This window comes from Paramormyrops kingsleyae, chromosome 20, assembly GCF_048594095.1.
Source record: "Paramormyrops kingsleyae isolate MSU_618 chromosome 20, PKINGS_0.4, whole genome shotgun sequence".
In the NCBI taxonomy this organism is placed as follows: domain Eukaryota; kingdom Metazoa; phylum Chordata; class Actinopteri; order Osteoglossiformes; family Mormyridae; genus Paramormyrops; species Paramormyrops kingsleyae.
In genome coordinates, this window is record NC_132816.1 from 4,302,123 (window position 1) to 4,373,258 (window position 71,136).

A 71,136-nucleotide genomic window follows, 5' to 3' on the forward strand; every position below is an offset into this window, starting at 1 on the left:
AAGTTTATTCAGAAACGGAACCCCAATATTTTTCATGACATTACATACATTAAAAACACACTGTCACACAAAATAAAATCTGCACCTAGAACTATTTTGTGAAATGTATTCATACTCTGGAAAAAATCCAGCAAAGGCTGGTTAGAGCGACAGATCTGTGCAGAGACTGAGAACCCGGAGCCAGGACCTCCTTCAATGCTGTCCCATGCAAAGCAAGCAGGGAGAAACCTGACTCCATATGTCTGCCACTCACTGCATGCAGCAGATGTGCAGTCAAGGGGATTGTGGTTGCATACGTGTGTGGGGTTTACAACAGAGGCCAGGGACAGGCTGTGCAATCCAAGAGTGGAATCTTATACTGTGCCAGCATTTCCCAAACCGGTCCTCAGGGAGACGCAGACAGTCCATGTTTTTGCCCCTAAACATTCTTGGTCTGGGGGTCCCCAGAACCGGGTTGGGAAACACTGCCCTATACCCTTGTGCTGGTAGGCAGAAAAGCTTCGTTTTAAGCAGGAAAAGTTGCTATTGCCCAGGAAACCACTAAATTGTTTAGTTGGTCCTCTGCTTTCTGTCACCAGAAGGTGCAACACAGTTGTGAAGAATCTCCAAAGGGAGAAATGTGGGCAGTCGTATGGTTAATTCCCCTCCACACGCCGCACTGGCACATTCCCCGCAGCCCTGCCACATCTCTGGGTCGCTTTCAAAATGAAACCAGCGCCGTCTACATGCAACAGAGACGTGTGACCCGTCGGCCTCCATGAGCCTTTTGGGGGTGTGACGTTTTTTCAAGGGCAAGACAGCACATATACAGAGATGCCGTGGATTAGTAAAGGGGGGGGCAAAGACGCAGCGAGCTGTGCAATCACAAACAAAACCAAAGCGCCGAAACCTCGGGGGACCCGGAGCAACCAGGAGAAAATGGAGAAAACAGAGAAAAATTTTAAAAAAAAGTCATTCTCAGGGGAAGAGCTGCTGGATATGGGATAGAGAGGTTTGGTGTTCATACACTTGCTTATATCCAGGTGTGGTTTTTCTTCTGAGACGTCCCATACTTCAGACCCTGCTTTCTAGCTAAAGGACTGCCAGCATCCCCTCTCTAGAGGCCTTAATATGTTCTCTATGCTTTGCTGAATAATAGGGATGAGAGCAGGAAGCCAAGATTCCAGGGGCTAGCTGCTGTCAGTCACATCTTCCAACTTAAGTCTGAATTCAATTGAATGTTTAAAGACTGTGTCCATCTTGTGCAACTGCAGCACAAAACATCACAGACTAAATCTGGCATCGGTTTCCTCAGCATCAACAGTCTCCCCCTGGAGTGTCAGAGTTTCCAGGATGGGAGGACAGTGATGGACAGGCAGTGGGGGAACAGGGACCATGGGGACAGTGATGGACAGGCAGTGGGGGAACAGGGACCATGAGGACAGTGATGGATAGGCAGTGGGGGAACAGGGACCATGGGGACAGTGATGGACAGGCAATGGGGGAACAGGGACCATGGGGACAGTGATGGACAGGCAGGGGGGGAACAGGGACCATGAGGACAGTGATGGATAGGCAGTGGGGGAACAGGGACCATGGGGACAGTGATGGACAGGCAGTGGGGGAACAGGGACCATGGGGACAGTGATGGACAGGCAGGGGGGGAACAGGGACCATGGGGACAGTGATGGACAGGCAGTGGGGGAACAGGGACCATGGGGACAGTGATGGACAGGCAGGGGGGAACAGGGACCATGGGGACAGTGATGGACAGGCAGTGGGGGAACAGGGACCATGGGGACAGTGATGGATAGGCAGTGGGGGAACAGGGACGATGGGGACAGTGATGGACAGGCAGTGGGGGAACAGGGACGATGGGGACAGTGATGGACAGGCAGTGGGGGAACAGGGACCATGGGGACAGTGATGGACAGGCAGTGGGGGAACAGGGACCATGGGGACAGTGATGGACAGGCAGTGGGGGAACAGGGACCATGGGGACAGTGATCACACACATTCACAGACCAGCTATAAATGGCACCACAATGGAAGCACTACGTAACCTTCTTTAGCCTGGGTCATGGGCTGTCAGGTCCAGGTGGAAAGTGGAAGGCAGAGAATAATATACATTCACCATCTCTCTCATCAGTGCATCCTCTTTTGGTCTTCATAAGGCAAGTTCTCACCGCAGCTATCCTCCCTGATTTAAGCTTTTATGATGTTCTGAGGGCAGGATGAAAAATGATTGGTTCAGAGAGATAACCAATCAGATTGTAGAGGAGGCGGGACCAAGGTATCTGAAAACACCCATGAGCCTGATTTAAATAACTGCTAAAACTTTACTTTCCCCTTCACTTTTCTGGAAAAAAAAACAGCTATTGCTCCTTGGGAGGGCACCAGGTCTGCTGCATTCCGTCCCGCTTGACGGAGGTGCTCATGGGGGGCAGGAGCTGTCCCACAGAGCTAGTGCTGGTTCCCCACTTTCTCCCCCAACCTGCATCACAGAACCTTTATCATCTGTTTGTTTGTTTTTTTGCTGTCCCTGACATGTGGTACACGGACCCTCAGCAATAGATATTCCACTATATTGTACTGGAATATGATTCGATGACCGTGGCCCTGTATTAAATCAGAAACATGTGCGATCCGTCAGCTTCAGTCTGCTTCAGCATCACTGGTACCACGCCACGCCTTATAAAGTGTGCAACTAAATGCAGGTGTGTGCGTGTACCTCGGCAAAGCTGGATATGAGCTAACAAATGCAGTATGTGGTCACCGGGCTTCTGTAATAATCACCCACACAGGGCTCAGTAGGGAAATACATACACTTGAGGTTTAGAAAGGAAAAACATGAATCATTTAATAAATACTAGATAATGATCTGTCCAATTTTTAACTGCTTATCCTGGTCAGGACTGTGAGGTCTAGATAATGACATACATTATAAAGGATACAGCTCTGAATATAGCTATGCTCAAGGAACGTGTAATAACATTCTGTCTAAGTTATTGTCTGTAAGTTAAACTGTAGTGGCCGACTGGACTATTAATGTTTAATGTGTTTTAAACAGCATTTCTATAAACCAGGTGCCTGAAAGAAATATATCAGCTGTATTTGTACATATATTGCTACTGAAGTACGTCACATGGGATCGAATGTGTCAGACTATTATATGTTTACACCACGCAATCTTCAGTGATATGTATCACGACCAGCCATGGTGGTGCAGTAGTTTGCACTATTGCCTCACGCCTCTGGGACCAGGGTTTCAGTCTCTGACTGGGTTCCATGTGTGTGTAGTCTGCACGTTCTCCCCGTGTCGTTGTGGGGTTTCCTCTGGGTACCCTGCCCCCCCAGTCCAAAAACATGCTGAGGCTAATTTGGAGTTACCAAATTGTCTGTAGGTGTGAGTGAATGGTGTGAGAGTGAATGGTGTGAGAGTGAATGGTGTGTGTGTGCGCCCTGAAATGGGTTGGTGCTCTATCCTGTGTTGTTCTCTGCTTTGCATCCATAGACTCCAAACCACCTGCAACTGTGAATAGGACAAGTGAGTACAGAAAATGGATGGAATTAGCCATAGATTCATTAATTCAGTACAGGGGTCCTGGAGCCTATCACAGGACCCTTAGAGCACAATGATGTCATGTCCTTCACAGGATGGGCACAAACACTATGGCTGATTTAGAAACACCAGCCTAAATTGCATGTCTTTAGAGAGCAGGAGGAGCTCCACACACCACAAGGAGAAACTCAAACAGCACACCAAGGAAGTAAGTTTGGTTTCAATACTGCTAGGGACCAAATCAGTGCAGAACCCCCTTCACCCTCCTAAACACATGGTACTCCCACAAAATTGGTAGTGATACATCCCTATTGTCCATCCCCAAATCTACACCCTTGAATAACACATATAGAGTAGCAGGGGGTTTCCGTTCCCCAATCGTGAGAGACAACAGTGCTGTATTTTTGATATGTGATATACTGATGCAATAAATAAATCCAACCTTTAGGGGGCAGTGATGACATACAGGTTCAATATTAAATAGACTCGCAGACTTCCGACAAGGGCGCCCAGGAAAAAAGAAACGTAGCCGGTCCGCAGTAAGGTTACCTTGCATTGTGATGCAAATTATGTGGTTTGTGTATTTTATATATTATGTATATTGTGTATTATGTTTAAAAACCAAAATAATTAATGTTTTCACTGCGTATGTCATTAGGTGAACCTTTTATCAATTTATCACGTAAAACAGTCTAAACTACGGAAGCCAGAACAGGACAAAATGAAGACTTCAGCACAGGGGTGGGCAATCTTATCCATAAAGGGCCGGTGTGTGTGCAGGTTTTTGGGGTAACCTGTAGGTCAGCTGTTCCAACCCAGGTGGAATAGTCTTCCTGATAACGTAGTGCAAGCTGAATCCTTGGGTTCCTTTAAATCAGAGCTAGATAAGATTTTAACAACTCTGAGCTATTAGTTAAGTTCTCCCCAAGCGAGCTCGATGGGCCGAATGGCCTCCTCTCGTTTGTATAGTTATGTTCTTATGTAGGTGTGAGGACTCTTCAGTCAATCAGTCCTCAAATCAATAATCTAATTAGGGAGTTGCAGCGAAAACCCACATACACACCGGCCCTTTCTGGATAAGATTGCCCACCCCTGCTCTAACACCTGGCTCAAAAAACTGCCTCTCATGACTTGGCAATGTCAAGTAATTTGTGTTATCTATCTCCATAGCGACTAATCCAGTACTGGGTGGAAATAAGTGTGAAGCTTAATTCAGGAAGGACAGGGCATGAGACGCTTGGACTGGATGTCAGTCATTCTTAGATACAAACACACACATAACAGGCAATTTGGAAACACTGCTTCACCTAAACACACGCTGTATTAGACTGCGTTGAGACAAACCAGAGTACCTGAGAGAATATGCAAATTGCACACACACACACAGCAAGGGCTGGGAATCATACCTGCAGTTCTGCAGGCGTGAGGCTACAGTGCTATTCCCTGAGAAATTACTCTGTAATTATTATTCTTAAATCACTTGAACATTTATCTTATTTGCCTTTCTAATGAGTTGGCAGGGTGCCGCTTTTAAAATTTAATTAGTGTTACTTGTATTGCAACAAGTCTAAAATGATACCAACATCATAAGTTGTACCCTTAACCTCTGTCAAAATAGTAAGTTAAAAGTTAGCCAATGGACAACATAGTGTCTGCTATGCCAGTTGAACCACAGGCCTTGCAAAATGAGTTGCTGCAAGCCTTGTGGGGATAGCAGGGTGGCGTCAGACCTATGGGGGGGGGGGGGCAGACCTGTGTTGTGTGCATTTCCTCTCCAATGACATGCAGGTAGGTGAACAAACATCTATCATTTATCTATAGTGTATGTACCCTTTGATGAAATCATGAAAAAGACAAAGAGTACCTTCATTTAACTGCACATTTAACTTCACCATCTTTACTGTCTGCGAGATAGACTACACCTACAGATAGGCTACAAACTCATGCATCCAGATCAATCCCAGTGTGCAGATTGGGGTTTCGTGCAGATCTTAACAGCGGTCCTTCGATCAGACTGGCTAACTGCCGTCAGACCAAAACTATTAATGCAGCGCTGGTTTGCTCGGAATGCATGAATCCAGGAGGTTAACGGCATCATAGAGAGATGATTCTTTTCAGGATACTCCTAGGCATTTTGGAAAGTTTAGTATGGCTGTAATTTGTTAGTTTTCCCAAGTATGATGGTCGATGACCGGGTCTCTCAAAATAGGAATGGTATTACTGCTTTTCTTGATTGTGGGTAATCTGAAAAAATCTTCAGGTAAAATCTGAAACAGAAAAAACAAACAAACGAAAAAACAAAGAAATAACAACATTGAAAATAACATTTAAAAAATCGTTATTAATGCATGTCAACGTGCCGTGGTTGGGGAATGCGGGGGCGCGGCGGTTACCGGTGATGATGGTAAGCGCGGGGTCCGATGGAGCACAGCGTGAAGACCGCAAAGGAAAGGGCAGGCATGGACCAGGCCGCTACGGCAAAGCCGAACCACTCGATTATCTCCCCCAGGAAGTTTGCACCCGAGACGTATTCAAACATGCCACCTAAATGAAAGGTGACCAGCATCCTATTATAGTTAATGTAACACATATAACCAATGAGAGGGCAAGCATACAGAATTTTCATTCATAAGAATAAATCAAGCACTCAGCTTTATACGAATATGTGAAAACATGCTATTGACCTTTGGGAATTGAATAGTGGAGTTCTCCAGGTTTCCTCAAGTTTCTCAATATGTAGTCACTGTGGACATTTATCCCCATTCCGATAAAAAACACGATAAGTCCTAAACACAAGCACAGAAGGAAAACATTCATTTGTTATTGTGAATCAAAGAAATTAAAGTTATAGGCTTTCTAGGAGTCACGTGTTTGACGGACTAACCATGTTTTTTATGCAACCTAAAATGAAATTAAGGCAATTATGTCAGTAACGCTGAAGAAACAAGCCTCGGAGATCAGTGTGGTGGGTAAGAGCCAGAGCTGCTCACCGAGCACCAGCCGCCAGTCTGCGAGCCAGGCGTCGCCGTAGGCGGCACAGTGCAGCAGGTAGTGGCTCTGGACGAATCCGTTGACGGAGCAGAAGGTCAGGGAGGACAGTACAATCCGCAGGGGGGAGGAACGGCCCTTCGTCAGCAGAGAGAACACGAACGTCCTGAAGAACATAGTAGAAGTTCATTACTCCACACCACATATATCAGCCGATTAAATCATGTCATTCTTTTAAGAATACTATAATCAGTAGCCCTAAACCTTTCATGTCCGTCGCAGATCCTGAATCTGTCACGGACTTTAGTGGAACCATTATTCTTTTTTGCAATCAACTCCCACTATAAAATGAATGTGCTATTAAGGAAATAGTTGGCGCTACTCCGAATTGCCTGCCCGATGAAAAGATCACTTAATTTACTTCTTTATTAAAGTCGAGTTTTATGTAACAATGCATACGGCGTTTAAGTTACATTTCCATGTAGGCCTACAATCTACAAACAAAACCATCGTGGCTCAGGGGTAATGCTGTGTTCTTTAGTATTCGCATTCATACAGACTTACAGCCCCGGTTTGGTCGTAAAAGGCGTAAAGTAAGTTTCAAAATAAACGTAAAGTTCCGTTTTTAATACATACGGTGCAGTTTCTGATTGTTAGAAAGATGATGAAAATGATTAATTTGATAATTAAGGGTCCAAAGGACGAAGTCCTTATTATATTTATAATCGTTTGATCGCTTTTACCTCTGGAAGTAGTGGCCACAGAAGAGGCAGAACAGCAGAGTTTCTCCCAACCCCAGCTTCGGCATTGTGCCCCAAAACAGCAGCACGGGCACCAGGAAGGATGGCAGCTCCTGGACAAACCAGGCGGGTTTGGCCGGCACCCAGCGCCGCGACGCCACCTGCGTCGCATAGCGGCCATAGGGGGTCTGCCTGCGGACCTGCCTGAGGCTGAACCCGATGCCCCCCGCGATCAGGACGCAGCAGTAGACAGTAACCAAGCTGCCGTGGCAATGCATCTTCCTCCGGAGAGTGATCGGTCACGGTGAAATACCCCCGTGTCAGTTTGGAGGGAGGTGGATAATGGGAGGATACTCAGTGCAAACTTTCTGCAAGCTGCGGCATTCCACAAGTGCTTGTGTCCTGGAGAAGTTAATAATTAGCTGACAAATGATCTGTCCCCGTAATATGTCGCAATATATCTTGCAACAGTAGCTAGCAAATTCACTGAACTGTCAAGACTCTGATAACAGATTCCACATTTTGACACCCTTAGTGAAGACTGACAAATGCTAATGTAAAACAAAGAATAGGCTACGTGTTTTGTGTTTAATTAAACCTCCGTTTTCAGTTGGGATACACCGTGGACACATACTGTACACAACTCAAACCAGGCATCTGGCCATAAACAGTCACTACACTGGGGTCGGGGGGCTGAAATGACTTGTGGAATATGGTTGCCGCCTTTGACAATAAATATGGACGCTGTCTTTGCGAAAAGGGACGGACTACGTGTCAACAAGCAAACATCCTTTCGTCTGACATAACAGAATTAGAGAAGGCTTTGTATTTTGTGAATTAGGGTTGTGCATAACCCTAAATATTTTCAACAGCTTTCGGTATATTCATGAGAAGAAACACCTGAATAGCTGATTGCTATAGATACTGGTCTATGTTTTACTTGTGCTGCATGGCTTTTGCTCCCTCTTGGCTAAAGTAGTAAGCAGGGGAATGCCAGAGTTGCATTTACTTAGACCTAATCTGTAGCCATTTATAGAACAATTATTATTTACTTAGCATGCCTCAGTTATATGCTGAAATTACCCTGGTAACACTACCGCAAATAGCTATTAAACATTATATAAACATTATGTAAAGCTTAACCGATTATTAGGACATATAAATTTATGTTAATTCAGACAGTAATAAATATTATTTATTATTATACCTATTATAGGTCTTATTATCTTACCAAATCTTCCATTTATACTTGCCATTTCCAGATAATACTCAGGCAGTCCTCTTTGCCATAGGATACAAAATAACTCTAAACTCGTCTGTATAGCTGACACAGCAAAGACAGCCAGTGTGTAGACATGCCCCAAAATCTCCCTGTATTTTGTAAAGTTAATTCACAGAACTCCTTAAGTTCTATATCTTAAGCACAAAGGCTTCTACATCACACCCTCCATAACTAAGGATATGGTTAGCTGTTTTCACAGTGTTATTTATGATGTGACACTTGCAATTGGCCTTCATCATATGTGGGTTAATATCTTTGCGTTTTGGAAAAACCAAGTTGTGCTGACCATAATTAACTGATGCGTTATCTGTACCATAGGCACGAATCTGCTTGACTGGAAGTCCGTTGTTTTCAGCGATGGACACCTGTTTGTATATGGCTTTGATAGATTCGTCGGGGCCATAATAAAAATCTAGTAATCCATACTTCACACGGAAGATATACTGGACTGTGTATGGGTACAATTAGCCTATATGCGGCCAAAATTGGGCGCATCAGGACATACTTCAAAGTACTGCGCTTTCTGAAACTCCGTTGCTAATCTTTCTTGACTAAACGATGCCAATATATTACCAACCAATGTCTCGCTCTTAGGTCTGCCACAGAACATCTTAGTTGCAATATTAGAGTCGCTGAATATTTTCGCACTCAGCTCGTACACGTGTTGTGCCGAATTCTGCACCCCTGCCGTGAAATGCACCCCCTCTCGGGAGCGCGCACCGCTCTTTTCTTCGATTCGAAGGGGGAAAAGACGTAGTTCCGTCAATCTAATTATGCAACAGAAATATTAAATTGCGTTTGCACATTTAGAAGACCTTTATTACTGTTTCACTTCACGAAGGCTGCATTTAACCCATATTAAAGTGACAAACTGTGACATGTATAGACGATGAGCCCTGAACGAGAACATTATTTATTTGTCTCATCATCAGTTTACTAGTTTGAAATTTGCGCAGATAGTACACTTTGCCACACAGAGTGTACTGCCTAAAGCATTTTGTGATATAATCACTAGACACAGAGATACGGGGTGGGGGGTGTACAGGGTACAGTTACTGAACCAGTTTCTTAAATACGAAACAACTCTTAACCTGCCGTTAATACGACTACTTTGGCGAAGAACACAACTACCCCAACTACGCCACCTTGGGCCTCTCACCCAAGGATATAACCACACGTGTACCCCCCACTCAATGGTTCTACCAGTAATTAATGCAGAAACATGATTTACAAAAGAAACAACAAGGGACGTTTATTACAACACATTACACCATATAGGTGGACAAGCTATTAACCATGCAAAAAACAGTAAAAAAAAAAAAAAAAACAGGGACCACTGCTGGATCTGGATTCCCCGTATAGCACCCGGGCGGGGCGGAGGCTCTGACTGTGGGGGAACACAAACACACATCCAGGAGTGCCACTACGCCACCGGCTTTGGTAAATCAACACAACAAAATCTAAAACCACCCCCCCCCCCCCCCCCTACGTTCTCGTTCGGGGCTCATCGTCTACATGTCACAGTTTATCACTTTAATATGGGTTAAATGCAGCCTTCGTGAAGTGAAACAGTGATAAAGGTCTTCTAAACGTGCAAACACAATTTAATATTTCTGTTGCATAATTAGACTGACGGAACTACGTCTTTTCCCCCTTCGAATCGAAGAAAAGAGCGCTGCGCGCTCCCGACAGGGGGTGCATTTCACGGCGTGTTGCACACCGTGATAAGTAGTTGTTAATTCGGCAACAGCAATTTTGTCCTACTCTGAGTCTTTTCTGATCATAAATGATGAAAATGCCTCGATTTGTTTGGTGATTTGGACATTTTTCTGGTGTTTTGTTTGTTTGTTTTAGCATGGTCGTCTAAAGCAGTTTTGCCTTCCCCTGTCAGCACAAGTACGTAGGCAATACGTCGCATTAGCGGCGGATGGTCGCAATTAGATCGCGTTCCATTACGAAGCATCGCGTTTTATTCGCGAAAACGTCGGATCGTCGCGCGGTGTTGAAAAGCGTTGCTCGGTTAAACGTCGGATCGTCGCTTTTAAGTCGAAGGTCGCTTTCTGTTAGGGAAAACTACGCATCACGTACGTCGGATCTTGTTTAGAAAATGGTTTGCCACTGGAAGTAGTAATATTTTAAGAAAACCTCTGTGGGTATTAAATGAATAGAATGACATCATACGCCTACAGTGCGTGGCCCTACTACAGTATCTGCCTGTACAGTAACTAATTTTGGTTCATTAGCCTCAGATGATGAAATTAGAGGCAATTCCTTCCCCATCAAACTACAACATTTATTAGCAAGATCAATCACAGCCCCATATTTTGACAGGAAATCAATCCCCAACAAAATTTCGGTAGACACATTAGCCACTAAGAAATCCACAACCAAGGCCAAAGATCCAAATTGACAAATGGTTTGCCACCTCCCAACCACCTGCATATCACCCCCATTTGCTGCTGATGCTACACCCTGATACGCTGTTAACTCCCCCATCCCCTTTGTAAACTAACCACCTCTGTTTAGTGTTTGGGGATGATAGAGGCTTGCGCCCGCGTATCTACTAACACCAACCTATTTTTGCATTAAGGTAGATACCGGAGCTATCAGGAGAATTGTGAGCCAGTCTGGCCAGTCTGCAGAAAGGGGTGGGCATTTGGCCCACTGTGCCCGCCCCCTCTAGTTTCCCTGCACATAGGGACAGTTACGACGCAAGTGCCTAGTGCATTCACACTCCCAACACGCATCTCTCGCATTTCCTACTGCTACCCGTTCAGGTCTACCCTGCTGACCACGCCTCCTTTCCTCACTGCCATTCCCCCTGCTCATCTCAGTCACGATAGGGGACTGCAAAGATGCCACCGTCTGCTGCAGAGTTCTAACCTCTTGCCTTAAACCCTCCACCACCCCCAACAAGAGCTCCATCTGTTGATCCTTAGGTGATTTTTCCGTAACCGCACGCACCCGGGCGTCATAGCTAATCTGACTCTCTGAGACATTTCCGGACTCTTTATTAATTCCAACTCGGCAGCTATATTAATGGCTTCTTCTAATGTATTAGGCTTCCGACCGCGAAGATACATTCTCAAATCGCCACTCCCCACATGTTCTACAAAGTGATCTCGAGCAAACATACAGTATCGCACGTAACATTATCGGCAGAAGGATAGGCTTTATAAATAAGACGACGCAATGCCATACCAAAATCCCGAGCCGATTCGTCTGGTAATCGTCTACGGGACAAAAAGTTGGCTCTGTTCCAGTCATCACTATCACATGGTTCCAAACACCTGCCTATTGCCTCATTTAAACTTGAATAATTACTGCGAGCAGCCAAAAGCAGCCCGGAGTACAACTCCCTTGCACGCCCTGGCAAGAGGAGTGACAAAAGTTTCATTTTTAAAGTATCACCCCACCCATTCACTTCGGTGGCCACTTCAAACTGAGCCACCCAATCAGACCATTCCTGATTAGTACCAGTAAACGTTTCAGGCATAAACACAGGGCTGGCCTCCCATTTCTTGCTATATGCTTATCTTGGAAAACCCAACCAAATGCCAAATGACTAGGCCTAATTCTTAATGCAAATGCTAAGCTTATCAACCTGTCCGCATTGGAGATCTGTCAAGCTAAACCAGACAGGCCTTCGGTACTTTGGGATTCGTGAGATGATTATTAAACTGATTGTGTAAAGTATGCTGACATTAACAAATCTGGTGAAAGTACGACGTATTATTTGCACTGTGTCATTGTTGTGCACTGTGTGTACAGTTTTTATGCTATTTTCATCTTAATTCTTGTATTCATGTTATTTTATTCTTTATTCATTTTTACACCAGTATTTATTGTTTGGTGTTCGTTCTTAACTGTTCCTTGTTTAGGCAGTTCCAAACTCCCTCCGGCATTAACCCCAGCACAAAATTGTATGCTTGGAGCTTCATGGAATGGGCTTCCATGGCCGAGCAGCTGCATGCAAGCCTCACATCACCAATCGCAGTGCCAAGCATCGGATGGAACGGAGCAGTGGAAATGTGTCCTGTGGAGTGACGAATCACGCTTCTCTCTCTGACAGTCTGATGGACGACTCTGGGTTTGGCGGATGCCAGGAGAACGTTACCTGCCTGACTGCTTTGTGCCAACTGTAAAGTTTGGTGGAGGAGGGATAATGGTGTGGGGGTGTTTTTCAGGAGTTAGACTAGAGGCACCTTAGTTCCAGTGAAGGGAACTCTTAATGCTCAGACACATCTACTAGCAATTAGCTGATAAAGATGTTAGAGCAGCAAAACTTAAAAAAACTGTGTTGCAAACTGGCTCTCTGGGACCGGAACTGGAGAACCCTGGACTAGGAAAATGTTATCACACACGGTCACTAAATAGTTAATATCCTGGCGCTCCAGAACCGGAGCTGGGGAATTCTGCCCTAGTCACTAGTGTCGGGGACCCTGAAATTCTTCCCTTTCTCCTCCTTCGTGAGCCACCTGGCCCGGTAGAAGTTTACGTCCTGCTCCCTATAATATCATAACATTTAAATTACCAGGTTAAAGAAAAAACGATACGTTAACGGTAGAATCAATTCTCAAAATAAAACATTCAATATCGAAGGGAACGGATATTTCGGTATGAACCCACACATCTTTAATGTTTTACTTTGGGCACGTTTCTCTTGTACAAAATGGTCTTACCTTGTTATAATTGTCTCAGTGAGTCAGAATAAACATTTAACCTTCTCCGGGCACATTCACAAGCGGTTCGTTGTTTTCCGTATGGTCATTAAATCAGCTAGCCTATTATATTTAGTCGCTTTCTGCACCAATGTATATTCGTTCGAGCAGCTAGAGATTTTTACATGAGTAATTCAGGTTAAGTACCTCGCTGGAGGGTACTTCTGCAGGACTTCTCCTGGGACTTGAACCAGTAATCGGGCTAGGTCTATGTCATTAAGCAAAGCGCTGCCTGTTGACCTAAACTAACAGGATTAACAACAATAACGGGCCTTCACGTAATGAACATACACTTCTCATTTAGTCTGACTAGTTTTTCCATTTAACTGCTGCCAATTATCGACAACAGTGTATCCCAAAGCAGTCAGAGGCTATGTCAATTATTTTTGTAAGGTGTGATTCAATTGAAGGATGACATTCAAATACAAGAAGTGCGTAAAATCTTAACAGAAAACTCGGTTCGGATTCGCAACTAGAATCTGGTGTTGTGGGGGAACAGCGCCACCTTCCGGTCTATTGTGCCGCCCCTGCGCGAGTGTCAGAAGCACTCCAGTGTTAATCAGCCATCACATAGAGCTAAACCTCTGTGAATTACTGTAGTCGGGTGTCTTTGTCCAACATCTTCCGCAAACTGTAAAACCTCTAATTACCACCTCGTGTGACATTTGGAGCAGAATAAAGGAAACCATTATGTCACCCCTCATAAATATGCGTAGCGCTTCATGCTGACGGATCTTTTTCAACTCAATAGGTAAGAGAATACATGAACGATTACGTCAAGGACACTTACTGTCATTAATTTAGAAAAATAAAGGCGATTGCCGTTTCACCTCTTACGCATTTTAATGGAAATAGAATTTTATTTGAATTTCATGTATGTAATGAAAGTATGATAATTTGTTATAAGTGTCTTACATTTTCCAGCCGGGGGCTGAACCGATAAGCATGACTGATGACGACGTTTTTTTGTGTGAGATGCACTTAATTAATGTGGTTATTAGAGACCCACATACAATCCCACCTTCATAATCTTGCACTACAAACACCAGAGATGTTAATACTCCCTGCCTCAGTTGTTCATGGCTGCACCAGTAACCACCAGACAATCCGGGTGCATCTTGAACACTGACTTTTCTGACATCTTGTAAATGACATGACTGAACTAGCAGCGTGAGGTTTGAGATTCTGCATTATACATTTTATCTCACCCTATACACAATTGTGGCCTTTAATTAATTTTACTAGCTGGTTCTTGGTTTATGTCTTAGTATGCATATCAATTTCACATTTTTTGCATGCTATTTAACCACATTATGGCCTTAGTAGACAATGGAAGTGGACCCTAACGAGTCAGGGTGTCTACACATTGTGAGTCTGCCAGGGACAGTGGTGGGGAAGTTACATGATTTTTTTTTATGAGGATTACAGAGGTGGAAAGTTCAGGTCCAGAAAGTACAAATCCACACCAAGATTTTGTTTCAACAAACCAGCTGAATATAAAGAGTCACAGTCACAGAGTACTCAACTGGTTGGTTGAAACAAAACCTTGGTCCGGATTTGTACTTTCTGGACCTGAACTTTCCACCTCAGTCTGTAATGGATTACTTTTGTAACTTCCCCAACACCGGCCAGTGACATCCGTGCCAACTTAACTAGAGGGGGACACACATGGCCCTCTAAAATCTTGGCACCAACAAACTGATTCTCCTTGCCCAGCTGCAACTGGTACTACAAGGAATTAAATTGTCAGATGGGGCTGACGAGAGCCTCCCGTGCTACGACTCGCAGTCGTTCCCACAGTCTGTCTTTCAAACTCTTTGTTATTCGGATGAGCTGCTCCACTGACTCTGGCTTCCCTTTGCCAAGATAGTCTGTGAGACAGCAGACTGGATCAGACACTTGGAGCATCTCACGGGTGTGGACAGCTGCACAGACTCCTATCTGCTTAAACAGTTCTTCTTCTGGGATGCAAGAGAATCTTTGCGTAGAAACATTTCAACATTTCAGAGAGAATCTTCACAACTGTGGTAAATAGGTTTATGTTTTTAATGTTGAAGGCGTGATGCTAGTTTTTTGGAAGTGCTTGTGATGGTCTTACACTGGGCCATAACACAGCCATCTGCAATTCTTTTTCTGGGTTTTTATTCCAATGCAAAGCACACTGGATGCAGTGAAAACAAAATGCTTACAAGGCTAACTGGTGATACAGATTGCCTGAAGTAATTAAAAATTAATACACTATTGTCACCAAAGCATTTTCTTGCACAATTCCCACTGATACATCTTGAGAGAACTAAGAACTGTAATTCATAACCCATAGTTTGAAGTGTCTCATTGCTCCTGTCCTGCTGGTTTTATGCACTTTGCATCCATGTTAAAATTCTGCTCTGCTGGGTGATAAAGCAGTCAGCTCTGCAAATGCACATATACTCTCTTAGGCAGTACCTTCCTAGAACAATAATCTCTTAAAATCTTATGCATTTCCCCAAGTCAATTTAGAAAAAGGTCACCTAGTCTTAAGCCTGACCAGCCTGAAACTACACTGGCTTTCACTTTGTCTTCAAAATAAAAGTAATCCCTCACTGCCTAAGGCTGCTAACGGTTTTAGGAAAGTCTGAAAACTGGGAAATGGAGGATTTCAACAAACTGAACAAATGTGGCATTAGCCTGGAAAAACACTGATGCAGTGCTTCCAAAAAAACAAAACAAAAAATAAAAAAAATCCTTGATTCTCCACCGGCCTAGCTGAACTGGCATGTGTAAAATTTCAATCAGTTTGAGCTACTTAAGCACTTGACTGAAATAATTATCATGGCATTTGAACATTCTCTCACAGCCTAAGTCATGGGTGGTTTAAATGGCACAGTGTGTGAAGACCATGAGGACCAGGGAAATAATCCACAGCACGTTGAATCCCCATCTGTGACCGTTGACATGTTCCAATCATATCTGGTTAGTCTGAAGAATCATGCACAAAATTAAAGACGACACCAAAGAGCACGTTTCAGCATTTTACTCTTAAACATTTTGATTGTAATGACCTTTTGATACTCTCTGGAGAGCCTACTGGGTGCTCAGTCAATGAAACCTGAGATTATAAACAAACTCCAAAGAGGAGTCCTTCAGTTTCACATAAAAACATGACCTGTACTTTTAACTGCCGACCGTCATATCCACTGCACTTAAACATGGCAAAAGCAAGAACACATGAAAACAGAACGAGGGGCTCTTCAGTAAGCTTGTGGGAGTTCTACTTACACAAAAGGGTTCTGAGAGCACAATGAAAAGTGACTGGTTCTCTCTGAACCAGATTCTACAGGAGGTGGGTTCAAGCTACTAGAGAAGGCAGGACCAACCAATCAGATGTCTTGGTTCAGTCTCCTCTAGCCTCTTAGATCCACCTCCTCTACAGTCTGATTGATTCAGAGAGAACCAATCACTTTTCATTGTGCTCTCAGAACATTTTTGTGTAAGTATAAGTTTGTGTAACTCCCATGAACCTTCAGCAACAGGTACTGTGTGAAAGACAAAACTGGCCAGCTTTTTAACTGGTACAGCTGATACGTGTTCTCATCCGAGCCACGACTGAGGAAAGAACAATAACAGGAGACCTAAAAAACGGAGAGCCTAACAATCATACTGCCAAGTGCAGGTCAGGAATAAGATGGCAAAGAGCGACTGGGAGGTAAAGAATGGCATATATAAGGGGAAATTATTTAGTGGCCATGGAAGTATTTAAAGAGGGCTGACATTTTTCCCAAATAACTCAAGGCACAACTGTTCAGCCAGTCAGTATCCAATTAATGAGAGTTTTGCTTTTGACATGAACATCAACAGACAAATCGAGAAGGTACATCCATTGGGTTAGAAAGGAAACATCCAGAACAATGGCACCTCACACCAAGTGCTTACTCTAAGCTTAGCACCTCAAGGATATACGCGGTGTCAATGACACGGTCAGTGCTGCTTCAAAGTGAAAGGGTACCTCTTCAAACCATTAAAACTCCTTAGCAAAGCCTGCCATCTGCATTGTACACTCAACCCAATGCTAATTTCATAGTCAGGTGATGAAAACTACTATAGGCTCATTTTAATAGAAAAATAATAATAATGCAAGTGCTAAAATATGCTACTAACTGCTACAGGGTCAAAACATTAGACCTAAAAATGTAACATATGTCAATGGGGGATGAAATACATAACAGGTAATGAAACAAAAAAATAAAATAAAATCACCCTTAACAAAAAGGAACTTCATGTCTAAAAACAGGAGTTTTTGTATTTGGTATCAATCATACAGCACAATACCAGACTTGGTTGCTTGTAGCCCTTAGTAAAGCGACTGCAACAGTGGGTCTGTTGTACAACGTTGGCGATAGCTACCGTTACCACTTTTCATTGGCTTCTACTGTATCGTGAAGGTGTTTCACTTTCCTGTCCGGTATTGTCTTTTCAAGCCTTTTTAATCGTTCTGTTAACATCCACTAAAACCTAAAAAGAGCTTTGCTCTCGAAAAAATATGACTGCACAGTTCTGAGAACAGGAGTGCAAATATAAAGGAAACATATTTTTAATTTTTTTTCTTATTCAAGAGAACATTGGCAGCATGGAGGCTGAAGGACTCCATGATTAACCACCCCTCCCCCCCACCATCCGTATTGCCTCCAGAATGTCAACCGCAAAACCCAAAGCCAAGGCTATCAATCATCCTCAGCTAAAACTCATGACGCCCCAGGGCTTCAATCTGAACGGTTGGGTGGTGGGATATTGGTAAAGGCCATGAACAGGGGACTGGGGACCAGAGCTGCTACTTCTCCCCAAGGAAAGGGGGGGGAGGGGGTGTCGGGTTCTCAATAGACTATGAGGGCGCCTGCAGCGTAGCTCACGGAGCTGTCCTGCCAGTTCCTGCACTGGCTGGACTGGGCGTAGTTCAGGAAAGAGAACTTCATGTCCATGCCAGTCCTCTTCAGCTCAGCCACAGCCTACAGTGAAACAGGAGGTGTAGGGTTGTGTGTGTGGAGAGAGAGAGAGAACAAGCAACAAGGGGAATGACAAGGAGAGAGAGAGACAAGGAGGAAAATGGCGAGAGAAACATACCCAAGGAAAGACAACGAGGAGAGCAACACAGACAAGGAAAGACAAGGAGAAAGTGAGAGTGAACACATGAGAGAGAGAGACAAGAAAGAGACAGAGGAGAGAGACAGACACAGAGAGTGAGACAAAAGCACATTGAACTTTCTAGAATAACTTCAATCCATAACCTTCTTGACAGAATCCATATTTGTTTTAGTATTTCAAAGCATTTCTGCTCAACTGTGGAAAAATGAACCTTTTACAGTGTCAGAAACCCCAGCAATAGATACTCACATTTAGCAGCACTCCGATAGGGTGACGCCCACATATAGTGTTGTGGTACTTCTTCAAGTAGTTAGTAAATGATATAGGGTCCAGCTGTTCTATGATGCCCATGCCCTGGTAAAGAGAGAGGAAACAACCTTCAGGTACCATGGAGATCCTGAACGGCATTGGAGGAATAACTCCAGTATGAAGCCCCTTATGATCAGGGTTTAGTATCCCTTCTTTTGCCAGGGCATCACTACGGCAGAAGCTCATCAAAGCTGTAAACTGTGATGGTACTGTTCAGGTTAGCTCCTACAAAATGGAGGCTAATCGGAGGACTCAGTACCCCAAGTAGGTACCTGCAGTAAATATCAAGATGGATTGTCATGAGCCAGAAAGACAGCCGCACTTATCCGCAAGCTCTGCTGTTAGCTTAGGAAGATGGGCAGTGTTACTTTCCGGAGTGCTACCCTCCTGGCTGAAAAAAAAAACTCATGACCATTTTACAGTAGATACAACAAATGACCACCATTAAATTACAAGGGACTGGTAATGTGCAGAAAATGCTTCAGTCCGTGCCAATGCTCACATTGACTGCTAGAGGTGATTGATGTGTTTCAGGCCTTGGTTCACATGGAAGGGAACCAGCAAGCTCAGACAGACATTCTCCTCTAACCCACTGAGAGACAGCCAGGACTCTTTATGGTACAAAAGCCTTAGCCATCTCTGCAAACAGGCAGGCGTCATTTGCAGTTAACGAAGGCCTAGTGCCAAACTGTAACAGACAGGCATATTCAAAGCCACATCTCTGAAGTAACGAAGACACAAGGGGAAGTAGAGCGTGCCTGACTCATGGCTGTACCATATGTGGAAGCAGACCGCTGACATTCAGCCATGATATGAGCTTAAGGCACACTAGCTGCGACAGTTTGAGTGAAATTTTAATGGTGCTTTTTCATGTAAGAAGGCAATCTTATTACTGAGCAGCTGTACAAACCCAATGCCAGTTTGCATCTGCCTTCAGGAAAAACAGCTGGCAGGAAAGATGAAGCGCGACCATGCGGCATTCCCACAGGACCGCACGCGTGTGCGGGAGGGATGGCTACTCACCATTTTGTCAAGGTGCTCGATGGATCTGTAGATTTCACCCTGGGACTCGTCGTAATACGTGTAGCGGAACCGCTGCCCTTTAGGAAGGAACAGGATCAGAGAGAAAAGCATTCATGATGGACTGCACCCACAAGGAAGATATGCATCTGCAGAATATCACCTTTACAGCTCATTTCCACTGAACGGTGCTCAGAAAATTTGTATAACAGACCTGAAGACCTGCATGCTGTACATGTGAAACACTGACAAACAGGCTTTTGAAAGCAAATACTAACTGACAGCTGTTTACAAAACAAGAACCGTCTTTATTTCTGATCTTTCATCAAGGCATGTCACATGACGTCAGGTTGGCACACTGTCCGTGAGCTTTCAGGACCTCTGTGAGCTGGCTCCAATGTCACAACTCACCCCAGTGACAGAAATCCGATGAGATCACGAAGAGGTTGGACGGGTCGGCCAGGTATTTACTGAGCAGCTTCCCATACTCCTGCTCTTTAGACTCGCTAAGGGCACCCACGAGCACGGGGACGATGGCAAACTCGTCTTTATGGCTGCAGTGAACAAAAAAATGTAATGAAATTAAATAAAATGAGAAAAGCCAGCAGGGGGAGGGGGGTGGAGGGAGGGGACAGCTGAGTGATCAGTGCCAGAGGAAGCGATGTCGGCTAAATGCGGCCCCATCAGAGAATGAGGGGGGGGGGGTGCATTTCCCAGCCTGGACACTGGTGCCTGCAGCGCTACGCAGATCTATCCATCGCGGGGACTTATTAGGCTGGTCTCAGCACAAACTAAAGGAGTGGAAGCGGTGTCAGATTGATGGCTCGCTTTTTTGAATAATATGTAGCTGTGGAGCCGAGACTTCGGCTCAGAGCTTCTCCAGTAATTGCTCCATGCGCAGGTCATGTGACCTGAAAGATAGCAACAGGAAGCAGACGCTGTGGCTACATTGGAGACCAGAGGGACCTTTAAGGCAACTAGGAAAGTCAGGAGGAAAAGGGCTCTGTTCCACAACTGGAAAATAACTAATGATTTCAAAATCAAGCAGGAGTATCTAAGTCTACAGGCAGAGTTAAAAAATGACATTAGGCTATCAAAGAGGGATGTAGAAAGAAAAATTGCATTGGAGGCTAAGCATGACAGTAAAGGTTTCTTCCAATATTTTAACTCCAAGAGAGCACTAAAAGCTGAAATCACTAATTTGCAGGATAGTAAGGGCCTTATAATTGATAACGAAATTGATATGGTAAACGAGTTTAATGATTATTTTTCAAGGGTGTTCACAATAGAGAACACAAGTAACTTACCACCAATTAATACGAATACAGCGTCGTCTATGACCAATATATGTATAACTGAGGTTGATGTGATACTAAGCCTAGCTAAACTCAAAATAAATAAATCGCAGGGGCCTGATGGCATCTTACCTTTAGTCTTGAAAGAGATGAGGGATATTATTAGCCAACCTTTAACTTTAATATTCCAGAAATCGTTATCTGCTGGTGTGGTACCATCTGATTGGAAGCATGCTAATATAACACCCATATTCAAAAAAGGGGATAGAAGTAATCCAGCAAACTATAGGCCAATCAGTTTAACTAGCATTACTGGAAAAATAATGGAAGCTATAATTCAAGTGAAAATGGTAGATTACCTAGATGCAAATAACATTATAAAGGATAGCCAACATGGATTTAGGAGAGGTAGATCCTGCTTAACGAATCTGCTTGAGTTCTTTGAGGAAGCTACAAGTGAAATTGATCGCAAAAAGGCCTATGATGTGATTTACTTAGATTTCCAGAAGGCCTTTGATGTTGTCCCCCACAAACGGCTCTTGTTAAAGCTTAAAGCTGCAGGAATTTTAGGAACTGTGGCAGCTTGGATCAAAAACTGGCTAACTGATAGGAAGCAGCGAGTAGTTATTAGAGACACTATGTCACAGTGGGCCTCCGTTTATAGTGGGGTACCGCAGGGTTCAATTTTAGGACCACTATTGTTCCTAATTTACATTAATGATATTGACACGAATACATACAGTAAACTGGTTAAATTTGCAGACGACACTAAGGTGGGCGGGGTAGCAGATACTAATCTAGCAGCAGAGAGGCTTCAACGGGATCTGGATTTAATTAGCGAATGGGCTGATACTTGGCAGATGAAATTTAACACAGATAAATGTAAGGTAATCCATGCAGGGAGCAGAAATATACAGTACAGATATTTTATGGGTTCCACTGAAATAAAGGTAGCTGATTACGAGAAAGATCTCGGTATGTATGTTGATGCTTCCATGTCCCACTCTTGCCAATGTGGGGAAGCAATAAAAAAGACGAACAGAATGTTGGGTTATATCTCTAGATGTGTGGAGTTTAAGTCAAGGGAGGTGATGTTACACTTATATAATTCCTTGGTAAGACCCCACCTAGAATACTGTGTGCAGGTTTGGTCACCATACCTCAAGAAGGACATTGCTGCCTTAGAAAAGGTGCAACGAAGAGCTACGAGAATGATTCCTGGTCTTAGAGGAATGTCTTACGAGGAGAGGTTAGCGGAACTGAATCTGTTCAGCCTTGAGCAAAGGAGACTAAGGGGGGATATGATTCAGGTCTATAAGATTCTAACGGGTCTGGATGCTGTTCAGCCAAATGACTATTTCAATATTAGTCTAAATACTAGAACTCATGGCCATAAGTGGAAATTAGCGGGAGAACATTTTAAAACAAATTTGAGGAAGCACTTCTTTACACAGCGTGTAGTCAGAGTATGGAATAGTCTTCCTGCTATTGTAGTGGAAGCTAAAACCATGGGTTCCTTTAAATCAGAGCTAGATAAGATTTTAACAACTCTGAGCTATTAGCTAAGTTCTCCCCAAACGAGCTTGATGGGCCGAATGGCCTCCTCTCGTTTGTAAATTTCTTATGTTCTTAACTAGGGGAGGCGGTCATCACGACAGAAGTTCTCTGAACTTCTAATGCAGGGTTATTCAAATCGCGGTCCTCGAGGTCCGAGCACTGCTGGTTTTCCAGCCTTCCTTTACCTGTGAGCCAGGTATGAAGCCTCTGACCAATCAGAATCAGTCATTATTAAACTAACTACCTGGGAGAACTGAAAACAAGGCCTGGATTTGGATTCGAGATCCAGATTTGAAAAGCCCTGTTCTAACGTCTCCGGCAGGACCTACCAAACCCCCGTCATCAAAATACTCGCCTCTCCATGGCTTTCGCAGTATAAGGCAGGTGCATCTCGATGCTGTGCTCATCCTCGTCCGTTTGCAGACTCATCCTTTCGAACATCCCCGTTTTCCAGAGGTCGGCATAAACTGCAAGGGGGGGGGAGAGAGAAGGCACGCGGCCATTAGATGCCGGGCCCATTAGATGGCCGAGAACACCCAGTGCTGCAGGCCTAGATAAAGCTGCGATTCATCTCCAGCACAGGGACCCTGGCATTCTCACCTTCCCTTACGCTCAAACGTTAACTTGCCGTCACTCACAGGCCCTGCAATCCCTGCTGAACCCCCTGTTTGGACTGAAAACATTTCTGATGCGATTCATTTTCGTTAAGCTTCCTGTATTTATAAATGTGTTCATATGAGCTGGTGTGAATCTCCTACCTTTCTGATCGATCTTCAGGTCGTACAGCGGCGTCCTGTAGATCTCAGCAGGGGACAATGCACATCGGGACAGGGGGACGTGGTGCGAGGGTCCCAGGATGAACACCCTCCGCCTGCAGGGGGGTGGCTCAGTGTCAGCCCACTCATGAAGCTTCTTGGGGGACAAGTGGACCCCTGACCAGGAGTTGGCTCTTCTGATCTTATAACTTACAAGTTAATTAAGAGTGGTGCTCTAAGCGAGGGGCTGCCATACTCCGAAATACTAAACACTCCATGCTGAGCGGCCACTGCCAAGTACTGTACATCTTAAATGGATACAAGTGTATCGCGCAGGAGAAACAGGCAATTGAAAAAAAAAAATGCAACTAACATCTGGAGATATCGGCAGGGGATATCGGAGCACTCACATTATGAAATCAAATCAGCAGTGAAATAACCACATTTTTATGCTCTACATAGCAGTAAAAGGACCGTTTTTCATTGAGTTGTACTCTGGGGTGTTAAAATGGAGTTTATTCTTCCTCGCCATCAGGGGGTTAGTAAACACTGACATTTGATTAGGACATAAGCTGTACCTGAGGCACACAGCATTGTGATTTCGCAAGAGGGGAAAACAAAATAATGGCTACAAGCAAATCCTTCGACAGTAACGGGGAAGGCAGAGAGGACCGCACGCTGAGTTCATTTAAAGAGTCTCTGGCTGGGAACACAATTCACTAAACATCATAAGCAGTCGTTCACACAATAAAATAGAGATGCTCTATATATAAAATGCTCCTGACTGAAATCCAACTTAAAATTCATTCAAGGTGGTAAAAAAAGAACCTTAAGAACATGAGGCATAATAGAAGCCTGGCAGGACTCACGTGACAGAAGGATCCACCTGTTTGTAGGCATAAGCTGCACAAGAACCACAGTAGGTATAACCAGCGTGACTGCAAGACAAGAACAGCCAGATTTAGCTTTTGTGTCAACACAGAAGACACTGATCTACAGCTGCCATTAACCTAATGTAACGCTTCCAACAAGCCCGACATAAAAGTATCAGTCTGTCTTTATTATTGATAAGTGCCAAGTTCAGCATAACTCTGGTGCGTTCTTGCCCTGAATTGTGTGTCATCTGATCATTTGTCATTCCAGAGGTGTACAGGGCTGGCATCACAGCTAGAAAGTTGTGTCTTACGGTGCAATGATTGCTCTGGCGGGCTTTATCGTGGATTGCACTTGAGAAAGCCAACCTTCTAGTTGTGCATTCAGCTGGGACCCTGAGGAGACAGAGGCAAGCCATTAAACATAGAAAACAGACTATATGAGACTGTATTTTTGAGTACATCAGGCCAAAGGCTGATTACATTACCATTTTCCTTAAACAGACTGCTGTCTAAAGGGGGTGGGGTGGCTTAAAAGGATAATAATAGAGCGCCCTACAGTTCTACTTAGCTGCATCAATAGGACAAGATCTTGAGCGATTACAGTCTTATCAGCAGCGGTCTACCTGCCTGTTACGTGACAGATGGTTCGTAATGTTACAAGGAATGAATCTTAATCTGAACTGGAGGACCAGTAGTCTGACCTTGACTGAAAGCGTTAAAAACAAATGAAACCAGACATGGCTTGATTTAACAGGGCACAGCAGTAAATCTGCCACCTTCCTTTTACATGAGGTTCTGAAGGGCAGCCCGTCGACAGCGTTAGAGACTCCCTCTGCCTCCCCCCAGCTACTGTTAAAATGATGACAGAGTCAGATGACAAGGACCTTTCCCCAGGATGCATCTCTCTATCATTCACACTTCAGGACAAATATTAGCTTGCGGTGATTGTGGATAATCTCGCGTTCAGAACACACCACAAGTGAGAGAGAAGGGAGGGGAAAAAAAAAAAAAAACACACACATGTCTTCAGGGGCAGAATGATTAAACAGATAATGCCCCAGTGCAATTCTGATATCACAGCCACAAATGTTAGATGATTTTTAACAAGTGACAGTCTACAGCTTTAAGAGCTGGAAGCTTTTCATACCAAGTCATGCTGCCCCAGTAAGAGACGGCACCTGCGTTGGCATGTAATGAACACTGAGAACACGGTTAAAAAAGGACCGGCCACATGAGGCCAAAGGACTCTGCATTCAACCACATTCTTAAAGCGGTAGCATATTACAGAGAAACAGAAATGGGTTAAAAATAAAACAGGGTGATATTGTGACCCCCCCCCCTCCCCCCAGTATGCTGTGGACCATGAATTATCCCGTCTTCTTTCATCAGCTCCAACAAAAATAATCTACGCATAAGCATCTCATCAGGCAGATGCCAAGAGACCTCAGTGTCTGAAGACCCCCCCAGTCGTTATTGTTTCAGCACAGCTGGAGAGCAGTCATTTAGCAGGGGGAACACAATGAACACTTAGAGGCTTCAAATAAACGGCCCGGGTCGGCTTCCGCATCGATACGCCACAGAAAAACACAATAACTCAAGCTGTCATACGGGCAGAAACTGCAAGCTGGGCACTTGACCGTGGGCTGATTGGTCTCAGTAATTAAAAGCTCAGTCAAGATGCCTCATGGAATGCTTAAGGTAATTTAAAAAATACCGCATTTCCCCGTTTTCCCTGACATTCCGGTTTAACGCAAACACACAGGTGTGAATGCGCCCATATACACACACACACACACACACACACAGGCGCGAATGCGCCCATGTACACAAACACACACACACACACACACACACACACAGGCGCGAATGCGCCCATGTACACACACACACACACACACACACAGGCGCGAATGCGCCCATGTACACACACACACACACACACAGGCGCAAATGCGCGCATGTACACACACACACACACACACACAGGCGCAAATGCGCGCATGTACACACACACACACACAGGCGCAAATGCGCGCATGTGTACACACACACACACACACACACAGGCAAGGCTCAAAAGCCTGTATATAAAATTTAAGCCAGAATATAGATACAAAATCTCACACATGCACAATAATAAACCACAATCACGCAATACAATCTTTACAATTAACTTTTTTCCCCTCATTCCGGTTTGCCTTGTATGCTAGGGTGTAAGCAAATTTTACCTAGATGATTTATAAATGGCTGAATACAGAACTCATTTTTTGGAAGTTAACAGTTAAATTATGAAAAATGACCCCTGCTCAAAAACCCATTAATCCAGATCTGAAAACCTTTGTATAAATGAAGGTCTTTTTATACAAGCTTGTCGATTTCCTTAACGACCGACATTTGTGTAACGTCAGTATTTTATATAGAAAAACACATTTTACTGAGGGACTTCATAAATATAGATAATGTGGCTTGTAAAACAAAGCCGATCCTTAGAACAGCATGAAAATATTAAAATAGCTAGCGTGGGAACCAATTTCCTTTCAGAGGAAATGGCATATATATATATATATATATATATATATATATATATATATATATACACACACACACACACACACACACACACATACATACACACACACACGATACACACTAAAATTTTCAGCTACCACAGCTTTATGGGGCCGTTGTAATAGCATTAACCTTAACTTACACTGCCCAGCTAAATAAGTTCACCCCGATTGCACATTTAAGACAATCCTAGATGTTTATGAACGTCCCTGTATGCTTGGTGGTGCCCTGCAGAGAATGTCTGAGCCCTGACCCACTCGCGGCAGTACAGGCAGCCGTTTCCTCTGTAGTCCCTGCACTCAGGCAACGCCGCGGACTTGGACCGGACTCCGCAGCAGCGTGACACTGAGATCCGGTCCAATTACACGCCGCCCAGCCCCGCACATGGGAGGGGAGGGGAGGGGGGTACGATCGTCTTTTGTTGTAACTGAAGTCTTTCAGTTAGCTGGGAAAAAAAGAAAAGTGCTGAATCAGCTCGGGGGTGTTAAAAGCCAATAAGACGGTTCGACAGCGTTTGTGCGCTGTGTTAGCATGCTAGCGCGCAAACAGCCGCCCCGCTCGCACTATTCCGTTAGCTGCTAGCTCTGTCGGCTAACACTTCTGAGCAGGCTAGCTAGCCCCTGTGGGTTTTAATGGTGAACAAAAAACACATAACACAGGGGACGCCGAGCTCGTCGAACCCAAAGGGCAGCCCGCCGACGGGCGAAATGTTCCTTCAACTCAGCCCAAAGTCCCCCGGTGGCAGTTTTAATTTTTTTTGTACTAAATGACCGGCTAGCGAGTAGCAAAGTGGTAGCCGGGAGCGGCTATCTAGCTGTTCACGCAAAAAAAGAGGGGCGGCCTGTCAGGAATTAAAACGAGCGACAAATACTGGCTTTGATAGGGAAAGAAATCCTGTGACAGCGCGGAAGCCGCGGCGGCTCCGACCCAAAGACCCTAAAGTAAGTTCGGCCGTCATTTAACGCCCTACGGTGACCCTCCAAACACACGCCGTGGCGCCAGCGCTGGACGCACAGCCCCGGCCAGCCCCCCAAACCATTCCCCTGTTTACAAACCCCCCACCCGACCGGAAGCAGGGCCACCCCACCGAAAAGTGATCGGACTCCCCCACCCAAGCGATGCCCAGGCAACCCTTTACCTGCGGCGTTGTACCAGCTGCCGGCGTGACTCGCTTCTCTGCACACCGCTCGATTCGACATCTTAGCGCCCGAGCCGCCTATCTTGGTCCAGTTAGCGCCTTGTCATTAAAAAAAGGAAAGAAAAGGAGTACCAGGACGGAAAAGACGGGAAGACACTAGTTCATCGGACACTAACAAGTAGTTAAAAGGGAGTGTGCTGCAAACGGTACTGTTTAGAGTGAAATGGAGATCAAGAGAGCGATATATAAACCTAAAACTCACGGAGCAACTAGATTATGAAAAAATAATGTACAGGAAAGGAAAAAAAGCACCCCGAAGATTAAGTAGGCAGACGGCAATGCTGACAGTTCGCAAAAGAACAAAAGCCAGCATCGGTCTGGTCGCTCTCCCCAGTAATGTACCAGGCTGCTGACTGGACGTAGTTTGGCATAATTCGGCTGCCGTCGTCATTTTAGCAGAGCTTTCATTGGGCAGTAATCCTTCGTACTGCTCCTATTGGCTGCAAGCTTTAGGCAGGTAGGGGCGTGACTTTGAGCTGTGCAATGAATTACGTAAGGCTTATTTGATTGGAAGACTGAAGCATTTTCCGATTATTTGGTTTGCGGAGAATTTGACAAGTGTATGCTTCGGACGAATAAGGTATCGGCAAAAAACAGAAACTGCTGGGATAGGTAGACATATTCCCGTGTACTCTTTTATTAACTTCAGAGTAAAAAGTATTAGACGGACTGTCCTTTTTCGATGTTTCGCAAAATTTGGTGATGTAGAGTTTTGATGAGGAAATGTGCATTCTTATTTGCGCATTTGTTTCTGCATGTCGGCATGCCGTTTTTCCATAATGTTCTGACAATACTTTGTCGTGCTTGTAATATTCAACATTTTCTTACCGCCACCATGTTTCACAGAAGAGCTTGTCTGTTTGGGATCATGAGAAGATCCTTTCGTTCTCCACACTTTAACCTTTAATTCACTTTTGTAAAGGTTAATCATTGTCTCATCAGTCGATAAAACTTTCTCCCAGAATGTATGAGTCTTGTCTCTGTACCTTTTGGCAAATTCCAATCTGGCTCTCCTATTATTGTTAATAAGTGGTTTGCGTCTTCTAGTGTAGCCTCTGTACTTTTGTTCCTGAAGTCATCTGCGAACAGTGGATTGTGTTACCTTCATTCCTGCCCTCTGGAGGCGATTGGTGATGTCACTAACAGTTGTTTTTGACAGTTCCTTGATCTACCAGTTCGACGTCTATTGCTCTATACAGCACTAATTTCTTTCCCCTCTTCAGGACATTCCAAATAGTTGTAGTGGCTATGCTCAATGTTTGTGCAATGGCTCTGATGGATTTTCCATTTTCTCACAGCTTCAGAATTACTGGCTTTTCTCCCATAGACAGCACTCTGGTCTTCATGTTGGTTACACCTTTTTAACTATGAACGCAGTTTGCACAGGCAAAACCTGAAGCTGAAACTGACAGTAGATATTCTGTGCTATGTGTTTTTTGAGGAATCAGTGTATTTGGATACACCTGTGCAACAAAAAACATGTTCAGTCCGATGTTCCAATAATATTGCTCACCTAAAAATTTGGTGTCCCACTACAAACAACGATATCTTCTAAGTTGTTCAACATATCTATATGTAAATACCTGAAAATTGAAGTTGAATTACTAATCTTTTGTCTCATATTTATCTTTTGATGTCAAATCCAAATGTTTTCAGTGTACAGCAAAAATAAAGGCCTCACTGTTCCAATACTTCTGGAGGGGACTGTACATGTACTACTAGGCCCAAGCCATGTGTGAGACTGCAACTGTATACATTGTTCCATAATCATTCACTTAACAGGCATTTTAGGTTCTTGTCCTATTAGATATTCTTAGCAACCTAAACAGCATTCTTTTGCTAGCGGTCTTCATGAAAGCCCCCCCCCCCGACCACTCCATTATGCTTGGTCCTGATGTTGAAACATTAGTTTACAGTAGCCACTTCTCAACTAAAAAAGAATTCACACTTACAAATTCAGCAACTTCCCAATGTTATTTGAAAGTAGTCACCTTGTGTCCTTTCATGATAATGTTTCATATTCATGCATGTTACAGACTGTTAAACTGTGCTAGATGAAATACAATTTTAATACATTCAGTGTTTTTATTCAATTTTTAGTTCACCAACCACCAGGGGGCAGTGTGTGGCTCAGCAGGCAAAGCCTCTGTGCCTGTGATCAGGTGGTCATCAATTCAAGCCCCAGCCTCAGCAGAATAGTTACATGTCCACTGGCCCCTGAGCAAGTCCCCTCAGCTCCAGGGGTGTTGCATACTGGCCAACCCTGCACTGTAACCACCCCCTCAAGCTTGCTCCTACTCGCATGTGTGTCTGTGCATCTCATGGAAAGAAAAAGTATGTAGGCAAAAGAGACACAGTCCAACACACTTGTGAGAATGGCAAATAAAGGATAATTTCACTCGAGAACATTTTTTTTTTTGATATTCACATACTTAAGTTGTTGGAAAAATTTGTTAAAAATCAACATCATTATGTTCCATGCTATTCAGCACAACTTGGTTAAGAGATGGTTTAAGAGGCTATGACAGTGCCTGTAAGGTTACTGGTTTGAATCTCATGGCCAGCTAAATTGTCATATTAGTACTGGGACCTTGTGCATGGCCCTTAACCTGACTCCAAGCTCCACACTTACCTGTATGGATGTGTTTAAAAGGTGAGTAAGATGGGATATGTGAAAGCCCAATTATCTCCATGTAGATGCAATTTTTGTTACAATTAAGTATCTATTAAAATTACATGTAAGATAGTAGGATGGCATTCAATACCTAAATAATGACATTAAATCAACTAGAAAAAACAGGCTTGTAATCCCCACATAATTTTATCAAGAATACTCCCAGTATTCAAAATAAACTACTTCTCTGCTTATCCACTTAATGTTTCAATGTTGATTTCAATACTAAACACATGGTGTCACTCCAGGATCACGTCTTAGCATTTCTGTGCATAACTACGAACAAAAGTAACTTTGCCCATATAGCATCTACTTTATTACCATTTTAAAAGAACTGTACAGTGAGCAGTCATGTTAACAGAAAAAGTAATGGGTCTTAAAAAAAAAAAAGGAAAAAAAGCATAGCAACTCGAGCTTTTCGGTTGCCTTCATTGAAGTCAATTTCGATCTTCGAACTGTGACTTGTTCTTGAGGAGATAAGCTGCTAAATACTCAATGGGGTTTGGAGGTCTATGAAAAAACAGAAGAATAGATTTTAAAAAGTCAACATGAAAGTGTCCAGTATAGCACAGGAGGTAAGAGATTTTTTTATTCATTTTCTTTGGAGTGAGACTCTTGTATTGGGATTCATCTTTGTGATGTTTCTGGATAACAGGGTTCCATTATCTTTGTGAATGTATTTATATATTAAGATTTTAGTTAACATGAAAATTAAGTGAATGACTAAAAATATCTACAGAAAATTACCTTTCCTTAGCCAGGACTGAAAGGCCCTGTAGAAGAATTGGCACAACAGTCTGGTCCAAATACGCCCGCGTAGGAAGCGACTGCAGGTCCACCTTCTGTTTTGAAGCCTTCTCTGCATTGGATTTCTCATTCTCTGCTATCCTCTAAAGAAAGAAACAAACAGAACAAATAAACAAACAAACTAAATGATTCTCTTTCACTGGGATGGCCTGCTTTCATGATGAAAACAGCTGATTATTCCCTACCTGTACATTTTCCGTGAGACCATATTCTGCATGTGGGTTTTCTACCACCTTAAAAAGAAAAGATATTTTAGAGAGAGTTGCAAAACCAGTGATTCTCAATATATATAAAGCACAGCTCTGTGAATAAATAAATGATCACTAAATACTTACAGGTGTGTGACCCTCCATGCTCTGTTCGGCATCAGTGTGATCTAGGAGAATAAATAAAACTTAAATATACAGATATACATTCTTGTAGAGTGCATAAATGTACCTTAACCACATTTATAAACAATTAGGGCTGAGTGGTATATCGTACGCATGCGCAATAATCGCATCGCATTTGTTGGCACTGCTTGTTGACAGTTCGCGGCAACACCAACTTCTTTGACACGTTCTTTGGTACGTAATAACAAACTTAATAAATAATAAGTTCTATAATTCCTTTGGCGTAATTTCTTCCCCTTTTTTTGCTTTATGAATATGGTGATATTACTCGCGGAAATGTCACAAATCGCGATGTGATATTAACAACACAGCATTAACAACTACCTTTACTGAATGGTTTTACTCAAAGTATCAAACTAATGAAAGCCAGCAGACTAAATATAAAAATAATTGCAGCACTAATAAAGTGCTGAAGGGCATGTCTACTGGGCAAATCTTGCGTTATGGATGTGATATTTAGACTCATATTGGAACTCAAAATCCCTCAGAAAAATGGACAAGCATAGCTTCAGAGTCCATTTGCATATCTTTTCATGTAATCTCTTGGGTCGAATATAGACAAATCCTAAATTGATTAATTCATATTACTTTACACATCAGAAATAAAAAGCATTTTATCAGTGTAATTGATATGACATACAACCGACTTTCTCGTGGAATCGCATTACTATTTACAACCTATAGAACAAAAAGCTGGACGCTGTCGTTCATTCATAACGTGCAGTTGTAGTAGTCTGATTTAGCGCGTGTAGTACTAATTCTAACGTTCGGTATTATACGTTTGAACCAAAGACCTTTTTTAATTGTCTGTTGTAGTGCTGCATACTTGAAAGGTATTATTAAACAAGCATCGTACTATATATGTTTAACTGATATCATTCATCACCGACCATGCAGGTCATCCCCACTAGACAGGTCGACATACCGATTTCAAAGTTTGTTACTATTACTGATACCTCCATAAACTATAACATACTATATAACAAATGAGCAGACATTAGTCCGTTAAAATAAGGGACAACACAACGTACGGTCGTCCTAGTGACGGATTCTTTTCTGTCTTAGCTACGTTTTTTTTCAGGAAAGAAACGAGGCGCACAATAAGTACGAAATTACCCACGAAAACTGCGAAACAAGAGTATTTTTTCTCAGGCGAAGTAAACGTTGCTACCTTACCAAATAACATTTCCTCTCATTATTAGTCTTCGAAACTTTGGTAACGTATATTAAACGTTGCAGAAAAACCACTCACCGTCCGCCATATTTGTTGTCGATTTCTAACGATTACACACAGACGGGGTAGACCAATCAGAACTAGAATGTGAGAAGGCGCTTCACGATTGGCTGTGGATGAGAACCCGGAAGCTTTTCGCATGGTTCTTTTACAAAAGCCAGTTATTCTGATGGATAGATTGTTCTGCCAGTTTTTCATGTAAATTTATTTTCTTTACTGTTATGTATATTGTATTAATGGATCTACTTTTTTGTGGTGTATATATACGTATATCTACATATACTGTTAACCGGTATGTGTGCGTATGCGCACGGATATAAGTTCTGTTTTACAACAAGTTCAATTTTTGAAAACTTTTCTCCTCTGCCCAGAGATGCAAAGATATCATCTATACGGGGTAAGGGATATTGTTCAGTTTTTAATACTGGGTTGACTGTCACTTTGAAGTCACCACAGATGCGCACAGTGCCATCACTTTTTACAACTGGCACAATTGGTGTCGCCCATTCAGACCATTCCACTTTTGTCAGTGTCTACTGGTTCTGCTAGATCCCTGGGGTGTGATAACTCCAATGGAAGCCGCGACAGTCCATCCGCATTGCCATGATGCTCTGTACTTTTCAATGCAATAGTGTAAGTATGGGCCCCAAGAAATAATGCCCATCGTTGAAGTCGTGCAGCAGCCATACCTGGAACACCTTTACATGGATTAAAGATGGATAATAATGGTCGATGATCAGTCAGCAAGGTAAAATGTCTTCCATATAAATATTGGTTAAACTTCTTAACTCCCCAGACCAAACTAAGGGCTTCTCTATCAATTTGTGCATAATTACGCTCTGCTGGAGTTAGGGATCTTGAGGCAAAGGCAATTGGCCGTTCCGTTCCATCTGTAAACTTATGTGACAATATGGCACCAATACCATAAGGAGAGGCATCACATGCAAGCTGGAGTGGCAAGCTGGGGTCATAATGAGTTAGCACATTGTCAGATGTTACCAGAGATTTTGCCTCTTTGTACGCACGCTCACAGTCTTTAGTCCACAACCATGTTGTTCCACTGCGCAACAAACTGTTTAAAGGATGCAATACAGTCGAAAGATTTGGAAGGAACTTGTGGTAATAATTGACTAGTCCCAAGAATGACCGCAATTACCAGTCACATGCTCTGACATCCAGCGTGCGACCCGCTGTGATCCAACACTTTCTAATGTTTATGAACTGACAGTTAAAGGCTGGCCATCCAAGAGCGATGCAGCTTTATCGGCCTACTCATCTCGCCGTGATCAACTGTCTGTAAGTCAAGGTTGCATTTTGTGGGGCACACTTGTTGTAATTCCACCATCACTTCGCACCAAGGTCCTGAAGGTGCTACATGAAGGGCACTTGGGGGTGGTGAAGATGAAGAACTTGGCTCGCAGCTATGTTTGGTGGCCTGGCATTGATCACCAGCTGGAAGAACTCACAAAGACATGTGATGGGTGCCAACAGACCCAAAGGTCACCAGTGTCTGCACCACTTCACCCCTGGGAATGGCCCACCACAACATGGCAGTGCATACACATTGATTATGCAGGCCCCATATGGAACATGTCTACTGGTTCTGCTAGATCCCTGGGGTGATAACTCCAATGGAAGCCGCGACAGTCTATCCGCATTGCCATGATGCTCTGTACCTTTGAATGCAATAGTGTAAGTATGGGCCCCAAGAAATAATGCCCATCGTTGCGGTCGTGCAGCAGCCATACCTGGAACACCTTTACATGGATTAAAGATGGATAATAATGGTCGATGATCAGTCAGCAAGGTAAAATGTCTTCCATATAAATATTGGTTAAACTTCTTAACTAATCTTGTGGGTGCCCCTTGAAGTGGAAGGTGTGCCTTTTAAGATGGAGCTGGACACAGGATCTGCCCTGTCAGTGATCTGCTATAAGGATTATAAGGAACATTTTGAGGTTTCGGCGCTTTCAGGACTGCTTGAATTTTATTTTTGCATTTATGTAAGCCTACTTTATCAATCAAGAGTTTTTGAAAAACTCACACTTATTTTTGTTAACTCTCAAGCCAAAGTCTGCTAATCTGTTCAGGACTTTTCCTAGATTCTCTAGATGTTCCCCGTCATCAGCTCCTGTAACAAGAATGTCATCCAGGTAGCACTGAGTGCTGGGAATGCCCTGTAAGACTTGTTCTATGGCCTTCTGCCATATGGCCGGTGCTGAAGCCACTCCAAAAACCAAACGGTTATACTGGTACAGGCCTTTAGTCGTGTTAATAGTCAAATACTTTTTGGATGTGTCCTCTATTTCCATTTGTAGGTATGCTTGTGCAAGGTCAAGAGTCTTTTTTGCATTTATGTAAGCCTACTTTATCAATTCGGAGTCACAAGTCACGAACCCTGCGTACCTTTCGTGTGGGTCAGAGAGTTTTGGCTTGCGACTATCGTAACAATGCCCGGTCATGGCAGCAAGGAGTCATTGCCTCACAGACAGGACCATTGACTTATACTGTAGACATTGGGGATAATGTTGTCTGGCGTCGACATACAGATCAGTTGTTAGACACTACTCCTTTTGACGCCCGCCAACAGGCAGAAATTGCTCAGCCAAGTTCATTGCAGGACGTGGCTGTACCAGAGTGTGATGGTCAGGAATCCACAATCACCATAGATAATCAGGAGACAACTCCACCTGAGAGTCAGGAACCAGTTGGTAGTTCTAGTCCAACATGCACTAGACGTTACCCTAGCAGGGTTAGGAAACCTTCTAAAAGATTTGAATGTTAAATTTTATGTGTTGTTATAGAAAGTAAAGAACAATGTTAGGATATATATCTATATATATCTATTTTCTTTTTGATATAGCTTCGGTGCTGTGTGGGAGGAGTTGTTATGTACACTCACCTAAAGGATTATTAGGAACACCTGTTCAATTTCTCATTAATGCAATTATCTAATCAACCAATCACATGGCAGTTGCTTCAATGCATTTAGGGGTGTGGTCCTGGTCAAGACAATCTCCTGAACTCCAAACTGAATGTCAGAATGGGAAAGAAAGGTGATTTAAGCAATTTTGAGTGTGGCATGGTTGTTGGTGCCAGACGGGCCGGTCTGAGTATTTCACAATCTGCTCAGTTACTGGGATTTTCACGCACAAACATTTCTAGGGTTTACAAAGAATGGTGTGCAAAGGGAAAAACATCCAGTATGCGGCAGTCCTGTGGGTGAAAATGCCTTGTTGATGCTAGAGGTTAGAGGAGAATGGGCTGACTGATTCAAGCTGATAGAAGAGCAACTTTGACTGAAATAACCACTCGTTACAACCGAGGTATGCAGCAAAGCATTTGTGAAGCCACAACACGCACAACCTTGAGGCGGATGGGCTACAACAGCAGAAGACCCCACCGGGTACCACTCATCTCCACTACAAATAGGAAAAAGAGGCTACAATTTGCACGAGCTCACCAAAATTGGACAGTTGAAGACTGGAAAAATGTTGCCTGGTCTGATGAGTCTCGATTTCTGTTGAGACATTCAAATGGTAGAGTCAGAATTTGGCGTAAACAGAATGAGAACATGGATCCATCATGCCTTGTTACCACTGTGCAAGCTGGTGATGGTGGTGTAATGGTGTGGGGGATGTTTTCTTGGCACACTTTAGGCCCCTTAGTGCCAATTGGGCATCGTTTAAATGCCACGGCCTACCTGAGCATTGTTTCTGACCATGTCCATCCCTTTATGACCACCATGTACCCATCCTCTGATGGCTACTTCCAGCAGTATAATGCACCATGTCACAAAGCTCGAATCATTTCAAATTGGTTTCTTGAACATGAAAATGAGTTCACTGTACTACAGATGCCCCCACAGTCACCAGATCTCAACCCAATAGAGCATCTTTGGGATGTGGTGGAACGGGAGCTTCGTGCCCTGGATGTGCATCCCACAAATCTCCATCAATTGCAAGATGCTATCCTATCAATTTGGGCCAACATTTCTAAAGGATGCTTTCAGCACCTTGTTGAATCAATGCCACGTAGAATTAAGGCAGTTCTGAAGGCGAAAGGGGGTCAAACACCGTATTAGTATGGTGTTCCTAATAATCCTTTAGGTGAGTGTATATTGTATTAATGGATCTACTTTTTTGTGGTGTATATATACGTATATCTACATATACTGTTAATCGGTATGTGTGCGTATGCGCACGGATATGTTCTGTTTTACAACAAGTTCAACAAAAAGGCAAGGTATAGAAAGTGGTTATCTCACGGCTTTTCTCAATTTATTTAAAGTAGAATGTTGTAAGACACAACATTTACCAAAATCTTATAAATTAATTTAATAATGAGTGTGGTGTTTTTAAACAGTAGCACAGATGGAAACCACTCATTGACGCTATGTGACAAGTCTCACATAAATTTAACATGACATTGGTCGATAATGATCCCGATCGATTAATCAGGAAACCCAAAAATCCAAAGCTGCTGGCAGATGATAGCATTAAGTTTGAAGACACAATAATTTAATAATTATGGGTCATACATGAAAATATATAACTGACGTTGTGATTGGCACGATATAAAGAATTAACATCTGTTATCCTGTTTATTCAGTGCATTTTTGGTTAACAAAATGCACTGAACAAACAAATAACTAAAATATTCACGAATGCTTTGTTATATTTTACTTAAATTACGCACCAAACTGATATGTTTCTGTTTTTCAATTATAGAGTGACGGAAGCACCCTCTTCAGCAAATCCAAGATTTATTAATGACTAAAATGTGAGTATGCGCACTGAGTCTGTAGTTTTCCATGTCTCCGCCTACTTGTTTTATAACCAATGAACGAGAGTATGACATCTGATCAGGATCCCGGTCACACCCCTTTTCGTTTGGCTTTGGGATAATGTAGCTTTTTGTCAGGGGCCCGCTGCTACTAGTGAAGCGACGCCCAGTCCCATGAAACGGCGATATAACGTGTTATGGAGGCGTCATCGAGTCAGGTGAATGAATTCTCCGGGTGGAAGAGGCAGAAAGAAGAAAGGTTCAGGCGGCCCCAGCGCACCGCTAGAAGGCGCCGGCTCCGATCAGGTGTCCCTGCATAGGAGGAATCTGTACTACTTCTCGTACCCGCTTCTGGCGGCGTTTTCCGTGCTGCGCCTCCTGGCCCTCTACATGGGGCTGTTATTCGCCTGGGTGTGCGAGCGCCTGTCCCGAGTCATGGCGACCAGGGCCAAGCTGCCTGAGCAACACGCCGGCAAGGAAACGGAGGACTGCGGCGAGCAGATCCGCAACCACCACAAGCAGGCCTTCGAGTACATCGCTGTGGCGTTAAGGATCGACGAAGATGACAAGGGTGAGCAGCATCGCCTTCCGATGATGATGATGATGATGATGATGATGATGATGATGATGATGGTGGTGGTGGTGGTGGTGGTGGTGGTGATGATGATGATGGTGGTGGTGGTGGTGGTGGTGGTGGTGATGATGATGATGATGATGATATTGGAGGTGACACTGCCATCTGTTTACGTATCTTTATATTTTTCCTACACTAATAGATATATAGGTAAAAGGCGATTATCTACTGTTATCTGATAACTACTCTAGCCACATTTTTCTTTTGTCTATTGTTTAAAGATCCTTCTTCGCAACACACGGTGTCAGCCTTCTAAGCTTGTGTAAAAAAATACTCTAGTATTAGCGAGCTTATTACATTTATAAGTGATTTGTACGGGTGTTTTCATGCTCCATACTGTCAGATTGATAGCATGCACACTACATGGGTAAGTGCCCACTTATTGTCATGGCTATACCCTCCTTGAATCAGTACGGAGTTCAGTGATAATACACAAAAACAACTATTCTACATGTTGTTTTCTGCCTTCTACTGTTTTGCTGGGTGTTTATAAATCTGGGCCAGTGGCACAGGAGGTTTTCTGTCCTTGATCAGCATGAATGGCTAATTTTTAAATCGCTTGTCAACATGTGTATAAATGTTTGTTTAATGAGATTTGAGAAGTCGAAATCCAGTCTATTCAACAATTAGACTACAACAAGAACAATCTAATTTTCTATTAAATTTTTGATGTCGCATTTAATGCAACATCATCCTTGAATTTTACAAATGGTTAGTTTGACTCCTTATTGTTTTCAGTTTTCTTTTTCCTTTTATGCTCAAATATTATTCTGTAGCCATCCAATGTCCTTGACTCAGTTTTTACATTTCATATGTAAAAGACAATACATGCTTGTTTTTAGCAATAAAAACACAGTAAAAGCCAAAAGCCATTTAATTCTCAGATCTTGATTTCCAAGGCAAGCATAAAGTGTGTGTGTGTTGCTGAAACCCTAGAAGTGACTAACCTGCCTGTGTAGAGTTTGGGGGTTGAAGGCATTGTGTGACTGTGATATAATAATAGCATGGAAGTCATTAAATCATTCTACAGGGTGTATATGTTGTGCCAAGTAAAAAAAAAAAAAAAAAAAAGTCACGTTGCCAGTTTTTTAATAATAAAGCATTAGCTGAATGTTACCATTTAGGTTTTGCAGAATGAGTGTTAAACAACTTACTGTAACTGCCAGCTTGTTTCAAAGCACTAAAATTTCCTTTTCGTTGGATATCTTTAGTTCTGCTGTAGCTGCCATTAAAAAACCAGCATTTTATTTTTACAAGTGTTTCAATAATAAGTTATGTGTATGTTGTCGTTTTTCCAACCTTAGTTGTATCCTTAATTAACAAATGAATCAGTCTTAAGTAAAACCGGTGACTTTATTCCATCGGCATCATAGTTTTTGTTTAGGACCCTGTTTCCTGATCAGTCATTGGCCTGATTAATAATGCAGAAGGGGTGTAGGCTAACGGCAGCAGGGAGCCTGACAGCACGGTCGATTTTTGGGGGCAACGTGGTCACTGGAAACGGGCTGAGGTGTGCTGGTAGGAAAGGGGGAGGGGCCAATGTGCAAATGCTGGCCAATGAAATTGAGGTGTGAGGGTTTAAGGGCTGATCAGTGACCTCCTATATGTTTACATTAGGTGTTTTTTTTTTTTGCTGCTGCATTAAGTAATGTTCTTGAGTGTAACTCCCTGTATAATCTCAGATCTGCTAGTGCAGCATTAAGAATTGCCAGCCACGGTTCGAATGAAAGATGACCGTACTATGGGGATTGAGGAGTTATCCATTGTCCTACTCAGGGATGAGAACGTTATCGGTTTCATGGTGAACCACAGTAAAACTCCAGATGGTTAGCATCACCATTTCAAATTTTAAATATCGTTAAAACCATGGCTGATTACCAACCACGCTTTGAAAAACTCAAGTTAAATACTGTGCAGCATCAGCCAAAGTTGGCAACAGTCTCCCAAATGCAGGTGCAGCATGTAATGTTGGTTTGCTTTATGTCAATGAAAACATGGTGGAAGGCAGTAACAGCGCAATGGAGATTTTGAATGTTAATGCGAATTTGATATGGATTTCCTGTCTTTAGATAAGTATTGCCTATGCTATTTTAACGTTCATTCAAGCAAAAAGTGCTCTAGTGCTGCTAATTCTATTTGTAGTTTTCAATATAAAGCCAGTTAATTGTGAAATTTTTGCAGTCCGTACTTTCTGAACATTTTCTGCACATTTTAATACCGCAATGATACTGAACTAGGGCTACACGATTTGGGGAAATATCTAATCGCGATTTTTCTGACATTGCATTTACGATTTGATTTGTGATTTAATTCTCAAGCTTCAGTTCAATATTCAGTTTGTAGTAATTTTAAAACATATGATGCAGTATGAGATACCATCAGTATTAACTGGTCTATATTCTAATGCAGTGTTTCCCAACCTTTTTTGAATTGTGTACCCCCTGAGAGATTTTCTCATACCACAAGTACCCCCTTTGTCAAATGTGTTGATGATTCAATAAAAGTAGAACGTACAACTGATTATCAAATTTAAAACATTTTATTAAATCTCCATAACTTGAACATTTAATTATTGGGCATTTTATTCTTTTCAGTTTAAATTTAACATAAATATATATGTTGCCACGAAAGTGAATGATAAATCTGAAAATAAATACTAAATTAAAAAAAAAGTAAATAAACCTCCCTTTGTTATAACAAAAGCTGAATGAGTCCCCTTTAAACAGACATTTAAACTTAGAACATCAGGAGCAAAACACTAAAATAAATAACCATATCAGTTTTACTTTGTTTTCATCATTCAACTTAGTTTAGTTTAATGAGACACCTGAGCTTGCTTATCTTTGATAAGCTCTGATAGATCTGGGGGCAGTGTGGAAACAGCTGTTACCAGGCTGTTCTCCACATCCAGTCTATTCCTCTGCTTGGTTTTGATGTGTGTCAAAGCTGAGAAGGTCACCTCACACATATAGGTAGAACCAAAAGGTAAAAGTTCAAACAGTGCATGTTTTCCCAGTTCAGGATATTCCTTCTCCACATCACACCAAAACTCAGTCAATGTCTTCTCAGCAAATGCTATTTTCAGCCCACGGTCAGATGACAAATCCATGAGATGCTCCTTCATTAAGCAACACATCCCAGACAGATTTTCTTTCTATACCAGGGCACAGCTAATGGAATGGCTGATAATATTTACCCATCATCAGGGAAATTAAATATAAATTTTTTTTTCCACGTACCCCCTGTAATGTGCTCGCGTACCACTAGGGGTACGCGTACCCCCGGTTGGGAATCACTGTTCTAATGCAAGGATGAGAATTTAAAGATGTGATGTGTCAAGTTAAATAAAGTAATAATGAAAACAATTGCAGCAAAAAGAAAAATAGCGATCTTGCAGGTAACGCTTATTACCCTGCTAATAACACTAGAAGCGCCTTTTTCCCACGCCAATGAACAAGTAAGAACTACTTCGGTGTATGCAGCCCTTTTGTTTGTGCTATTGTGTTATTAGCAGTGTTGGGAAGATTACTTTGGAAAAGTTACAATTACAAGTTACTCTATTTAAAATGTAATAGTAGTGTAACTTTCATTTACTATATGAAAGTGATATAACTGATTACACTTGATTACTTTTTAATTATTCATTCATAATTTAGAAAAGTATTCTCAACCGTTAACCATTTATAAATAAAACCTGGTAGTGTTTACCTTACAGCAGTACTAAACACTGACTACTGTCAAACTCCTTTCAATACATGAATTAACATGATTATAATTGATCAATTTAATAAAGATACGAAACATACCATAATAATGATTTTAAACAACGGGTAAGAATAGATCCTCGCTTCATACTCAGTGAAAACTCAGAATCCCTCAGTGTAACAAGTTATAACATTAAAACATTAATGTTACATAAAATGTAAAAAAAAAAAAAAATGTTAAAACTTAGCCTTCAGTTATTAAATTCTAACGTGTGTCCATAATATAAACTTTTTGGGAGTCAGAACAAGATAAACTACGAGTGATTTGACCACTCTGTGACGCTTCAGAATTACATTATGATACAAAAATTTTATATACTTGCAAAAATAAATGGTTCTATTTTACTTCTGATCTGAACAGTTCTTGCATCAGACAGGATATGAAATTTCAGCTGATTGTGTAATCACTTACTCTAAGTCAATTTTTCAATCACAAATCACGGAGTAGCCGAAAACAGTTTCTTCGCAGCACTGTAAAATAAAATAGGTTAGCAGAGTAGTAATGCTGCATCGCCCAGGGATTAGCTAGTTAGTGAATTTGCAAAACTCAATACGTCATAGCATGTTGGGAGTGCTAACATTTTCTGTCAACGGGATCAGAAGTGTCACTGTGGCTTAAAAGCGCGGTACTCACTTCGCAGTTCATTGTGGTGTTTACGCATGCTGTCAGTGTTTACGCATGCTGTCAGTGTTTACGCATGCTGTCAGTGTTTACGCATGCTGTCAGTGTTTACATTTTGTTTTGTTGTCCTATGCGCTCAATCTTATGATTGAGTTGGTCTTGTCGTCGTACACCCTGCATACCTGTCATAGCTAAGATTATCAGATCCGTATTGCAGTGTGATCGGTAATGATTTTATAAGTTTGCTGAAATCACGCAGTGTGTACCGGGCATTACACTTTAGAAGCATGGTGTGGCACGCTGAAGGTAGGCATGTCTTCCCTGCTTTGTTTAATATGACTGTTTGCAGTTACAATAAGCTGCACTTACCTCTAGATGTTTCCTTAGGTTGGACATGGACTGTTTAGATGTCGACAATATCTTTACAGCCGGTAAACACGCACTGCATTGCACAGTTAAATTTGTGCCCTTTTCCGTAATGTATCGGAGGGAAATGGCAAAGGAGGATGTTTTGCATAAGAAAAAACATGAAAAGCAATAAAAAACTGTTATTAAAGATATTAGCAAGGTTTTACATACAATCTTATGATGTAACTAAAATTGTAATCATAAATATTTCCATAAGTAACTAATTTAATTACACCTTTTTCTATAGTCACTGCAACGGATTACAATAAAAAAAAAATATATTGTAATTAAATTACATAATGCCATTACATGTAACTCGTTATTCCTCAACACTGGTTATTAGTGTTAACAGCAGCTATCACAACACTCAAAAAGCTGTAATGTTCATAACAGAGTGGCTGTTCTGTCCTGAAACTGTAAAGCTGGAAATTTTTAAACGTAGTATGCATTTTATAAAATGTTGAATAAATAGAAGTCGTTTATTGGTGATTTAACGTTGGTCGAAGTTTTCGCTTTTTAACAACTGTATATGGTTATTTTCTATACAAATCAATTCAGGTGAAACAAAAAAATGTACGTGTTCATGGTTGCAAACTCAGAGTCTCACGCAAGAAATCTTACGGCAAATCCATTCTGAACTTAAAATTAGCTGCATCAAAAACGTTACGGCAGTTTGCAAACCCTACAGACTATTTACAAGGTAATAAAACTTACATACATGTAAATGTGTGTGCAGAACAGAGAACAGAAAATCTCACTCCATGCAGCTGACCAAAGTTGCCAACCCTGCATTTTATTTTAAATGAGAAGTTAAATGCAGTTTTCGACTGAAGCAGCTTATCATTCCTTTGCTTTGTTACTCAGACAAATGCAAAACGAATGAACAAACATTTTATGCGTCTCTTTTTGTTTTCTAAATAAGACCCAACTGTAATAGCGATTAAAGCGATCTATTCTTTTAGTATTTATGTTAAAGCAAGACTTTTATTTTATTACTGTTGTGGGATTAAGATTAATCTTTGGAAATACTTAATTTAACAAGCACAAAAACATATGACATAAACACCACTGTTGTGGGTTTTATGGCTTTTTGGGGGGTCACTGACTCTGCTGCTGTGAGAATTACTGACTGTCTCGTTGTTTTGATGTGTTTTGATGGGTTCGCGGTATCCTAATGCTATTGCCTATTAACAAAAACCAAAGGTATGATACTGCATATTGCAGTTTAAAAGGAACTCACCGGTTCTATTGATGATAGGACCTGTCTGAAACAATCTCGGACCATGAAATAGGAAGGCAATTCACTTACAGCAGGGGTGACCAATCTTATCCGCAAAGGGCCGGTGTGTATGCAGGTTTTTGGGATAACCTGTAGGTCAGCTGTTCAAACTCAGGTGTGAGGACTCTTCAACCAATCAGTCCTCTAATTAGTAATCTAATTAGGGAGTTGCAGCGAAAACCCGCATACCCAACGACCCTTTGCGGATAAGATTGGCCACCCCTGACTTACAGCTTAGTAGCGGAAGCAGTATTTTTCTGCACCGTAAATGTAACATTTTCCTTGAGTTTCACGTGTTTGCTGTTTGTGGGCCTATACGCCTTCTTGGGCCACTTCTGATTGGTGAGAATGACTGTCATACAGGGAGCACGGCATGAATTTGTAAAACTATTCTCACAGCAATTTTTAAACCCTGGGTCCGACGTGCTGTATAATGTATATCCTAAGTCGCAGCCTTTGCGACTTGCTATTCGATTTGAAATCGATAAATCGTCCAGCCCTACTGAAAACCGTGATCATTTTGGTCACGGTGTTAAATTTTCATACAATTTCTTCTCTACTCCTCCTGTTCTTCCTTCCCGAAACCTGATGGGACACCAAGGTGCTCTGGGACTGTCATGCATGTCATGCAAGTCCCCCTGTGCTGGGTTTTAAGGTGCCCTGATGTAGGACTGGACGATATGGCAAAAAATTATATCACAATATATTTCTTAATTTTGGTCGATACGATATAATTCCGATATCGATATGGACAATATTAAAAAGCCTCAGGAAAAAACTGCCGAGGACACACACAATGGAAGTCTATAATACCTCCAGGCTCCTCCTATTAAAATTATATAATTTTTTTTAAAATAAAAACAGTACAAAAAAAATAAGGTTCACTTTTTATTTGTATTTAGCCTTTACAAACAAGAAATGTGAAATAAACTATCAAATAAATAAAACTCTCAGACTCAGCTTATTAACAATAATATATTTCCATTTAAACTAAAATTTACTAAATTATTCATATACTGTATATTATATGATACAGTATATATGTATATCGAAATATCGGAAATGTGTTTAAAAATCGTATCACTGTTATTGAAAAAAATTATATCGCGATATATATTGATATCGAATTATTGTCCAGCCCTACCCTGATGTGGTTTCCCTTGGTTTTAGTAACATCAGTAAGGATAAGTGTGGGATTAATCGATTTCCATAACAATTTCCCGTGAGATGGCTCAGCTCGCTCCTTACTTTCTCCATCCTTAGAAAAAGTTGCTAATGAACAAGACATCTGTATAATTCATCTTCCTCCTGGATTTTCTGTTTGCTGCATGTTTTCTTATGAGAACCCCCCCCCCCCCCCCCCAAGTTGTTATCCAAAAGGGGAAATGAATCCATGCCCATGTCCCACTGATAAGTTTCCATTTGAGAGGAGATAATCCTTAGCTTCTTGTGTCTGACACCAGCGGAGTTAATGTGATGCATTAAGATTTTTAATATTCATCTGTTCTTTGAGCAGAAAATTGCATCAGTTGGTGCAGAATGTTTGCCGTAACTTACACGGCCCCCACACAACATGTAGCTTTTGTGTCATTCCTGGATGTCTAAATATCCGCGCGTAACAAAGTTTCTGTGCCCCATTTGTCCTGTGTCCATGTCTCCATTGGATCATTTGTTGGCAAATTGGAAAGACTGGGTGTCAATTCAAATCGTTATTTTAAATAACCTTTAGAGCTGTGACCGTTTACTTGAGCTGGGCATTATTATGTTTATTTGTATAATTCTGGCAGAGAAAACCCTGCAGAAAGTTCTCTCATGGCCCATGTGCCTCTCAGGCTGTCTTATTGCCTGAAGTGAATTTGCACTTTTTCTCAGGTCAATATTTCACATTCTGAATTTTCTTTTAAACTGATAAACAACACAGAAGGTGTAATGTCAGATGATGCCTATTTGCCCTGCATTCAGATTCATTTCTGGTTATTCCCAGTGCTACTATATAAATTTGATCTACTTTTGCCTAGAGGAAGGAACTCTTCCTTAGCAGTAGACACTCGCGTGGTTTGAAGGCTGGCTGGCTGAGACACCAGGACAGGGTGGTTTGGTGTCGGCGAGGGGTCACATGAGCGTCTCATACTGGCTGTTCCCTCATTTATACTCAGTCAGTTCTTGGAAAATTTGAAAGTTCAGTTTCTGTACTGTTTGTTTTTTCTCTTCACCATTTGCTTGAAGAGAAGCGTAGCCCAGGAAGTGCATTAGAAGTGTATGGAAATAAGATTGGCCTGTCCTGTGTGTGTTTTGTCCCCTACTGCAGAAAAATCTTTTGCTATATAGTTAAGACTCCCTGTTACCAGTCATACTTTGGCAGGATTAAATTCAATAATGGTCTTCCTGCTGATTTTAATTTCGTGTTCAGTGACCGAAGGCATCCCCCCCCCTCCCCAATCTGTTATCCATCTTACTTGGGGAGCGCAAAAATGTCATCACCCTGACTGTGGCTGCTGTCATGCCGCTGACCTGACTGGGAGCTCGGAAAGGCGTCTTTATCATACACCAGCATAGATCAGACTGACCATCATAGGTCTGACTTTTTGCAGTTTCGAGGTGCTGATGGCTGTGTGTTTGACTTGGCTTTAGCAAAGGTGGAGTTTTCAGGTCCAGAGAGTACAAATCCAGACCAAGATTTTGCTTCAACCAACCAGTTGACTACTCTGTGACTGACTATTTATGCTCAACTGGTTGGTTGAAGCAAAATCTTGGTCTGGATTTGTACTCTCTGTACCTGAAATCTCCACCTCAACAATTTTGCATCTCTGAATAGCAATGCTAAAGTAGGGGTTCCAGACTTTTTGATTCCCACATACCAGTTTTCGCCGTGCATAAATTTCACGGACCAGCAAAATGTCTGTGTAGGGGGTGTATCATGAGATCAATCAGCATTTTTATAAGTTTAATCTTCATCTTCTTTTTTTTCTTTTCTTCAGATGCAAACAGAATGCTTGAATGCCTAGGATCGTAGTAAAAATGAAAATATCATTTAATTCTGGAAGCTAATAAACCCCTTCACAAAACCCCCAGCATTCAGTAGCCCAGTGCAGTACTGGCTGTGTACTGAGGGGGGGTTGGAACCCCCCTAATCTAAAGGCTTATCCTCCTGGCTGTAAAGGAAAGCAGGGATGTGTAAACAGGGCAATACAAAGTGGAAAACCTTTTACCCTGGTCAAGAAAACCAGATGCAGATTCAGTGTGTGAAGATGGCCCTCATGCATGTAGATGTTCATGCATCTACATTAGGTGTGGCCAATCTTATCCGCAAAGGGCTGGTGTGTGTGCAGGTTTTTGGGATAACCTGTAGGTCAGATGTTCAAACCCAGGTGTGAGGACTCTTCAGCCAATCAGTCCTCTAATTAGTAAACTAATTACGGAGTCGTAGCACAAACCCACATACACACCGGCCCTTTGTGGATAAGATTGGCCACCCCTGATCTACATGAAGGGTTTATGAACAAAGATCTATACACAAAGATGTTCACAGATCTTCATCCGACTTCGTCGTAATTCTGAATTACGCTAATCACAGCTTTTATTAAAATGGTGCATAACGGTTCAGTAGACCTCACTGTTTATGAAGCTTTAATCTAGACATGGATGAACTGGTAGAAACTGGAAGATGTGTAAGATGGACCAGAGATCATTTTGTATATAAATTTGTTTATCCCAGACTTATCAGGATGAAGTGTTCTACAGCAAGCTCAAGCTTTTATTTTATTTATTTTTTTGTCTTTGAGGAGAATTTCTTCCAGTTGAAAATGAATGTGTCCTCATTTGAAAACTCTTAACCTGTTTGTCATTCTTCCAGGTCAAAAGGAGCAAGCAGTTCAGTGGTACAAGAAGGGAATTTTGGAGCTGGAGAAGGGCATTGCTGTGGAGCTTTCAGGACAAGGTCAGTCACTGGTTTCTGTGGGAATCTCTATGATCAGAACGGCAAACAAAACCATGTGATGTTGAGGTTCGACATGGAGTTGTTTTTTACAGACCAGAAAAAGCTCAGGTGGGACACAACAGAAATCAAACTTGCGTCTAACAAGTTACTGGATGAAATGAAACAAACACCCATTTAATTAAACACCTAAAATCTTTCTGAGAATATAGGTCAGATGGAACCAATCAACACACCGATTGAAAACTGGTTAACTGACAGGAAGCAGCGAGTAGTTATTAGAGTCACAATGTCACAGTGGGCCTGTGTTCATAGTGGGGTACTGCAGGGTTCAATTTTAGGACCACTATTGTTCCTAATTTACATTAATGATATTGACACCAATACAAACAGTAAACTGGTTAAATTTGCAGACGACACCAAGGTGGGTGGTGTAGCAGATGCTGATCTAGCAGCAGAGAGGCTTCGGGATCTGGATTTAATTAGCGACTGGGCTGATACCTGGCAGATGAAATTTAACATTGATAAATGTAAGGTAATCCATGTAGGATTAAATATAAAGTACAGATATTTTATGGGTTCCACTGAAATAAAGGTAGCTCATTATGAGAAAGACCTCGGTGTGTATGTTGATGCTTCCATGTCCCACTCTCACCAGTGTGAGGAAGCAATAAAAAGGCCAATAGGATGTTGGGTTACATCTCTAGGTGTGTGGAGTTTAAGTCAAGGGAGGTGATGCTACGATTATATTCTAGACCCCACCTAGAATATTGTGTGCAGGTTTGGTCACCATACCTTAAGAAGGACATTGCTGCCTTGTAAAAGGTGCAATGTAGGGCTATGAGAATGATTCCTGGTCTTAGAGGAATGTCTTATGAGGAGAGGTTAGCTGAGCTGAATCTGTTTAGCCTCGAGCAAAGGAGACTAAGGGGGGACATGATCCAGGTCTATAAGATTCTAATGGGTCTGGATGCTGTTCAGCCAAATGGCTACGTCAATATTAGTTTAGATACTAGAACTCGTGGCCATAAATCGAAATTAGCGGGAGAACATTTTAAAACGAATTTGAGGAAGCACTTCTTTACACAGTGTGTAGTTGGAGTATGGAATAGTCTATCTACTAGTGTAGCACAAGTTAAAACCCTGAGTTCCTTTAAATTAGAGCTAGATAAGATTTTAACAACTCTGAGCTATTGGTTAAGTTCTCCCCAAACAAGCTTGATGGGCCGAATGGCCTCCTCTCGTTTGTAAATTTCTTATGTTCATATGTTCTTGACACGAAAACCTTGGTCACCTGACTGTCTCTCTCACCACTGCCTCCCCAGCCCATGTTAGTTTGTGTTTCCATGTTGCCTCATTTTCATTTTGCATGAACGGTGCTCTCTGCCATTTACAGGTACACGGGAATTCTTTCATTTTCACCTTGGACCGTGGAACTGGACCACTTCAGGAATGCAGTGATGAACAGTCATGAAAAGTGACCTGTAAACTGATAAAACTTTATTAATAAAGCCAAAATTACAAAATGGTATAAAGCTTTTTTAATCTGGATAGTAAGTTTATATAAAAACATAAAATTTAACATTAGAACATATGCAAATTAATAACAACACAATAAAAGCTAATAAAAATTTTCTTCTATTCTTGAAAAAGTTACTGAGATCTTGTTGGACTGTTAGACGAAACACCATTGACTTCCCAAACCTCTCCTCAGGGGCACCTCAACCATTCCTTGTATTTGTTAAATGTCTTTACCAGTTCTCTTAACTAACTGGTTAAATAACTCAATGAGGCATCCATTAGCCATACGAGGTGTGCTAGTCGTCAAGTCAAAAAATGCTTAAGACTCTGTTCCACGGTCCATGGTTTTCACACATTCCATCTTCTCTCCTTTTGACCCCCTGCTCCCCAAAATGGGCAATATTGCAGTAATATCATTGCTATTTATTCTTTAACCTGTAATCCCTGTCTCCCCCAAAACCCCCCCACCCCAGGAGAGAAGTTTGAGCGAGCGAAACGGCTCCAGGCTAAGATGACCACAAACCTTGTTATGGCTAAAGATCGGCTCCAGCTTCTAGGTGAGATTCCAGAGGCAAATGCTGTGATCATTCCGGCATTTTCCTGTGTCTTTAATATCCTGTTTTTTTTTTTTTTTAAAAAGCCATTTTACAATATCACTGATGCTGCAATTGGTCATATATATTATAGCCTATTTATATAAAAGTTTATGCAGAATGCCTATGTTAGGTTCTTCTTTACAACAGGATATTAAACAAATGTTTTTTTACCCATCAATGAAAGCATGTCTGCAGCCTCTTTTCACATGAGTTGTCCTGATACTTGTGTAAGTAGGGCAGAGGTTCATGAGTAAATCGATGCTGCCAGACCACTGCTCTGGAAAGACCCAAACATTTTTTTTTTTTGCTTTGCTTTGGCTGTTATTGCGTTTTGTGTGTTCATCCTCTGTCCAATGGTCTGAAACTTTGTAAGCTTTGTCTTCGTGACACGTTGGGATTAGCAGTTCTGGGTCTTTCCGAGGCTAGCCTCAATGCTAACGCATACTTAGCACACTGTTAAATCACCTTTGCATATGCTACTCTAACTGGTGTAACATATCCTTAAATGTAACACCTTTACTTGCTTTTTAGGCTATTCTGCATGATTATTAAAAAAAACAGCTTTTTTAAGAGTGTGTAGGCCCACTTTAATTCAGTAAAACTGATCTTTAGCTTGTATTTCATGTCAGTGTTGGGACAGCATAGCAGATGTGTCCTTGAGCCCTCCATAGAGAGATCGATTGCTTTTGTGTGGGAGAGTGTCAGTGTTGTGTCGCATGGGTGGTAGAATGCACAGCGGTGGGCGCATGGCTGACGCATGCATCGATGTTTTATGTGCTGACAAGCTCGCCACCTCACTATGCCAAGTTACACCAGCAGGGACATTATCCCTTTTCCCTTATTTCAAGTATTTTCTGTTTGTTTTCCCTTGTTGCGTTCCTGCCCCCCAAACCCCCAACTTGTTTTGTTTTTTGTTTTTGTTTTGTTTTGTTCTTCCGGTGTGTAGCAAAGGTTCTCTCGAGTTCAGCTCAGACAGACATCTATACTGACAGTACAGACCAGTCCCACCAGAATGGACATCTGCGTTCAGGTGGGTGAGCTGAACATGGCATCATGGGCCAATGGTGTTCTCTCTGACGGGCGTCCGCAGGGTCCCGCCGTGCAATTCATGGGTGTGAAGGTTTACAGCATACAAGCTCATGTCTGAATGGCCGTGTGCAGTCAACAGGAAGGCTAATTGTATCATTAGGGCTCAAAGCTGGGCTATCAGAAGAATGATAATCATGTCTTAATGCTAAAAATAAGATTGTGGATTTGATAATCCTCTCCATAATCAAGAATAGTCATTTCCGTTGAAATTAATAGTTCTTGTGAAAAGGTGATTTGTTGATCTAATCCTTAATTTTCTTAATCAGTCACTGTCACAGCCTTGCTCTCCCATTCAGCAGTAATACGTGTGAGGAATTCCTCAGGCTTCTCTTCCATCACCATCCGTATCGCTCTTCAGCTTGCTGGCAAACGGAGAGTTTAGGTTTCAGTAGCGTCGTTGAGGATGCTGACCTCTAACCCAAAGGCCGTTTGAACACCTTGCTCAGGTTCTGTAACAAGAGCTTAGAGAATAATGCTTAACCTGAATGCTTTAGTGGGATGCATTTTATATGCTATATATTTGACTGTATGGGTGAGTATAAACTTGTAAGCTGATTTGCTTAAAATCTGTTTCCAAGTTACTGTTACAGTTAGTAGCACTGGGTGGAAACCACAACCCCCCCAGTGCTCAACCAAGTTATACCATTGCCGCTGACCCCTATTTCCCCAGTGTTTTTTGAGGTGGATTCTGGGATAGCAAAGGTACTATCAGTATTTAGGTTAGCATGCAATTTTCCAACTGCAATGTGGGTCATTCCATTACTTTTTTCCACGGCCATTTGTTGAATTAACTTGGACTTGTGCAGAAGTTACAGTGAAGTACTTTTTCTGAGCTTTTCGGTAAACTGTAGCTGTAATATAACTAAATGAAACAATTTAAGCTCATAAGAAAACGCTGTGAATGCACTACATCCATCTGTGGTGGAGCAGAGTTTTGTACTTGATTAAAATGAATCCAGTTTAAGGTCAAGTGTCATTGCTTCAAGGAATGACTGACGAGATGGGAGGGGGCAAATAACTTATATTGCTCTTGGCAGTCAGTGGAGCGCTTCCCAAAAAGAAGGACCCCTTGACCCATTCCAGTCACTCCCTGCCGCGACCAAAGCACGCACCAAAGAATTCCCCGGGGGGTGGCCATGGGCACCAACGCTCGCCCAGCTACAGCGGGCCCTCCAGCTCCGGCACGCCCAGGTCCCCCCCCCAGCCCTCCAGCAGCCACAGGGTGAGCCTCTGCCTCATATCCTATCTACTCGTCGGCCTTTGATCTTGAGTTCACGCTCTGGCATCAATGTACCAGGTCTGGAAGGATGGCACAAGCTATATGTGTAGAAGCCTTTGTACGTTATGACAGCATGTCAGAATATTTTTCTTTTTTGGCTATAATAGGCCTGGTAAATTAAGGAATACATCAGCAAAAAAGCTGCTGACATATATAAAAAAAATATATAAAGGAACAGAAAATGCTGCTTTTGCATGTTAAGGAAAAATGTCTTCCTGTGTAGTCTAATTAGGGCTGGTAGATACAACCTCCATGTGGCTCCAAGAAATGCTAAACATGACCCAGTTAGAAATGCACCGATACCGAGCATCCCATAAATCTGAGAACTGCGATTCCATTTGTCCTTTAATCCGGCCTACCGCTGTCTGACCATGCAGCTTCCTTCCCGAAAATAACCAGCCCTCTTGGCTGATCCTATGAAGCTCCTGCTGATCCTTCGTTACGGGAACCGCTCGTCTTTCCACGGTCACAAGATGGTGTCCGGCTCATAGCTGTGAACAAACTGTAGGGTTAATTAAAATGCATAGTATCTGCTGTGAAGAGTTCTGTGTGTTATAGGTGGAGCCAGATACCTCTGAAATTTTAATGGTTTAAGTATAATCATGCACCTAGGCCAATTTAAGGTTTGTGTGTGTTGTTTATTTATTTATTTTTCACCATCTGTCTAGGAAAACACAGCACTTTTTAAATTATTCGTTCAAATTAAAGGAGATCCATTCTCCGGTTACTTTTGGTGGGGTTTGGAGTCTGTTCCAGGCAGCGTGAGGCAGACGGCTGGGCAACATGAATGACATGCAGAGGTGACATGTTGCGTAGCTACACAACAGACCTCTGATGTTTCTGCGTTTCCTTGTGTGTGTAAAGGTCACCGCGAGAGCTGGGAGTCGGCAGAATTGTAAACCCACGACCCCTGCGACGACTCCACCCCGAAAGAGGGACCTGAAGAACTTCAAGAACGTGGACAGCAAGCTGGCCAACCTCATCCTGAATGAGATCGTGGACAGGTGGGGTCCAGCGTGACTCTCCCCGGGGTGACCTGACCCCCACCGGCCCACAGCAGGCTGACGTGTGCCTGTCCTTTTCAGCGGGTCCCCTGTCAGCTTCGAGGATGTCGCTGGGCAGGATCTTGCCAAGCAGGCGCTCCAGGAGATCGTCATCCTTCCTGCCTTACGGCCAGAGGTGAGCCACTGGGCCAGGAATTCAGGTTTAGTCCTGATCCTTTTATGGGTTCTGGTTTGGGCACAATTGAGAGTTTTGCTCATTAAAGGTAACTGGGAAGTTTATCAGTCTGTTTTTGCTCTTTGTTCTCCAGTTATTCACGGGTCTCCGGGCCCCTGCCAGAGGCCTCCTCCTCTTTGGCCCCCCTGGGAACGGGAAGACCATGCTGGTGAGTTTGGTGCCTCCCTTGTGGAGGGTGGGTGGTGAGGTCAGAGCCCCAAGATGACATTCTACTGTGTGGCATCTAAACAATGTCTCCCTGTTTGTACTGGTTATTATAACTCTGAAACGATGGTAGTCATTCATAAATATGTCACACATAGTCAGTAATAGAATAGACGTGTAAAGTGAATTTGATGTAAGAGCAGTACTAGATAAACATCAAGGCAAGAGTTGTAGGGGATGTTTAAAATAGATACAGAAATACTTCCCTGCGTACCGGGATGCTTTGTACACACCTCAAGTCACCAAGGTCATGAATCATGTGACCTTCATGAGGATCACATGGTTCGGAGCAACATGGCCGCTGAATAGAGTGAGACTGTACTCAAATTGTGGAACAAAACTCCAGATTCTTTGTGGTAGAAAGTTAAAGTTCTTTAACCTGGAGATTAGTTCTTGAGTCTTGGGATATCATGTTTGTTTATTAACCCAGTGTCAAACAATGGTTCTTTTGCTGATTTTTGCTGTTTCAACGACGGACTGCAAAAATTCAGTCGCCTAGTGATGTCATAGCGCAATGCTTTACTCACGTGTTTGTGGTGATGCTGGTGTAAAAAAATCTACTGCACTGCCATTCATTTAAAAGTATAACACACACAGTTATGTACAGTGCATAATACTTGATAATGATAAACCAGTAACACAGTTGTTTATGTGCTGTACTTTTATCGTTATTTTCCCCTTTCAAATGTAACTGTAATACTCCCATTTCAGCTTAGGCACAATATTAGCATAGTCATAACTTTTGTTCTTAGCATCATAAGAACATTGTAATAATTGTGCACCTCAGTCAACAAATGATTGTACAATGCCAGCTTTGTCATGCAATTTTAATCAAGAACTCCAAACAGTAAGCTGAGCAGCGCGTAAATGTGTTGGTAATGAATTGGGACTTCTGCTTTCAGTGTTTTTGACTTCAGTGTCGATTACATGCTTGTTCAGCTACAGGCAGCACAAAAGCCTCTTGTCAGTGTCAGACTTCATAATGTTTGCTACCCCCCTGCTAACCTGAACAGGACTTACCTTCTTAGCCTACTGGTAAATAATAACCTCACATCAATGGCTGTTGGTATTTTTTTCCTCGCCAGGTGCCCTTGTGGACACTATGCGCTCACGCCCCTCGAGAGAGAAAATGTGTATTGCAGGTTGTTCAGGTCCATTGGGCTTGGAAGTGGGTGGGTGTATCTTAAGATTGTGGGTGTGGTTAAGACTGTAACATAACAGTCTAGGATTTTTGAATCTGCTTGTCTTACTGCCTTTTACATATGGGGGATTTACATCTGAAAGAGGGAAGAACAGTGTTTGAGATTCACAGTATGTCTGTCCCATGTACCAAACTCCCCGTATTCAGTTATGCCACGGTAAAGTCAGATTATCATTCTGTGGCACCTTTAATGTGGTGTAATTAGTGCTACTTTCTGAACATGCCCTCACTTTCGTTTTGTGTCACTGTGGTTTTACGGCTGTAGACTGTAATCAGTTCGGAAAAGTGGCGACACAGAGCATTCTGTAACCAAGCCAGCAGAAAGCGGTGGCAGGTCTTTGGGGCACATGTGCCTCTGTGGAATCTATCGAGTCAAACTGGGCCCATTTCTGCATCCTCAGTACAGTGAACGATGTACTGGAACTGCATGGGGACCATTTCACCACACCCAGTGTAAAATCTACCTGCCTTCAAAATGCATCCAGCAAACTTCCACCTTTTTGTGTTTCCTGAACAGGCCAAAGCTGTAGCTATGGAGTCCAGTGCAACCTTCTTTAGCATAAGTGCCGCCAGCCTCACCTCCAAATACGTAAGTAATGTAGTTGCCATTCCTGGCCCCTAGGGGGCGACATTGAGTCACCCAGGGTAACGTGTTATCTGCAGGTGGGAGAAGGAGAGAAGCTTGTCAGGGCCCTGTTTGCTGTGGCCAGGGAGCTGCAGCCTTCCATCATTTTCATAGGTAAGACTGGTTTCTTTTTGTATAATTAAGTAGTTTCGTTGCATTGATTCGCCACTGAAGTAGTTCTTGTTAAATAGCTAGTTGAAACCGTTTGGGCACAAGGGCAGCTCGTTAACAGTGCTATTGGGTCTCCCTAACAAGCCGTGTCTTTACAGATGAAATCGACAGCCTCCTGTGCGAGAGGCGAGAGGGGGAGCACGATGCCAGCCGCCGCCTCAAGACAGAGTTCCTAATCGAATTCGATGGGGTAAGTGGGCCGGTCGCTTCATGGTCCTCGGTCATAATGGAAGGTCAGACAGATGCTGCTGAATCATTTCCCAGAATGCTGTGTGTGAGACTTCTGCAGATCCCCATAACCATCCCCAGTGCCTGTTTGTTAGAAGAGCTGCATTTACCAATCAGTTGCTCCCCCTGCAGGTGCAGTCGAGCAGTGAAGACAGGGTTCTGGTGATGGGGGCTACAAACCGGCCTCAGGAGCTGGACGAAGCAGTTCTCAGGTAAAAACATGGCCACGTGTGATGAAAGCAGATCCCTCAGTGTGCCCGTAATGGGCTCGCTACCGTCTCGTCAGTCCTTTAAAGGGACCCTATTATACTCATTTTCACTGTTTTTTATTTTAATTTTGGCATGTAATACAATAGATTTATGTGCTTCAGTGTTCCAAGAACATTTTCCCGTATTGTACATCTCTATTCACTTATGACAGTCTCTAACTGTCTTGAACATTCGGAGCTTTAAACCCCACCCCAAAAATGCCCAGAGTGCTCTGATTGGTCAGTTTGCTCTACATATTCTACCCCTGGCTTGCAGTCTACAGACAGATCCTTGCAGGTGGGTGGCCTATAAAGATTGTGTTACAAGGTGACCTCACCATGAAGGGCTGGAATTCCAGTGAGGTATTTCAAGCAGTTTAGGAAAGAGAGGTTTCAGTGGTGAGCGTTACGCCCTTTGACATGTACTTTGGGCCTTAAGACTTTACATGCACATAAAGCTTTAGAGGAAAGGGAAAAAACCTGAAAAGCACGATAAGGTCCCTTTAACTTCTACATGTTTATCAGATTGTCAAAAGCAGAGCTGTAATTGACACTGTGTAAGCATTTGCTTTCTGATTAATAATCAGTTTTTAATTTACACAGGAGATTTGCAAAACGGGTATATGTGACTTTGCCAACAGAAGAGGTATGTCAAGTTTGCACCTGATTTCCTAATCTCTGCATGCATGCAGGAATTCTTCAGATTATTAGTTCTGCATTGTTTTTGATGAAGAGGAAAATGCCACCCATATCTTAACCAAATGCTGAACATTCTTACATTTAGACACGATTGAAACTGATAAAGAATCTCTTGGGGAAGCATAGAAATCCGCTAACCCAAACGGAGCTGGTTAAACTGGCCAGGTGAGTCCGTCAGGATACTGAAGGTCACTGTTTTTGTGTGAGATCTCCCCTGAGCAGTGGGTGTCGCCTAACTAAAGTAGCCCTCTAAAATGTAGGTCATGTTCAATGTTTATGCACCTTTCAGAATGACTGAAGGCTATTCAGGGAGTGACCTGACTTCATTAGCTAAAGATGCAGCTCTGGGCCCCATAAGAGGTAAAAGGAAGTGTGTGTGTGTGTGTGTGTGTGTGTGGATATCAGTTACCTGAAATTGTGATGTTTATGGGATGGGTGGATGGATGGATGGATGCTTACCCAAAATCTTTAGAATGGGGGCAGCATGTGGCTCAGAGGGCTAATCCTCTGTGCCAGTGATCACCGGTGCAGCCCAGCTTTGCCAGAGTAACTGCATGTCTGTGGGCCCTTGAGCGAGGCCCTTAACCCCCAGGTCTGTGGCTGCTGCTGTAGGTGGCTGCCTTTCGCTGCCAAGCTCACTCTCACTGTCTGTGTCATGGAGAGCCTGACGGAATAGGTGAAAAGAGAATTTCAATAAAGTTGTTAGTTGTTTAGTTGTGATTTTCTCTCTTTCTAATATTAGTGATCTCTTTTAATGATAACCATAATATTTCAGGCTAAGACACTTGCTCTGTAATGTATCTGAGCAGATGAGGTTTCATCCATCCATTTTTGCAGTTGCTTATCCAGTACTGTATCCTGGACGAACATGTTCTCTGTGTTATCTGTGATTGTTCTGTCTGTCCTTGGGACTTGTAAGGCATTGATTTTGTTGCTGGGCTGTGCTGGGACTTAAGATGAAATGTACAAGAACCCACTGGTAAAACAACCTATGCTTTTGTCCACCTTTCCCCAAAGAACTAAGACCAGAACAGGTGAAGAACATGTCCGCTAATGAGGCGAGTCATTAATCTACTCGGAGTGTCACATATTCTCCTGAAACAATCTGCCTTCACAGCAGTCAGTCTTCACGTGAATAAGTGACTCTTCTCCATTTCTCCCTCACAGGTGCGAAATATCCGCTTCAGCGATTTCATGGAGTCGCTGAAGAAAATCAAGCGCAGCGTCGGCCCCCAAACCCTGGACCTGTACGTGCGCTGGAACAAGGAGTACGGGGACACCACTGCTGTGTGAAACTGCGCCCCCTTGTGCCCTGCAGCTGTCAAGACAACACTGGGTGGTGGGAAGGGGTGGGTGGAGGATAGGAGCTGGCATTGGAAATTCAGGTTAAGGTCTCCTTGACTGTCCATTGTAGTATTTCCCTTCAAAGAAGGGCAAGCTATGGACAGAGCATACGGCAGTAACCTTGTGCACAAACATGCACATTGCTTACCGTTGGGTAGATGTGGTGCAGTGTCCTGGATGTGTACTTGCTGTCATCACCGACCAGATGAGCTCTCCCCCAATCGCTTGAAGTGCTTGTTAGCATCCTTTCAAGGTCCTTTCAAGTAGCCAGTAGCCACTCCGCTACTTTACAAGTTGCGTGACACTTGTGATAATAACCGCGTCCCATTTAACAGCTTTCGCTTGCGCTCAGTTTCCTGCCCTGGCGCCCTCCTGTGGCTGCGTGACGACTGTGCAGCTGTGGGTTCGCGCAGTAAGCTGTCGGGGGGGTGCTCCACTGGGGGGTTTTTTATAGCGTCTGAGCCCATGGCCTCGCTAGGAGTCGTGGGCAGCTACCCACGGCTCAGATCGCCGTCTCGTTTCGCTTTAGGACGCCGCATGCGAGGGCCACCGGTGCCTCTGTTTCCCAAGGCTAGGTGCTCATTCGTGTAACCGGAGCTTGATGTGATGAGCTTCAGCGTCTGCTAGACAGTAGTAAGATCCGTGCCTTACATGTGGGGTGGGGTGGGGTGGGGTGGGGGGGCTCGGGACCTTCCTTTCAAGCTTCCTGGATCTTCCAATATGTGGGCAAGGTTTTTATAAACTCCGTGTCACATTGTCATTGCTCTGATACACCTACAGTGCCAAAAGAACGACATGATCGTGTTCTACGCATGTGGACCTGCATAAAAATAACTTTAAATTTACAATGGGAAAGTCAGTATCGTAGTGCTATCCCTGCAAATTCTGATCTGCAGCTGTTTAATTTGTGTATCTTTTCTATTTATTTGGTACAGCTTGCAGTGAAAATGTTAGTTGACCAAGGAGCCTTGTACATTTTTTTTTTCCTGAGGTGCGTCTTGAGGCCATGTAAAGTTTCATGTCCTTTTTCCTACAGTAAATTTGGAATAAGATATTGCACATACCAGTTTAATTAAAGTATATTTGCCTGTGATTAACTTTTGTACTTTAGGATGGACTTGTTTCTCCACCAATAGAGGGCAGCAAAGAGACCTTTTACTGGGGACCTTGAAAACAACCTAATTTACAAATGTACTTCCACATCATAACCAGTTATCCAATGGATAATGGACATTATTTTACATGTAGTTTTTAAATTTGACAATTTAATGCTAATTTTCCCTGCCCACAGAAACTTAATTGACCAGTGTTGCTGACAGCTGTTTGACTATGCACCCCCCCCCCCCCCCCCAATGAGCAACACGTGAGGGTGTCAGAATTTTTCCTGTGATTTCATAACATTTTATAACCTTTGGATATTTGCTCAACCTCTGATCCTTTATGAATGGCACATGCTGATCAACACAAATTAAATGCATCTTAATTATGCTATATTTATGAAGGTGGATGTAACTGAATACTTGAGCCAAATTGTTGTATTGGCATGTGTCTTTCCTGTTTCTTTTTTAAACCATGTATATATCTGCTTTTCTTTTTGAACTAAAGCCTTTGTTGAATTTAACTGTGCACATTTAGTTTGATAGAAAAGACTTGACCTGTCTAGATTTTGACTTTTGTGTGTTTCTAATAAATGTGTTCTTTCTGGAGTTTATTTTGTTACTGTGTGGGAGGGGACTCTGTTGGTTCTGAAGAAGGGGTTCAGCATTATTAACCTTTCTTAAGGCACTCAAGCTGTTTGAAACTTTTATAGACTTACGGTGAATCATCTTAACGAAAATGCTGTCTTTGAACAAGCTTATTTTTCCCCACATTTTGTCCAATCTTCAAAAATTCTATAAACCATTATAATCTGCATTATAAAAGGTGAAAGATGTACATATTTGATTATTTAAATCAAATTAGCATTTGTGGAATTGAGAAATATGCACTTGTTTAAAATTCAGGCTTCATGTTTGCCACCTGGTGGTTGAATCTTACGTCATGAGTCGTGTTGTGTTTTTTTTTTAGTTGTATGAAGGGCAGTTCTTTTATATTCCATTATACTTTACATGTTGCCATAGAAATAGAGGATCTCATCAAACTGCAATTTGGTTCTCATATTAGGATAAGATATATATACAAAAAATGATCTCGTGATTAGACCATGTTTAATCATTGCAAACCACTATTATTCAATCATTTCTAAGTAGTACAACATACTCCATGTAGTGAGTATGCTGCATTATCAGTAAATAAAAGGGTGATATTGTAGTTATACCTTAGTGAATTGATAATTAGGCACAAAATGGAGCATAATAAACATTTCTCAAGATCCCTGTAACTGCTGTTAGGATTATAGTCAACGGGACACTTAAGTCTGTGTTCTCTTTTATAATTTAATTTTCAACATTTTAAAGCTGTAATAATGAAGTTTAAACAGCCTAAGGATCACTAGTAAAATTCATTTTCCCCTTTCATTATGTTTGTACTTAATTGAATGAATCGATTCAATGATTTCATTTTGATTTAATTCTCCAGTTGATAATAATCACCTTGTTACTACAGTAATTTCTCTGAAATTCATAATCAGGTTTTCGTATTTCTCATTGTCATGGTTTTGGCTGTGATGACATCAGCGCATGTATATGAACACCTTTATAAATGTACTACCCAAAGCGCATGGTTGAGTGCAGTCTGAGGTGTGTTTAATCAGTACTTTGGTGCCTTTCAGGGATTCATTTATTTATTTGTGCAAGGCTGCAGTTTTCAAGAAGGATAATGGAAAGTCATTTGGTGTCGAAGAACAGGATGAGTTTGATAACTCTGTAGCAGTGTCTCCCGATCTTGTTCTCAGGGACTCAGTCGGTGCATGTTTCTGCTCCTTCCCAGCTCCTACCATGGTAATGAAATGCAGTCCTAGGGGGAGCTGGGAGGGAGCAGAAATGTGGACTGTCTGTGGGTCCTCCTGGACCAGATTGCGAAACACTGCTATAGTGTAATAATCCATCGATGATCAAGCTGCTGCTCCTGACTCGGGTCACAGAGGTCCAGGAGCCAATGGCAGCGTCCAACATGAGGCTAGGGTCCACCCTGGATGGGGAAGGACTTTACGTTGCCAGAGGAATCATAACCAAAAGAGAATCCTGCAAAGCCACAATATACACTCACCTAAAGGATTATTAGGAACACCATACTAATACGGTGTTTGACCCCCTTTCGCCTTCAGAACTGCCTTAATTCTACGTGGCATTGATTCAACAAGGTGCTGAAAGCATTCTTTAGAAATGTTGGCCCATATTGATAGGATAGCATCTTGCAGTTGATGGAGATTTCTGGGATGCACATCCAGGGCACGAAGCTCCCATTCCACCACATCCCAAAGATGCTCTATTGGGTTGAGATCTGGTGACTGTGGGGGCCATTTTAGTACAGTGAACTCATTGTCATGTTCAAGAAACCAATTTGAAATGATTCGAGCTTTGTGACATGGTGCATTATCCTGCTGGAAGTAGCCATCAGAGGATGGGTACATGGTGGTCATAAAGGGATGGACATGGTCAGAAACAATGCTCAGGTAGGCCGTGGCATTTAAACGATGCCAAATTGGCACTAAGGGGCCTAAAGTGTGCCAAGAAAACATCCCCCACACCATTACACCACCACCACCAGCCTGCACAGTGGTAACAAGGCATGATGGATCCATGTTCTCATACTGTTTACGCCAAATTCTGACTCTACCATTTGAATGTCTCAACAGAAATCGATACTCATCAGACCAGGCAACATTTTTCCAGTCTTCAACTGTCCAATTTTGGTGAGCTCGTGCAAATTGTAGCCTCTTTTTCCTATTTGTAGTGGACATGAGTGGTACCCGGTGGGGTCTTCTGCTGTTGTAGCCCAGCCGCCTCAAGGTTGTGCGTGTTGTGGCTTCACAAATGCTTTGCGGCATACCTCGATTGTAACGAGAGGTTATTTCAGTCAAAGTTGCTCTTCTATCAGCTTGAATCAGTCGGCCCATTCTCCTCTGACCTCTAGCATCAACAAGGCATTTTCGCCCACAGGACTGCCGCATACTGGATGTTTTTCCCTTTGCACACCATTCTTTGTAAACCCTAGAAATGGTTGTGCGTGAAAATCCCAGTAACTGAGCAGATTGTGAAATACTCAGACCGGCCTGTCTGGCACCAACAACCATGCCACACTCAAAATTGCTTAAATCACCTTTCTTTCCCATTCTGACATTCAGTTTGGAGTTCAGGATATTGTCTTGACCAGGACCACACCCCTAAATGCATTGAAGCAACTGCCATGTGATTGGTTGATTAGATAATTGCATTAATGAGAAATTGAACAGGTGTTCCTAATAATCCTTTAGGTGAGTGTAGAGATTCCATATATGTGACTGTATCTGTTATCGAGTGTTACGTGGACGTTAATGGGCTTTGATCTCGCGGCATGATGAGCTCAGGAAGCCGCCAGCCCTTCGCCGAGTCCGGGCTCGATTCACAGAAGCCTCCAGGAGGTTACAGGATGTCTCAGTAGATCTTAGGCAAGGGGAGGTAAGCTGCCAATGACTGAGCAGGAAGAGGGCTGTAATTACTGTGGAATTCCTGTAGGGCGCAGGCAGTCATTGTTAAGATGCTAATGAAATGCTATCTGAATAACAGTATTTTTAGTGGATAATTATGATCTCTGCACATAATTTAATTTTTCTCCCAAGCATTAGGAAGCACCTGAGTATGACAGTTATAATAAACCAAAATATTAGACCTAGATTTTCCAGTCCAATTATTCAGAATATTCTACAAGCTAATCACAAATATTACATAAAAATTTAAATATGAATATCATGCCAGCTTAAATGGTGTAGATTCAGTGGCTAGTTTATTGTGTACAGCAGCTTGTTAACTCAAACTACCTGCTCCTTCAAACAGCCAATCTTGTGAGTGCAACTGAACGCAAACAGCAATGGGTTCAGATATTATGTGAGAATGGTGTGATGAGCAAAACGCAGCCAGTCAGCACAATTTCTATGACCCTGCTGATGAGAAAAGGTCAGGGGAGAATGACCAGACTGCTTAAAGCTAACAGGAAGGCCACATGTGCAAAATCAAGAGTTTGCAGAAAGGCTAAGCTGATCGCCCAACTTGTCTACCCTTCGGTCCTTGTGTTTCTGCAGGCAAAAGGGGATCCTAATGAAGTGGCCACTCAGTATATATATATGATACTTTCAAATTAAGATTGTTTTTGTTTTGAAGGAAATTCTTGAGTCTATGTATGTGTGCTTCCAGTGAAATCACACTATTATAGTGTACATAATCACAATAACCAGGATTATTCGTCTGTCTTTTTTACCGCTCCTCAGTGCTTGAAGTGGGCAGGTACTCACTAGTATGCAGTACTGGTACCTCTTTGTGTTTTTTTCTTTGCAGTACTGGGAAGGAATATTGCGTACTGGTACCTCTCGTAATCTCTAATAGTGAATACCAAGGTGAGTACTGGCACCTGTTTTCTCACACTCACCCAGCCAGTTGAGTATAAAGAGTCACAGTCTTTACTCAGCTGGTTGGTTGATACAAAATCTTGGCTGGATTTTTACTTGCTGGTCCTGAACTTTCCACCTCTGTTGGAGTTCCGTCTCCAGGAGAAACTCCACTTTATCCAACTGTGCTCTTTTTTATATATTCCAGGCAGCATAGCTGGGGCCAGACCCACAAACTAATGACATGTCCTAAGTGCAATAGAGACGTTAAGAAATGAAAAGGTCACTTATGCACCTGTGTGTGCAAGTAATGAAACCAATTGAATTATTTTTTACTTCTTCCTTAATGTTAATGCAATTTATTTAAAATGTTTGTTTGTTTAATGCATGATGAATTAGGCTGCATGTGTTATAAAATACATTTTGCCTCATTGCAACATAGAACCCAAAAGCCATTAATGTATGAAAGAGACATGACAAAAGGATTAAGAGAATATTTAAAAATGACTTTGTGGCTCTCAAAAAACTCCAGTTGGGATAGGATGGAGCTTTTTTGATCCCTGTCTTTGTGCAGTAGCACAGAAAGAATTTCAGGAAAAGATAATGTACAAATAGTGCAAAACAGCTGTGTAATATCTGGGCGTGTCTATTCAAGTTATCAGGAAAAAATCTGAGTTGGTTACTTTAAGTGTATTGAAAAAATGAGATTCAAAACTTGATTTGAATTCTCGTTCAAACTGTCCAGAATAACAGTGGAGGCTGGTGCGTAAAACTCACAGTGAAGCGAATGGCGGCCATCCCCCAGCGTTCATGAGATGCGACACAGCCGTTCATTTCCTGTTCATTTCCTGCTTTCCTGTCAATCTGAATATTCCCCATATGTCTTTTGTTGGCTCTAAACTGGAGCTTAATCTTAAAGTTTACCCCCACCAGCACGGTGCTGTTGCCCTGTTCAATCTAACAGCTTTTCTAACTCAGTTAATAATGTTTTTTACTAACTTAGGTTGTTAGCTAGACTGCCATGATATACCAACATTGGGCCTTATACTTTGGACGATATACTCTGGACCACTGTGTTCTGCCTCTGGGGCCTGATTCAGAAAGCAGGATTTCTTGCTTAGCCGGATAACTTGTCGGATTTAAGGATTTAAAGTAGTCTGGGCTAAATGTAAGTGAAAGAAGATGAAGGCCATTTAAACTGGGGTAAATTAAATCTGATAAGTTATCCAGCTTAGCAGGAAATTCTGCCTTCTGAAACAGGCTCCTGGTCTGTGTGTCTGAAGGTGGATGGCCAGTAGGGTTGTTTCGATACAAAGCATAACAAAATAAATATCCATTATAGTGCAGCATTTAAAAAAATACCTGTGCTGTACTTGTGTTCACATTAACAACTTCCAGCTTCACATTAGAAAGTACGCGCGCATGTGTAGCAGTGCGGCTTCATCCTCCCCTTTCCGAATGCTGCTCGAGGGAAACACACAAACACACAAAGGTTCCACATTTACTGCATTTGTTTGGTACATATGCGTACAGAACCGAAAGACCCATATCGAAAATTTTTGGTACGAATAGGTGTACCGTTACACTCCTAATGGACATTCCTTAAATGGCTCATAGTGTAGGATAATGTCTCTTCCGGTAATGACTCCTGTCATTTTTGTTGGTTGTTTTGTGTGCGCTTCTTTTTGGATCTGCTTGCAGGGGGAATGGAGCTACTGTTTGGTCATGTAGAGCACACCTGAGCCAGTGTGCCGATGGGCCTGTTCTGGCCAGTGTGCTGGTGGGCCTATCGCAGCCAGTGGGCCTGTTCCGGCCAGTGTGCCGGCGGGCCTATTGTGGCCAGTGTGCCGGCGGGCCTGTTCCGGCCAGTGTGCCGGTGGGCCTATCGCAGCCAGTGGGCCTGTTCCGGCCAGTGTGCCGGTGGGCCTATTTCAGCCAATGTGGGATGGCAGCAAGGGGGCCTGCTGGAGAGATGGCAGCCAGGTATGACTCCTCCTGCTTTTTGTTGCTCCCCAATTTTGACCCCCATACTTTTATTTAGTTAATTGTGTCTTACTTTTGGTTTGCCTATGTAGCTTACTTTTGCCTTTAAATATAATATATATATATAATATATATATCTTAATTTCGGTGCATCCCCATGTGTGCCTCCTTGTTTTCCCAGTCTCCAGCCAGACTGTGACAAATGAGATCAACGACCCTGGTATTTAATCAGATCCCATTCATGCCATGACACGACTGCATTCTAAGCTGTGGAGACCACAGACCTGCTACTGATTAAATGGTTGAACTAGAATTTAATATTCAGTTGTTTTGATGTATAGTCCCTTGTTTTTTAATATTCGGTTGTTTTGATGTGTAGTGTAATGAGCATAAAAGTGATTAAATAAGGTGTAAGGAGACCTTATTCCAGTAGCATTTATCTTCCCTCTATAGCATGACTGGTGTTTCTGCCAAACGCTACAATGTTTATTGTCAGTCTCCATGCGCATTTTCATGGTGCAGTCCAGTAATAAGCAGTAACTCCATCTATCCATCTTTTAACAACTTCTCCTAGTCAGGGTCGGGAGCATGCCATAGAGCTCAAGTCTGGGGTACACCTTGGGCATACCTGTCAAGTTTTGGATTTGAAAATAAGGGAAATTTTCCGGCACCCACCGGAATCTAAAATAACCACTTGTCATTTACATTTTATTTTCATTACACATTTTCGTTTTAATGTTCACTCATGTGGCTCTCTAGCATTCACTAATGACTTATTATACAGATTTGTTGCAGACTTTGTATCCTTGTTGAAGTCGTCACAGAAGGTGAAAGTAACGTTGTTTTCCGCACACAGCATTGCCTTGTTAACCTCCGCATTTATGACCTGGTTAATGTTGTAAATGACCTGCAGGCTACTGCAGGTGGCAGTTCTCGCGAGGCTACTGACAGTTCAGTTTGGAGAGGCAGAGGAATTTTTTTTAAATGATATTATAATACGGGAGATTTACGGGAAAATACTAATACGGGAGGACGGCGGGAAAGAGCGGTAAAATGCAGTAGTTTCCCAGCCAAAAAGGGAGACTTGACAGCTATGACCTTGGGTGGGGGGCCAGATAAGCAGTAACTGATATGTGCAAATTGTTCCTCTTCAACAGAAGTCCTCTGTCCTTCTCCTGACCAATCAGAAACAATCCGGTTCTCATTAAAATCACTTAAGCACTTCGACTAAGCGATTATCTTGATCTAACTCAGCCTTTCCCCTGAGTTCTGAAGTTGCTATCAGATGAAGGTAAGCTGAAACACCTGCCAACACCTTGGCCCTATAACAGAAAGCCCTGCTGTACATCCTCTCAATGCTCCATTCATGTCTCAACCTTCTCGCAGGTTCTGGTCCCATCATCTCACTCCTGAGGTGTCTCAGCCCTCTCACAGTTTGTCATTTTTATCAGATCTTTTAACAATCAGGCAGTAACTTCCAGTTTAGTTTTCATTTCCTCAAATACACCTTTAATGCCTCAATTTATCTCCTCAGAGCTCATGTACAAGATCTTCTATCAAGCAGGAAACGGCCCACATGGGCTGAAAACCTTTCACTGACATTTTTTCCATGAAACTACCCAGTATTTAATTTTGTTGTTTACAGTCAGTCCACCTGCATTGTGACTTATCCCATTGCGTTTTCAGTATATCACCGGGTTGGCATAAGAAAATAAATGGGAGTTTTTTGGGAGTTTTGAAAAAGCACAGTGCGACAGTGCTGCTTTGAAGGATGCCGATCATGTTTACGGCAGCCTCTCGCAGTGATCTCGCAGTGATCTCACAGTGATCTTTGAATCTTAAACTTCTCGTATCTTTTCACTTCACTTTGTTTTGCTCACCAAAGGGTTCAAGGGGACCAAAACATTTTTTTGCAGTTTTCCAGATGGTGGGTGGCCTGCGCCCCAAACCCCCACAATGCATAAGGGTCGACTGTATTGGTTCATATGTCCCTATAACTGTTTGTGCATTATTCAGCAAAAATATAAAAATGCAAATGTTCCGATGGTTGCATAGTGAGAGCTGCAGTTACGCAGGATGGTGATTTTAATGCTTCTAGCAAAAACACAGAGAGAGCATTTAGGTATCAAACCAGCCAAACCCTCCTGCATGAAAGATATCTAAGACATCCAGTTCACATGAAAGCATTCCAGCAATCACAGCATTAGTCTCTAGGATTCAGTTACAACCCCCCCCACCATCGTTTGACAATAGCTCTGGTCAGGCTTGTTTAGGAGTTGGAGAAAACCAGACCCGAGAGTCAAATATAGCTGCTATTGTTCCAAAGAACCAAGCACTCAGCTCAGTGATTCTTGTAGATAGTCCGCTACCAGTTAAAGCTGCACTTCAGCAATAAAGCTTCAGTAAATATTGCTTTTCTGCCCACCCTGTGAGATGGAGAGGATATGGGGGTGTTCACCACAAACTATACTAAATAAACACATTCCTTATGTTGGAGATGCTGAAGCAGCATGTTCTGCTAACCAGCTAACTAGCTACCATCTTCTGACTCTACTCGCTAGCTGTTTATTTAGTTTTTAAAACATCTGAAGGGGACAGGGGGAGGACAACTTTTTGAGTGGAGCCCCAGAAACAACAAACCCGCCCCTGGTCAGATGACCCTGTCAGCATACGTTCACGAAAGCACCATGAAACACCAACAAGATCTGAATTAAAAATATACAGATCAAGTTTCTACCTGTAAGGAAGACTGGCTTTACCAGAGAAATACACTTTTATATTTTAATATGCAAGGAGCATTTACTGCATAGCTACTCATTTGGCAGCATTTTGTAGATACTGTTTTGGAATAATTTGCCACATTGTTATGCAGAAAGAATGATTTGCAATTCAGCACCAAGTCACTAATCAATAATAGCTATGCACACAGTCAATGATGTAATCCATCAATGACATCCCACCTTATGGCTGACACAAGGGATGCTCACAGACGTGTGCATGGCCTCTGAGTAATGGGGAGGCCACCCACGAAGGCTGCATTGGACTGCACCCAAAAGAGGAGGTGACGGGCTTTTCCCACAATATTTCAAACTCCGACTCTCAAACCACGCTCTGGATATAATGACTGAAGGAAGCCAGGGTGTGTAGAGTAGCAGTACTTTTAGACCTGCGTGTCTGTAGGCTCTAAAATGAGACTCCTGATCGACTTCCCTCTAAGAAAATGAAGAAGTATCCACTTAAAACTGTAAAGTCCACAGTAGACATCATAAATTCAACTCTATCTTTTGGATATGTTCTTAACACAGCTGTAATTAAACCCTTACTTAGAACAAACCTGGATGGTAATATTGGCTTATGTCAGACATCCAGTTCTCGTAAACAAGTGAGAGCAGCTGTCAGCCATGTCTCTGGTGTATGTGTGCATGATTGTAGTTACAGTCGTGGCATTTTTGTCTCCTACTACATTATTATAAGCCAGTAATGGTACACATACAACCCCGCTTGCAGATATACTTTATGAACATATGCATTGGGAAACCATTTTGTAAATGCAAATGTATGTTCCATCCATCCATCCATTAACATTAACCCAACCGCTTATCCGAGGTTGGGTCGCGGGGGCAGCAGTCTCAGCAGGGAAACCCAGACTTCCCTCTCTATGGCCACTTCCTCCAGCTCCTCTGGGGGAATCCCGAGGTGTTCCCAGGCCAGCCGAGAGACATAGTCCCTCCAGCGTGTTCTGGGTCTTCCCCGGGGTCTCCTCCCAGTGGGACATGCCTGGAACACCTCACCAGGGAGGCATCCAGGAGGCATCCTAATCAGATGCCCGAGCCACCTCATCTGGCTCCTCTCAATGCGGAGGAGCAGCGGCTCTACTCTCGAGGACCATGGTCTCGGATTTGGAAGTGCTGATTTTAATTCCAGCCGCTTCACACTCGGCTGCGAACTGTTCCAGTGAGAGCCAAAGGTCACGGTCTGATGAGGCCAACAGAACCACATCATCTGCAAAAAGCATAGACCTAATCCTGAGGTCACCAAACCGGACACCCTCAACACCCTGGCTGCGCCTAGAAATTCTGTCCATAAAGGTTATGAACAGAATTGGTGATAAAGGGCAGTCCTGGTGGAGTCCTACCCTCACCGGGAACAAGTCTGACTTCTGCCGGCAATGCAGACCAAGCTGTCCTGGTTGTACAGGGACGAACAGCCCTTATAAGGCAGTCCGGCACCCCATACTCCCGGAGCACTCCCCACAGGACTCCCCGAGGGACGCAGTCTAATGCCTTCTCCAAGTCCACAAAGCACATGTAGACTGGTTGGGCAAACTCCCACGCACCCTCCAGGACCCTGCCGAGAGTATAGAGCTGGTCCACTGTTCCACGGCCAGGGCGAAAACCACACTGCTCCTCCTGAAACCGAGGTTCAACTGAATCCGATGGACTCTCCTCTCCAGCACCCTCGAATAGACCTTACCAGGGAGGCTGAGGAGTGTGATCCCCCTATAGTTGGAACACACCCTCCGGTCCCCCTTCTTGAAGATGGGGACCACCACCCCGGTCTGCAAATCCAGAGGCACCGCCTCCAATGTCCACTCAATGCCGCAGATGCGTGTCAACTAAGACAGCCCTGCAACATCCAGAGCCTTGAGGAACTCCGGGCAGTTCCTCAAGGGGCCCGGCCACCGAGGA

General features: G+C 42.8%; 4 protein-coding genes across 7 annotated transcripts; 1 reads left to right on the forward strand and 3 right to left on the reverse strand.

The window, feature by feature from the left end:
• Positions 1-4,783: 4,783 nt before the first annotated feature.
• Positions 4,784-11,878, reverse strand: LOC111838099 (3-oxo-5-alpha-steroid 4-dehydrogenase 2-like). Of its 2 annotated transcripts, XM_023800706.2 has the most exons (6): positions 11,753-11,878; positions 7,273-7,671; positions 6,532-6,695; positions 6,226-6,327; positions 5,935-6,085; positions 4,784-5,808 (listed from the first exon to the last, which is right to left on the reverse strand). In XM_023800706.2, exons 2-6 carry the CDS (start codon positions 7,545-7,547, stop codon positions 5,742-5,744), a joined length of 759 nt encoding a protein of 252 aa, XP_023656474.1. In that variant the 5' UTR covers positions 7,548-7,671; positions 11,753-11,878; the 3' UTR covers positions 4,784-5,741. The 2 variants fall into 2 exon arrangements, with proteins under 2 accessions (XP_023656474.1, XP_072559884.1); XM_072703783.1 differs by lacking the exon at positions 11,753-11,878 and having other exon boundaries at positions 7,273-8,278.
• Positions 11,879-16,270: 4,392 nt separating this feature from the next.
• Positions 16,271-28,347, reverse strand: LOC111838098 (protein MEMO1). Its single transcript, XM_023800705.2, has 9 exons — positions 27,908-28,347; positions 24,513-24,594; positions 24,196-24,264; positions 23,330-23,442; positions 22,927-23,038; positions 20,131-20,273; positions 19,723-19,799; positions 18,640-18,744; positions 16,271-18,254 (listed from the first exon to the last, which is right to left on the reverse strand). Exons 1-9 carry the CDS (start codon positions 27,966-27,968, stop codon positions 18,123-18,125), a joined length of 894 nt encoding a protein of 297 aa, XP_023656473.1. The 5' UTR covers positions 27,969-28,347; the 3' UTR covers positions 16,271-18,122.
• A 2,583-nt stretch (positions 28,348-30,930) lies between these two features.
• LOC111838095 (dpy-30 histone methyltransferase complex regulatory subunit) lies at positions 30,931-33,174 on the reverse strand. 2 transcript variants are annotated; one of them, XM_023800699.1, is made up of 5 exons: positions 33,093-33,174; positions 31,784-31,824; positions 31,634-31,681; positions 31,389-31,531; positions 30,931-31,151 (listed from the first exon to the last, which is right to left on the reverse strand). In XM_023800699.1, exons 1-5 carry the CDS (start codon positions 33,100-33,102, stop codon positions 31,079-31,081), a joined length of 315 nt encoding a protein of 104 aa, XP_023656467.1. In that variant the 5' UTR covers positions 33,103-33,174; the 3' UTR covers positions 30,931-31,078. The 2 variants fall into 2 exon arrangements, with proteins under 2 accessions (XP_023656467.1, XP_023656469.1); XM_023800701.2 differs by having other exon boundaries at positions 33,017-33,098.
• Positions 33,175-33,232: 58 nt separating this feature from the next.
• Positions 33,233-59,610, forward strand: LOC111835658 (spastin). 2 transcript variants are annotated; one of them, XM_072703466.1, is made up of 19 exons: positions 33,233-33,471; positions 37,805-37,856; positions 37,987-38,430; positions 48,420-48,503; positions 50,495-50,578; positions 51,564-51,647; positions 52,744-52,928; positions 53,850-53,989; positions 54,071-54,164; positions 54,298-54,372; positions 56,147-56,218; positions 56,293-56,368; positions 56,524-56,615; positions 56,786-56,865; positions 57,505-57,547; positions 57,686-57,765; positions 57,890-57,960; positions 58,618-58,658; positions 58,768-59,610. In XM_072703466.1, exons 3-19 carry the CDS (start codon positions 38,082-38,084, stop codon positions 58,891-58,893), a joined length of 1,776 nt encoding a protein of 591 aa, XP_072559567.1. In that variant the 5' UTR covers positions 33,233-33,471; positions 37,805-37,856; positions 37,987-38,081; the 3' UTR covers positions 58,894-59,610. The 2 variants fall into 2 exon arrangements, with proteins under 2 accessions (XP_072559567.1, XP_072559566.1); XM_072703465.1 differs by lacking the exon at positions 33,233-33,471 and adding an exon at positions 34,695-34,881.
• Positions 59,611-71,136: the final 11,526 nt, after the last annotated feature.

Coding starts and splice junctions, on each gene's coding strand:
- LOC111838098 (XM_023800705.2), bottom strand. CDS start 27,968: ATGTCGAATCGAGCGGTGTGCAGAGAAGCGAGTCACGCCGGCAGCTGG. Junction 24,595..27,907: donor CAGCTGGTACAACGCCGCAG/GTAAAGGGTTGC, acceptor CTGTCTCCTCAG/GGTCCCAGCTGAATGCACAA. Junction 24,265..24,512: donor GCCAGAGCAATCATTGCACC/GTAAGACACAAC, acceptor CTTGTCTTGCAG/TCACGCTGGTTATACCTACT.
- LOC111838095 (XM_023800699.1), bottom strand. Junction 31,532..31,633: donor GTCTCACGGAAAATGTACAG/GTAGGGAATAAT, acceptor TTCTTTCTTTAG/AGGATAGCAGAGAATGAGAA. Junction 31,152..31,388: donor TCAGTCCTGGCTAAGGAAAG/GTAATTTTCTGT, acceptor GTTTTTTCATAG/ACCTCCAAACCCCATTGAGT.
- LOC111835658 (XM_072703466.1), top strand. CDS start 38,082: ATGAATTCTCCGGGTGGAAGAGGCAGAAAGAAGAAAGGTTCAGGCGGC. Junction 52,929..53,849: donor AGCCCTCCAGCAGCCACAGG/GTGAGCCTCTGC, acceptor GTGTGTGTAAAG/GTCACCGCGAGAGCTGGGAG. Junction 53,990..54,070: donor CTGAATGAGATCGTGGACAG/GTGGGGTCCAGC, acceptor TGTCCTTTTCAG/CGGGTCCCCTGTCAGCTTCG.
- LOC111838099 (XM_023800706.2), bottom strand. CDS start 7,547: ATGCATTGCCACGGCAGCTTGGTTACTGTCTACTGCTGCGTCCTGATC. Junction 6,696..7,272: donor TGTGGCCACTACTTCCAGAG/GTAAAAGCGATC, acceptor TATGTTCTTCAG/GACGTTCGTGTTCTCTCTGC. Junction 5,809..5,934: donor CGCGCTTACCATCATCACCG/GTAACCGCCGCG, acceptor TTTCTGTTTCAG/ATTTTACCTGAAGATTTTTT.